The following is a 72089-nucleotide window of genomic DNA, read 5'->3' on the forward strand; positions in this document are numbered from 1 at the left end:
TACATAGACATGTTGTACCAGTGTTATTCTACACTTTTTACATTTGCAACTCCTCAGATGGAAGGTGATCTTTTTCTTCTGTGTGGCTGATTGTGTCGAAATTGCGTAATCGGTGTATTTAAAGTTCTGTGGGCTGAACTTCTCAGCTGCCCACTTTGGGATGAGTTTTTTTTTTTCAGAACTCATTTGTGTAGCCAGATGATGGATAGAAGAGGTTTGTGTATTCTGTTTGTGTGAAAAGGGAAAATGGGGGCTCAGCTGCACCGCGAAACAGGCACTGCATAACCTCCATTCATTCTAGTGGCCCCTGACATGGAAGTCCTACACAAGCTCCACTGGAGTGAATGGCTGGATTCTTGGCCCAGTTGAGCCCTGAGAGTACCCCCGCAGCTGCTGCTGTTGTAATAACTAAACAGTGTCTAGCATAGTTCCATAGACTTATCAGAGCGTTCTGGACTGAATAGCTCTGTCTCCCCAAATTTGTGGTTTTGCATTTGATTTCATTGAGCAGAGCAGAACCACTAGCTTATTGCACTGTCCCATAGCTCCCCTCTCTCCTCCTGCCTCATTCTTTGATGTGATCCTCATTTTAATGCATTCATGTGCTCTACCTTTGTTTGTAATGTGCGATTGTAGTGTTCACGCATAGGAAGTGGAGAGTGGCTAATTCCACCCCCTTCATCCATCACTCCAATAGCAAAAACACCTTAGAGACATTATTTTGCACTTTCTTGTGTAAAAAATCAGTAGAAACTTTTTTTTTGTATCATTTAAGACTCCTTTTTGTTTTGGTAAGTGAACTGTGTATAAAAAATATTTATGCAGTTAAAACTGTTTTTAGAAAATATTTTTAATTTCAGCAAGTTTGGTTACTTGTTGCATGACTTAACACAACTGACTTTTTGTGTCAGTACAATGTATATTTTTGTCCTGTTATTAATTTGTAAACTCTAGGTAAATGGCCATTTATTTGTACAGCAACCGGAGTAAATTGAAGATAACTGGCTACGACTGGAGGGGTGGAATTTTGTACTATATTGCAGACTCCAATTTCTGGGTTTTTTTGGTGGATATGTAAAAGGCCAGAAGAATTACTATCTAGTGTGCAATCTGTGATATTTGAATGTTTATTGTATATTTGTCTCCAATGCAAAAAGGTAGAGTAACACAATTACAATACATGATTAAATGCAATAGTTCAGGTACTTTTTGTTTTGTTTTCATTTCAAATAAATACTTGCTATTTACCACCAAATTACTCTGTGTATATCTCTTTTGGGAGAAATATATATATATGTAAATGTACAGCTTTCAACAACTAAGTCAAGTGTATGCAAAAAAAAAAATTATCCCCAGGCAATTCTCCAAGTTCTGCATTAGGGGGAAAAGCTGACTCTCATGTCAATTTAAATTAATCAGAATGGCACTCATGGCGTCAGGCAAGAAGATGCATTGAAATGCTGCTTCTATTCTGGCTAGGTGCACTTTATTTTAAATAAAAATTGACATTTTAGGAAGCTTGTATTTCATGTGGTAGCATGAATCATGGCAGGCCTTTGTCCTTGCTTTTTAATACAAATGGATTTTATACTTTAGTGTGGTTCCGCTGCTACAAAAGGACACATGTCAACTAAAGAAACAAGTTTGTGGTGCTTTTCAGAAGGGAAAATGAAGAACCAGTGTTTTTTTTCTGGGGGTACGCATACCCCTAAACATTTTGTGAATCTTAAGTTTGGCCTCATTGAGGGGCAGTATTTCAATATGAGTAGGAAATTTAGAGTACTCCTAAACATTTTTTAGGGGGAAGAAGCACTGGGAATAACATAAATATCACAGCATGGTCACACATTCATACATACATTAGTCTTCAGGTGGAGGCTGTGAGAATTTACAGTCAAAAGATTAAGAGTTGCAGATTACTAGAGAGACAGCTCTGTGACATCATTTCCTTCAGTTCTCTGGCAGGAAAATGGTTGGCCATCTTTCATGGATGCTTTAGTTGAGATTCCTGCATTGTATGGGGTTGGACTAGATGGCCCTTGGTCCATTCCAACTCCATGAATCTATGAAAAGGACACAAGGGTTTAACTTTAATCCTTTCTGCTGCCTTCTGCCTCTGAACTCAGCTTTTCTTCTTCACCATGCTTCTGAGACAGTCACCTGATCTCTGCTCAGAGACTCCATTTTGAACTCAACTATGTGCTTTGTAATTAGAAGTAGAAATGTCTGTCTTGTTTTTCATTACTGCTATTGCTGAATCAAGTGCAAGACCTTATGTAAGTAAACACTACTTTTAATGCTAAATCTACAGTCTGTTGCATGGTTCTTTTAATTAAGAGGGAAAGGGAATGATCCAGTCTGCCACCACAGCCTGGATCAATTTATAAAGAGGCTAGTCCCAAAAGTTGAATGCTGCAAGGAATTGTTTTAAAACTCTGCTAATTGATTGTTTAAGTTTTTTAGTTCTGCTCACACACGTAACAGGGAGGGTAAATTGTAAAGCCGCCTCTTGACCACAAATCCATCCAACTGAGGCAACATTTCTGTTATCCTGGGTGAAGAAGAATCTTGGCTCTGATAGCAGAGCACGTATACAGAGTCTACACTGATGCAGACTGACTGAGTTGACAGACCCTGATGCCCAGGGAAATGGCAGCTCAGCAACGCAGTCATCAGGAAAATTCTATGTCAATTCAGGAAACTACACATAGACTTACTCATGTCTGATGTCAACCACCAACTCAGGTGGTGTTATACCAGGTTTTCATAGCTTGTGGGTTGCACGGACTCGATTTGACATTGCCTCTGGGCTTGCTATATGCTTTCCCTTCCATTCTTTTGCCTCCTTGAGTGTTCAAGACAGTGTATTAGGAGAGGGCAACCATCATGTTTATGGCTCTTTTCTGGCCAAGGAGGCATAAGTTTTCCAAAATGTACCGGTACTCTGCCTTGGTTTCAGGATCTTCAGACTCAGGGCCTCTCTCTCATTCTGGTGCTGAGTGGCCAACACTAACTGCTGGGATGTTGAACACAGATGCCTGCTAAGTCATACCAACACTCCAGGCATCACAGTAACCTTCCATGCAACAGATCTAGCAATTGACTTGGGATGCTGCACTCTCAAGAATACATCTCTTCAAGACATGTGCCAGACAGCAACTTGGAACAATTCAAGTTGTTTGATGAAGCATTAAAAGCTAGACTTACATGTGTGCTTGGAGACTGCCTTTGGCAGGCGTGTCCTTCAGCAGGTGCTTCCAGATTTTTAGTGTGCCAGTTCCCACCTTGGGAATAATAGGAATAGCTTCAGAACATCCCACTTGGTGGTATCCTAGTGCCCACTCAAGATACCACTGGTACGCAGCACCAAACTGCCACAAAATAGTGTTGGTTAAGAATTAGGAATTTGGTCCACCCTCCTGGAGGTGTTGTCCTTTACCTATGGCAAAACTAGAAGATGAAGTGCCGTGGGAAAGCAGCAACAATGGCAACAACTTGCCAAGTGGTCATTTTAAGCCCACCTCTTCTATCGTCAAAAGCCTGGCTTCCGTCCTCTTTCTTGCCAAGCCTTGGCAAGAGTGCATTGGATCTCAGGTGCCCACACAGGGTCTGTGTCCCTTTGGATAATAGAAGACACGGTGGAGGCTGCCGTGCTTGAAGAAATAGGGTTTGTTTGCCTATTTACACCTTCCAAGTGCATGGAGGGGGTCCAGTTCTTACACAGCATGGTCCACAGCAGTGCAGGCAGTCCTTCCTTCACCCTTTCCAAGATGGATCTCAGCCTTTCTTCTTCCCAGAAGCTACCCTGGCAACCTTCCCAATCTCTAGTCTCTGGTCACACCTGGGACAAGGAGTTGTTGATGACCCTCAATGGCTCTATTGCAATGCTAACAGCTCTTCTCTGCCCCCCAGCCAGCCAGACTGGCTTGCGTAAGGCAGCCCAGGAATCCCCGTGCAGCTTATATTCTTTCACATCACAAAGAACCCAAAATCCTAGCATTTATTAATTTCTAGGATTAACCCCAAATATCTAACAATATTGACCATTTAAAAGCAAACCTTAGTATTTCCTTAACAGCACAGTAGCACAATGACTCCCAGCTACCTTATTTTATCATATAAAAGTCTTGGCTGTTTAGCATTAGATGATTAAAGAAGCTTTTTTAAAATTTATGTATGGATTAATCTAGCTGCTTTTTTCCTTTTTTGAAACATCTATGTATTCCTGTCAAGAGCAATAAAAGATAGTAATCTGTTTACTACTTAGAGCATTTTTTTTCCTTTTAGGGGAATTAAACTGATGTTCTTATAGAAAGAACATGAGGAATTGAGGAAACACACAGTAAAACTCATCTGCAAAAAGAAGAAGTCATGAGCAAAGACAGGATATCAAGGTTTTGATCAGGGCTTTATTTTCCCCATCCCGGCTCTACAAAATGGTCAACTAAAACATTTTGAATACACATTTACAGTACTGAATGCTCAACATTTACAGTATATACACACAGTTTTCTAAAGTTTTGCTATACAAGGCAGAGTATCTCACCCAAGAGAAGTGCAAATGAAAAAGTATAGGGGAGGGGGATGTTTCCTTTTGATCACACAGTTTGCTTGAACTAATAAAATACAGATCATTGAAGAAAATGTTCCAGCATGTAATTAAAAAAAAAACCCTTAAAAGCTAAAGCAGCAAGACATCTTCACCTTCCCTGAAAAGATTATGCTCATTAAGAATTTACTGTCCCAGGTACAGTTCAGCAACCTTTAACCTTTAGTTATTTTAAGTTTACATGACAACAACCAGACTTGGCACTGCTGCAGATATCCCGTGATGGCCATGGGTATGGGTTTTTGCATCCTTGAGTATGTCTGGTCATTTCTGCTAATGTACTTAGGCTGTTCCTGAAAAGCACCCTGGGAGAACCTTTTCAACTATCCTAAACAAAAACAATCAGATTCTAAAGTGATAAGAGCACATCCAAAGTGACCAGGAGGCATTTCACTTTTTAATGAGCAGCAAACATTCATGTTTCTTAACAGTGCAAACAGAGCTGGCAGATCCAGCTCTTCTCCTGCATTCAATGGCTTAAATACAGTCTTATTTCAATACAAATGCTATAAAAGTACACCAAAGTAACCCAAAAGTTACACCTTTATATTAAAATAAGTTTTACATTTTTATATGAGTCACCTTCAGGATGAAATAAGTAATTAGGCAGAAGATTTCCTACGAAAAAATAATTTAAGTCTCAAATTTCAAAGGCCTACAAGTGACTACTGACTTCAGTGCAAATTTTCCTAGTGATGCTTCTTAACTTTGCCATTTCTTCAGCTTTAAGCTGGATTTTATTCTCTTCTGAGAGCTTAACCCTCATCCCCACGGGATCATTGTTGCAATTAGTTTGAAAGCTGAGATCTCAAAAGGTTGTGATTGATCCACAAATAAATTCAGGACAGGGACTGATGGTGGAAAGTAATTATATTTTCAAATAAACATTACTCACATGTGTTCAGTGTCTGAAAGGCATCCCTATGTACACAGAGCTGATACATGTAGCACACCATATGATCAGGAGTCCAGACATCATGCCAAATGTATGAGCAACAGCTTGTTAGGAGGAAGATAGTTGCCAAACTTTCTTTGCAAGGTACTTCAGAGTACTCAGTTCCATTAGGATCTCAATATATGGCAAATACAGAAGTCACTGCATTGTCTTTCTTTTAAAGAAATATCTAATGCAGCTTCAAGGCATCTCTTCTGATGTTATCTCAGCATCATGGGTGCTAGTGCATAGTGTGTATGCCCCAGGTTAAGAGGTAGGAACCTACAATACGGCTCCTTCTCACACTAGTTATTGCTCCAGTTCCCAGTAGGCCAACTTTTTCCACAGTACCAGCATTTCCTATGCTATTTTCAATTTACGTTATCACAGGACAAGCAGAAAGGACAAACACCATAGCTACTCCTGCGCCACCAAGGTAATTTTAGAAGAAGCCTGTAAGTATTTAGGTATTACTGGTGATGTTGTTTCATTGATTTTGATAGAATCAGAAGCTTCCACCTTGTTCAGTCACCCTATCATAATGATTTGAAATGTACCATCATAAACCAAAACACACAATGAACTTAAGTAGTACAGTGATGTAAACAGATTTCATTTTTCTAAAAGTCAGACATTAATAACACGTGTTGAGTTTCACTACACAGTTTAGTCAAGCAGCACCAAGCAGGGCAAGAAATATGTAACCTTGAAAGCTCACAGCAGAAGAAAACTCACTCACACCAAGTTCATAGGGTAGAATCCTCCAGAAGGTTCTGTTGCACAAGCCTCACTGAAATGAATGGAAATAGATGTGCTGTTGTGCAAATATCCTTTGTTTCAGTGAGACTTCTGTAGAAAGAAACTTCCATGAGGATTACACTCCTAATGCCTTAAATCCTATTTAATCAGTCCTCACCATACCATGTTTTTGGCATTCATGTGCTTTAGGTTTATTACTTTCATTTGCTTTAAAAATATTTTTTATTATCACATGATAAAAAGAAACGACACAGAAGCATTTAAAAAGCAACTCATGCCTTGGATATTAGAAATGTCACATTTCATGCAGACTTCGGTAAGGAATCTCAAAAGTGCAAATCATATTGAGCACAACTATCAATAGAAGTGCTGGTCTTCCCCACAGGGCAGGAAGAAGTAATCTCCAACTCTGTTACTGACTAAATGCCCTTGAGACTCCATTAGCGGTGGAAGCACTAGATTCATCTCACAGCATAGGACTCCAACTAACATTGTTACGAAAGTGATCTAAATATTGCTGAGTTAGCACTTGTATTGCACTTACCATAAAGGAAGGGGGAGTTTCTATTTAACACATCCAAACGTTGGAGGCACAAATGAGCACATTCCAGAGACTAATCAGTCATTTCAACCCCAAAGCCCTGGACAGAGTTTGCTGGTAAAGAAGAGGCCTGCAACTCAAGTAGGCATTTTGTGCTTTAAACTGGTCTTTAGGATGCTAAGGAAGAGCCCCGCCCTCCCAAAAAACATTTCCCTTTTACAAGAAGCCATTCCTTTATTTTTATTTTTCACCTGCCACTTAGGCTTTTTAGCTAAAAGCAAAGCCAACCTCAAGCATCCATTTACAGGCACGCTTTTCCTGTAAGGGTTTCTCCATTACAGGCCCCTTTCCTATTTTGGGGAAGTAATGCAACAGGAAAAAACAGGTGCCATTTGGTCAAAGTTTAGTGATACTGTCAGCTAAAATGCAGCACGGCAAAATGTCATTAATTGAGCTGGAGTCATTAATATCATTGCACTAAAATGTATTTTGATGAACTGCATACTCCCAATCATTCATTTAATTCTTGCTCCAGAAGGAGTGTGCCCACCGTTGTTTAAAAATAGTTATTTTTGTATTTAAAAAAAAAATGTAGCTGGGAACCAAGGGAGAAGGCGCATCTCATCAACCCAAAGAACTAAACTAGACAGCAAAAACATGCAGTTAGAAGGAACTTAAATCTTGCATGGCCTCCTAGGTATTCACAGTAATCTTAGTAAACAGACATTCATATCTTCAGACACACAGTCTGACTTCAGTCCAACACGTCATGCTCATATAAGCAAAACCTGCATTTCCAGCTGCACTTCTCTTTGTAGTCCACAGTTTGGTCTGCCTATCCTCTCAGCGATGGCTGAAGAATCCCCTTTTCAATGAGATGAGTCTTCAGAGTTTTGTAGACATTTAACTGCTGCTCTGGCTGAAGCACCAACAGCTGTTGTAGGAGCTTGCTGGGATTGGGGCCTCTGGCATTAAATTGAAGGAGACAAAGTATCAATCTGCAATACCACTTGTGATCAAATGTTTGCTTACAAAGAGCTCATCCAAATGAATTTTTGCTCTACTGGGGACAGTACAGCATCAAAAGCATGCCGACCAGAACATACGCAAACACCTTAATGAGGTCACAGAAATTCAACATGAATAACCAGATCTACTGAGAGACACATTTCCTCATTATGAGCATCCACCCAAGCACTCATTACTATAGGGAGGGAAATTTAAGAATGTCAGAACAAAACAAGGTGATTCTTCTTTTATAACCTACCAGTCACAAAAACTGGTTCTGCAGTACAGCAGGATAAGTATTTAATGGTTTTTGTATTGGTATTTGTTTAAAAAACAATAAAAATTTTAAAAAAAAAAAGTTCTGTATGTGAGGAAATATGAAATGCTGCACCACTACAGCCTTGGGGCCCTATTATTTCCCCTCGCATAATCCCATTAACGCACCTATACCTTTGCATCTGAGTCCCCAGCAACTCAGAACAGTAATGTCAGGTACAAGGAAGATAACCAATTGGCACTGGCACTTTCTAAGAGGTTTTAACACACATAACAATGTAGATACTGGGACAAGCAACCACAACTCTGTCCTGACATGCATCTAATGTAAGCTTCTATTAAGTTAAAGGAACCATTCATATTGCTACCCATCCATGATTTCCATCTGAAGCCATTTCCTAAGCCCCAAGACAATGAGCTCTCTTCTGTTATGAGCCAGTTAAATGACTGAGCACTTTTCAAAGGCAGCACCACATAGAGCAGGTTACAGTAGTATCTGAAATGAAGACTCATGTAACGACTTCATGTCAATTCTCTACAATGAATTATTAACAGAGAAATACCTTATGAAACTGGTGATATAGACATGAACAAATGTAGACATCAGATACTGACAGTCGCAACGATCCATTATTCCGCCATGGCCAGGAATGGTGTCAGCAAAATCCTTTAGAAAAAAAGGAAACTCAATTTATTGTTTGAAGATAGCTGTCCTAATTAATACTTATATATTTAATGTAACACTTTTAAACTGCTTTTAAATAAATTTATCAGTTATATTTAAGTTACAGATGCAACATTTAGTCAATTAATCCATAGCAATTTTTTTTCAATTTAAAAAGGTACCCCAAGGTAACTGGGGCAGCAGATTTCTATTTCTACATGTACTTACAAAAGCGACGCAGAAGTCTTGGTACAGGGAAGATTCATACGTCCAGATTCATACACACCTTGATTTTGAAAGCCCTTTTGAATCCACTAGCAAAGAAGCCTCCGAATGGTCCAATTAAGGATGCAAATGTTGACAAAGCAATGCTGTGCATCTGGAACGGGCACAAATTCACTGTTTCCTACAAGAAATTATGGTCATTAATTTTTCTTATTTTCCTTATAAGAAACATAAGTTTTCTCCATATCTACAGACCCCCTCAAGAACAACCTGGAGCATTAAATGCTAAAGGATGGGCACCTTACTCAAGAAACCAGACCAGCTTTACCTCTTCCTCATCTTGACCCCATCAGTGAGAGAAGAATATCCAGCCTTCTCAGACCAGCCCTGTCTTTGGTGTGAGATCGGGTTCGAGCAAAGTTCCAGAGAGGTCTGTACTATAGCTGTCAACTTTCCCCTTTTCTTGCACGGAATCCTATTCAGAATAAGGGGATTTCCCTTTTAAAAGGGGGAAAGTATGACAGCTATGGCCTCCCTCTCATTTTCTTCTTTTCTTAAAATTAATTTCTCCCTGTCTCTCCCCCCTAGTTATGGACCGGCAAGGGACATCAGAAAAAGTTGTTGGGTAAACAGCTGTAGGTTTAGACACATGGGGGAGCTTTCCTGGCTGCCATCTTCTGCAGAGAGGCACAAAGTAGGTATAGAGCAAACCACATTGGGCCATTTCCTTCTGGAAGACAATGAATGATTAGAAGAAGGCAGGTGGATTGGCCTGGCCTGCCTATTTCTACACAGCAGCACAAAGCAGGAGTCACTTCAGGCAGCTCAAGTAGATTTGTTCCCTCCTCCTCACGCAGGAAGAGGAGAGAATTAAAAGCTGCAATTTTACTTGCTCCAAAGGAAGAAGTGAGAGAGAATTGGGCTTTTTAAAAAAAGCATTTCATTCAGAATGCCAACTTTGAAAGATTCAGCTTTGCCTTAAAGATTTTGCTTTACTTACCCTTCCCAGTAGAACCTGAAGCAAAGGTGGTATGGAGTACTTTTGTAACTGGAATAGTTCTGATGGTTCACACTCTGTGTCAAATCTGTTGGTTTCACTGTTGTATTCCACGGGGCATACAAAATACTGATATTGAGCCAGAAGGGTGGCAACCTGAAAAGCACAGTAGGCATCCATAAGATCTTTGTGACAAGTTGAGGGCATCTTGGACTTCTTCAATACAAGAAAAAGGAGCACTGGTCTTACCTGTGATGGGCTCATTGTAGGAGAATAGCCTCCCTCTGGGTTGCTTCTCCCATTCAATCCAAAAGGCAATGTTTAGGCAAATCAAGCTTTAGCTATGCCCTGCATGGGAGAGAGCCCTCCCCCCTACTTTTGAGAGCTTCAAAACTGAGGGGAAGAACTAGTAAGACACAGAAAAAAGCCAAAGGAAAGGAGTTCTGCCCAGTCTCATCTCCAGTCTGAAAAAACTGGGAAGGGTACTCCCTCCCCAAGCAGAGCATAGCAACAGCCTGATATGAACAAGTCCTACCTTCTGGAATGAATGGGAACAACAATCCCAGAGAAGGATATTTCCCTCCATCAAAGGAAAAAACAGTTCACTCCTACTATTGTGTACCTAAGGCACATTTGATAATGTTTCCTGCAGAAATGAGGCTACTGTTGGAATGGTTGCTCCCATGCCACTCCAGGTGATGTGTAGATCTCCATTCTTCTTCTGAGGCCCTACCCACCATCTGAAGTCAGGCAGCTGGTGACTGAATACAGGGTTTTCTTGCCTGTGGCATCCTTTATGTGGAATGCCCTCCCCAGAAAAAGTTTGTCTGGTGCCAAACGCAATGTCTTTTCAGTGCCAGGTAAATGATTATCTTAAAAGTGCATTCTGCCCTAGTCATGACAGAGGATAAGAAAGTCCTGCCTGCTGTTAGGACAGAAGGCAAATCCAGCAGCAGTCGCTCTTTCAAGGTTTCACATCCAGATGGGTGTTGCTCCAATTTATGCAACTAGGCAAAATCCCCCTTTTCCAAGGCTGTCTCTTTTTCCAAGGAGGAGCAAAGGAATTTTACTCCACACCAAACCAGTTTCCCCATCAGCAGCAGGAACAGCTACTCAACTGGGGAGAAGACACTGTTGCTACTGTCTTTAAAACATGAGAGTGTGGCGCTTCGTAATACTTGTAGATACCAATTAGAATCCTGGTATTGAAGATCTGTCGCTGCAAAGGCAGCACCAGCAACCTGTAAATCACATTTTAATAGGGTGAATCGTTTTGAGGATCATTATGGCCGATAAGCATGATACCCTGTATTGTAAAATGCATACAATTTAGCAATGTTTTGTGTAAAGGTAAAGGTAAAGAACCCCTGACAGTTAAGTCCAGTCGCAAATGACTCTGGAGTTGCGGCGCTCATCTCGCTTTACTGGCTGAGGGAGCCAACATTTGTCCGCAGACAGTTTTTCCGGGTCATGTGGTCAGCATGACTAAGCCGACCTTCCGATCGGCAAGCCCTAGGCTCTGTGGTTTAGACCACAGCACCACCCGCGTCCCAATGTTTTGTATACTGATGCTTTATTGTGAAATGCTGGACTTTGCTGACTTATGAGTTACTGCTCTGTGATTTTAGAACTACTGTCCTCATACACCATCCAACGATTCTTATGCTGAAGGGTGGTGTCAGGGACCAAATGAAGAGATGTCTACCCAGGTGGCTAGGGAAGGTGGTATAGTCACATGCCATGCTGTCACTCAACCAGCTCTCTTCTGCTGCAGCAAAGAAAGCTGTCTGTAATTGTGATTACAGTCACATGTCAGCCTGCCACCCACATCTTCTAGACACAAAGTGGTATTCCAAGCCTTAACTTGTCAAGAGCCTGACGCTTGAAAGCTTCAACAGACAGGCCACATTTCAGAGCATTTCACGCCAGCTTCAAATCAAATGCATTGAACAACACAACATTAGTATGAGAAGAGCACATCCACTTACAAGGAATCCAAACACAACTGTGCTAAAGAAACCGCCAATGAAGCCTTCCCAGGTCTTTTTGGGAGACAGCTAATCAGAGAGAGAAATGAAGAAGTTACAACAATTTCTGCATTTCTGCCCAAGCAAAACACACACATAACATAAGCAGAACTTAAATGCTGCTTAGACCTAGTATAATCAGTCGATGCTCCAGCCATCTTTCAAGTGCTGTACTACTTCTAGAGTAGTATGTGTAGATATGTGTATATTATAACAGATAAGAATGCTCACCCTTTACAAAACCTCCATTTTGAATAATTTTTCAAATAAGGTAGTGGGATTGTGTCTGAGGGCAGCAGTGACTTCAAAGACACATTCAAATAGGAGCCTGTAAATTACTAATCCAGATTAAATGTGTCTATGACAAGACGACTGCTAATGCTACTGGGGACTAGGATCATGTTTTCCTGGAAGTAAAAATCTGTGGTTAAGAGTGCCAGAAATAAAATTAATGCACTCTGATCACCAACAAAAGCCAACACTGTAGACCCATCCATAGTCCTATTTTCCCCCCTCTAACAGTAAGAGGTCCTCTGACAAGTTAACGAAACGTTTAAGTATAGAAAATAGCAAGGAATATAACAAAGAAAGCAATCTGTATGTGAATATAAGAAAAATATGAAGAACCCGAGAGCACAACTAGCAAGCCATACTGTAAAATTAGTCAAAATTATAGTTAGCCTAGTTGCTGGGAGGAACAATCTCTTCTAAAATAGCCATAATGTGTTGAAGAAATGTGCAATCAGGATATGTCACATTCTGCAGTTCCCAAGAAAAGTGTTAAACTTCCACAAAGTAAATAGAAGCCAAATATGAGCCAAACCTATAAAAAGTTATTTGATTATTTACTGAACCAAATGTTGTACCTTAATTAACGGAGTTCTCCCAAAGAAGAATCCAAAGATATAAGCAGCAATATCATTGCAAACAACACTTGAGATAGGAACAAGAAACCTGAGTAGTAAAAAAAAAAAAAAGTTTAATACTTTAGAGTCAACCCAGAGGCATTATTATGAAGAACAGTAACTTTGAAAAAAAATTCTGGTCAACTTGCAAGGGCAAATTCATAGGACAGCAACAGCATACTTTTTAAAAATAATTAAAATAACTTAATGCAAATGTTTACAGGATGATCACTTTGAGATGGCTCTGCAATATGAGGAAATTCTGTACACTGTAAATATATGCCAAACATTTTGAAAGTTATGAAATGAATCAGAAAAAATACGTCTGGAAAAGAGATGGACACAGAGTACATGCTTAAAGAGACAAACACTTCCTGTAAATGGAAGAGCTTTATGCCTCTGAAATTAAAATAAATCTAGGCTATGCATCAGCAACCCCCCTCACCACAAATAATTAGATTCATAAGTTATGTTTGGGTCTCTTCTTGCAATAGGAGACCCACTTTCCTCTTCAGTCATAGGCAACTGCTAGACAACAGGAAAACAGAGTGGGAATCCACTAACTGCCTGAATTCATTCAAAGGCTTGTGCTAACCAGTAGAACCATTGAACATAATCTTTAAACTGCTGGCACTCATTCAATATCACAAATTCCCTCAGTTTCAAAAGCAGTTTGCCAAAGAGCTTGGAGGGTTGCTGTTGAACAACCAGAAGTCCCCTTCAGTTCACAGAACTAGTGTCACAATCATTTGGATCATGGTCCTTGCCCATTTGTAAGAAAGAGGGAAACTTTTCCTGAACACAGGGCAATCTCACTCCTCCCCAGCAATGCAATTTACTCAGGATTTAACCATAAAGATAGTGAAATTTACTGAGACATCTGTATGACTTCTTGAGGTATACCCATCCATACTCCTTACAGTTAATTCTCGCCTTTCATCATAATCCTAAAAGCTCTGTAAGAAAGTTTTGCAGTTACTCTGAGACAATGTATTTAGAACTGCCACTTATTTTCTATGACCTACATTCAGCAGTCCTTAATGCTAGTTGAAAATTAGATTACAGTGGTGTTGACCAATATTTTAAGACTACTCGGAGGGTGAAAGTTTCAATTTGGAATTGAATTTTAACCATGTTTGTTTTATTGAATATTCCAGATATTTTAAGGCCTAGACAAGCTCTCATGAAATATCTGCAAACAAACTTGTGAAAGAGAAAACAATTACCAGACCTTAGAAACATACTATATAAACAAATGAGACATATGTATAGATTTGCAAGAATTACTGTCCCCTTACCAGATCATGCCTTCAAACAGATTTTGGATGACAAGATGGGATTGTGTTACAATGATCAGCAAAGTGACATGAGTCCATGCGAACTGTTAACAGTGCAATAACACAACAGTTAGTGACACTACAACAGATCAATACATCTAAATAAAAATGGTAGTTTAGCTAAAGGAGTTGCACAGACATTCTAAGAAATTAGAGGTGTACACAAAGAATTTCACAATCTAATTGTATTAATTTTAAGACAAGACAGTTATAAAAGATTTCTATTAAAACTCCTATAATTTTTTTTCCATTTGGAAATTAAAATACTTTAAAACATGTATCTTAATGGGAATGAGGAAGAACAAAGGTGGAAAATAATAGGATAGTCTGCATATACATATAAGACAATTTAGAATTAGAACATTAAAGATGTTAGTGGCAAAGTTATGGTGATGGCATGCAATATAGTGATGAAAAATTGTCCAGACAGAAGTTAGTTCCTACAAGTTATTGATGAACACAAAGGATCAAAACTACATGACCTGCAGACGTACTAAAGAAGAAGAATCCCTTCTTATAAACAAACTGTGATTTGTCATGTGACAACTCTAGAGAGGTTACATACAATTAAATTACCATTTCAAATGTAGCCAATAATTGGTAGGCAACTAGGGACTAGATGTTAATGCCTGGTTCAAATGAATCCCACTGACTAATATTACCCATATGACTATTCTGACACTTGCATATGTGTACTATGATGTGTGCTTTTTGTGTGTGCTAAGTAGATACTCTCAATTTACATTTACATTCAGCATGGATGCTATACATTTCCAAACTTCTGAAGTCTCTTGTTCTGATCTGTGATGAAGAGTTGTTTTAGCTGTATACACATTTGCACTGCACATATTTGACTATGCACAAAGTACTAGTGCACACTTTTGTAGATCTACATTTGTGTGTTTTTATCACTCAGGACAACTGCAAGCACATCTGTAACCATTCCACAAAGCAGTACTATGTAGAGGCGTTCAAAGACACATGTTGGATTAAAGTGCAGCCACAGAAAAATGCAAAATACTGACAGCCTTCAGGTAAGTCAATAATTTTAAAATAATTCTTGGTTTCTTACTGTTAACTTAGGCAGAGGTGAGAACACAAATGTTAAAGGTTTAATGTGCATTTAAATTTCAAACAATTTTCTTTATGTTCATGCTGAAGATTTTGAATACCCCAACAGTTTTGCTGGTTGAGTGGTATAGAAAATAACAAACTCACTTTTTCCAAAGTGTAGTCAGTCTAGACTGGCAGATTGAATTAAGCCTTATAGCAATAGTCTTCAACAAAGAACCCATAATTACACACTGAGCTGGTTTCAACCCCACTAGGCCATGTGCACAACCTGAAATGGGCCTAAGCAAAACACAAATATTTTATGCACCCTGTTCCTATTCCCACACAACTGGGAAGAGGGGATTCACAAACTTCTACTGCTGCTTTTGGTTAACCACAGCTAGCTATGTCTTCTGGAGCCAGAACATGATTAATATATAACTATGGTTACTTCAAACCATCATTTCAGAAGCTGGTTTGCTTTCAGTTAACCACAGTTTATGTCAACCAGCTTGTTGTTCTTGAAGTGAAATCTATCAAACTCCTCCTCCCAGCCATCTGGGGTGAGAAATAGGAAAAGGAGAAGTGTGAGAGCCCAAAGCTGCATTGGGCACATTTTGGTCCATGCATATCACACGAAACTGTGATTTAGCCTAAACATGTCAACACAGACATTGACAAAGGTTCACTTCCATATCTCAAATCCAGATTTGTATTAACAGTGCAGGTTAATAATTTGTATTTATAAGGCTTTAAAATCTATTTTGGACATTAAACTTCAAAAACAACAAAAAGCAAGTGATTTAATACTGCTAATTGTTTTGACAACAAATTTAGCAGCTAAAGGATTGATACGCACCATGTAAAATTGCAGGCGATAGTGCCTCTTCACCAAGCTCAATACAAACAAACAGAAACCTATGTAAAAAAAAAAAAAAAACAGAAAACAGGTGCATGTTTTCCAGCCTTTCAGTGAACAGAAGCTAGCCAGTTGCATTGTCGGGCTTGCCCTCTCCACTTTGGTATCCAATTGTATCAGTCTTAACCTTCATGCTATAACTGTAAATACTACTGTTTTCTTTAGAGATTAACATTTTTTCCATTGTACCTCCTGATTATAGGACCAATTTAAGCAGTGCATTGAACAAGATTGTCCAGATTCTTATATCAATGTACTGTAAGGAAACTAATGGCAAGGACTCAGTTTCCAAAGCTCCCACTGTTCATTTCAACTGTAAGCATAGTTTTTGTACTCAGAAGCCAAATATTTAAAATTATAATTGCAGATGAGTCTTTAATGACTGATTTGGGGGTGGGGAAGCAAGCCCTAAGATTTATAGATTGCCTTTCAACAGAAGCCCCAAGGCACTTAAAACTCAACATGCAACCTCCCAACAAAGACAATACGAACAGCTAAAAGCCTGAAAAATCACCCTAGGAGCTGAATGTTCCAACTGGCAAATGCCTAATGGATAGGAGTACCTTCAATGCTCTCTTAAAAAGCAGTGTATAGAGGAAGCCTGGCAGGGTTCTCATAGCAACATGCTGCAATAATTGTAAGTACTACCCCTGAGAACGTGTATGTATTATGCATTATTACAAATCTGACTTCCTGCACACAAGCAGGGTGTGAGGCTTCTTACTAAGGATGGGCCAATTTCAGTTTCTTATTTTTCAAATCTTAAATTCAGTTTGCCATATCTCTGCATCAATTTGTAATTTTTTATAAATCTTTATTTCCCCTAATATAATGTGTACCTTTTTTGCTTGGAGAACTGCAGGACAAAATTCAAAGAACTGTGAGTTTTGAACGATGGCTGTGTTTTGCTTTTATACTGCTTTGGGAAGTACCAATTATGAAAGTTCACATTAAAATGTGAACCATAACTAATATCTACCCTGCCCCAAGTTATTGCTGTATATAATAAGGTCTGCATCCAACAGATCATTTTTCATACTTGATAGCTTTCAAGGAACACTAATGCACAGCCATTTGAGAAAAGCAAAAAATGGCTGGTAACCTCCAAGCACAAATTTCAAATTTGGGCATGTCACATGTACAGTGGTGCCCCGCTAGACGAAAATAATTCGTCCCGCGAAAATTTTCGTCTAGCGGGGTTTTCGTCTTGCGGAGCGGCAATGGGAGCCGCGCTCCGCAAAAACGGAAAAAAAAAGACGAAATTTTTTCGTCTTGCGAGGCAGCCCCATAGACTTTTTCGTCTAGCGGGGCAGCCTCCCGCTAGACGAATGCTTTCGTCTAGCGAGTTTTTCGTCTAGCGAAGCATTCGTCTAGCGGGGTACCACTGTACTCTGTCTGGTGCCTGCCTTTATTAAAAATGCAATACCAATGAGATAATCATTATATGCCCTCCCTTGTGTTTGACAACAAATTAGATAAGGCAGCACCACTCCCCTGATAATTTCATCTACATGTAGGTTTTAAAAGAAAGGGGGCACAAAAGTGCAGCCTCAGCAATTGTTTCACAGTTATGAAAATCCTTTCCTTGGATGGCAACATCTTCTGGAAGTGTTATTTGGTTTATATAAAGTATGGCCCAACCTCGGTATTGTATAATCTACCAATAAAAAACAAACAGCCCACAGCTTCCTATACAAGGGCCACATGACTGGGACTGATGGAGCTGTAGTCTGCAACACCTGGAGAGCATGTTGGAATGTCTTGACCTAGAACTTTCATGGCCCACCAACAAGCATTATATTTTCAAAGCAAGAATACACACTTTGGATTGCTTAATAGTTGCAATACAATTAGCTATTAAGTGATACTAATTATGCATTCTTGCTTAACAACATTAAGTGCCACTCCAGATTCTATGCAAGGATATCCATTCCCAAACTTATCCAACACTGAAGCTATTCATTAAAAATAATTCTGGAGCTATGACATGGGAGATGACTGCCAAAATGCCTTTACCAAGTTACTCAGTGTTTGCTGCAACCCATGAGTGTGGTTTTCAAAGGTTGCATATAGTTAATTCTGTAATTTCTGTGCACACTCTCTCTTTGTCTATTAGGGAGAACACTGGAATCTGACATCAAGTAGTAAATAACTGCAATGGCAACTAACAAGTTGGACCAAGTTACCTGCGAGATAAAGTGTAAAAGATATAAACCGGTGATAGCGAATTAGGAACTGAAGTTGCTCTCTTCTTTGAACAAATGTGGCAAAGTAATCTGCTACAGTCTCTCCATAAAAGAAGTAGTTCACACACAGCAAGAATACCTGCAACATATAAAGCAACTTGAGATACTTTCTAAGAAGGGAGCTCCTTTTTTTCTCTTCATACCGTTATATCTTTAAAGATGAAAATATCAATGTAAGAAAACTCTAACATTTTGCATATTTAGGAGTCTTCCAATGGAGGCTCGTCTAAGCAAGCAGATACAACATGATTTGGAGGGGTATTTTGCAGGGAATACCAAAAATTTAATCGTTTTAAATCGTTACATTTCTTTTAACTGTCCATTATTGAAGCATTTGATGTCTCACTTATTTTAATTCAAGTACTGTATAGAAGTGAAGCACCACAAAGCCAGCAGTTAGAAGCAGTCAGTAAATCCTCAGCCTGTGATTCCACTAGTGACTAGAAAGTCATCCCTATGAATGTAATGGGGAAAGACTGGAAACAGCTAGAGCCGAAATTTCCAGTTGTTACTTACCAGCTCAGTGTTCGAAACCACGGCAACTCATAAGAACGATAGACTCTGTAGCCTATAGTGATGATTTCATGGAAACACTTTACTTGTATGCTCATGACCTGAAATTAAGGTAAAAGGTGAATGGGATTCCAAATTTTAATACAGGATAGAAATGCATCATATTCACATGCTGCTGTTCCTGGATAGTTTGAACTGGAAGCTAATCTTATGTGAGTCAAAGTATTTTGATATGGCATAGCTCATTTCATAGATGCCTTTAGCAGGCTCATAGGCACTCAAAATTCAGTGCACAGGCTTCCTGATTCATACAACTTCAAGGGAAACTCTCAGCGCACATTACGTTGTGTATAAATATTGCCTGTGTTCAATATTGCTCCAAATGGGGAAGAACAGAGAGAGGGGGGATTTACTTGGCATTTCAGATTTCAACTACAAGTTTCCAGCTTCTACATCTCAATTGGAACTGCAAGTAGTGCTGGATTATAAAAGCAAAGGAGACTTTCAGTCTATATGGCTTGCTACTCAATTAACCTGGGTTTCAGAATGGACAAATCGAGAAAAGGCAGACTGAAGTGATTAACAAATTAGTTTTCATTTATGCTAAAACAAAGCAAATAAATTTTAACAGTTCAGGAAACTTACAAGCAACATCAGCATAAATGATCCCATGTAAATCAGCGAAAAAGCTGCAATCATAGCTAAAGTTAAAATCCCACGAATCCACCAATTCTTCCATCTGCAAAAGAAAAAAATCCATAAGGTTACAACTACCTGCCACTTCATAACAAGAGTAACAAAGTTAAGTATTAAGCTACATTAACTCTCAGCAACTGAGCAAAGGAATAGTGATGAGTCTAATGTAACTTTTTCATGTTTGAAACCAAATTCAATGTCCAGGTCAGAACACCACTGACAATGTGATCTGTTTAATTAGAAATAAGTCCCACTAGGTTCAATGAGGTTCAATAAGTCTGGCACCTATAAATTCATAACACTAGGAAGAGATAATGAGATAAAAACAGTAGACCATTTTTTAGAATAATTGTCTCCATTAAAATGGCTCCCTTAATGCATCTCCAAGCAACTAATTCCAAGAACAAAGCTTTAGCTTGCATACAATCTGCTTAATTTATTTCACAGTAATATTTTCAGTTTTATTTTTCCATACCTGGAAGACAAGCCAGAAAGGGCCTTCTTTAAAATTTCTGGAGTGCGGTCTGTTGGTGGAACAACTTCAGGAATGTCTGAATCGGTCCTGAGGTCTAGCTCTGCAAATCTATCTTCTCCATCTACATCCTAAAACAAAGCACATGATGCAAATACGCTTAAGAAGCTAAGAAAACACATACACCAGCATATTGTTTCAACATTCAACATTGTGAACAAAATTATCTTTGCAGATACAGCTTTTCAAAAACCAATAAGAAAGCTTTTTTAAAAAAATTATGGAAAGTAAGATCCCGCCAAACTCAATGTGCTTTAACACTGGAAGAAGTCATCACCTTCCACACAACAATTGTTGTTGTTCAGTCGTTCAGTCGTGTCCGACTCTTTGTGACCCCATGGACCAGAGCACGCCAGGCACGCCTATCCTTCACTGCCTCTCGCAGTTTGGCCAAACTCATGTTAGAAGCTTCGAGAACACTGTCCAACCATCTCATCAATAGATTTAACAAATTGTACTCCCTATCCTTATTTGAGCTGACAAGGTACTGTATCAACGTGAGAACACAGAAAAGAAATGAGAGAACATTTTGGTCAGCTTTTTTGAGGCATGCATCATACTCAGCAGTTCAGTATATTTGTATTAACATTTTGGTCAAAATAATCCATGTCCTCCTTTCCTATTTTGATTCTTTTTATTTTGTTAGTGTGTTACTTTAATTGCATTGTTCAAAACAGCAATTAATTCAAAAATTGTAAAATAAAAATAAAAAAGACAGGATAGAAATCATACCTGTACTCATACATCACAGGGGTGGGGGAAATGTTCTTGACTGGGCACCAATAAATTTGATGCTGGTGCCTAAGAATGTGAGATGTTTTCCATCCTTGGCTCTTTCTACCTTCACTGCCATATCATTTATCAAAGATAAATAGGAATTAATTTCATTATGCATGAACACTGTATCTTACAACTGCCGATCAGAGCACAGTATGAATAGTCATTCTGAAAGACTTAGTAGTGTCAGCTAAAAAAAAAAAGCAAGAGAGGAAATCCAAATCTGCTGGGAGGAGTTTAATAGGAATCACAAGATTTTAAGGATAGTTATCAGCTGAAAGAAATTTGTTGTAAAATAAAACAGGAAAGGGAGCGGAGAGGTTTTTCTTCTTAACAAGAAAATGGGCAGTATTTTCTTCTCCTATTTTCACTATGGACTTGAACTAAACTTTGGCAGGCTGGAGCCTGCAGATTGGAGCACGCTTAAGGGCAGCACTGAGGATAGGGACTGGTCCCCAGCCCACAAGGCTATCTTGTGACGGTGGGGCACCCAAGAGGCAAAATCATTAAGGGTTATATAGGCAACTCCCCACTTATGTGGGGCTACCTTCTGGCCCTGTGCGCATAAGTGAAATAAAGTGGGGAGCACCCACTAAACATCCTTTAAATGCCCTCTCTGCCACTCTCATTTCAATCCATACAAAAAACTGTATCCAAAAATATCCACAACTAAAATTGAAGCTCTGGGGTCGGCAGGAGGATGTGCAGAAAAGCTGCTGCTGCTGCTGCTGCTGCTGCTCTGCTGCTGCTGCTGCCTGCACTACCCCACACATCAGCTGTTTGGCAGGGCGGCTGAGCAGCCTAAACAAAGCTTCCTCTGCCCTTGCAGACATCCTCTTTGGGCTCTGGGGAGGGTCTCCTCGCAGGCCATAAGGATGCCTGTACTGTAAATATGTAAAGCTCAAATGCAATTCTGTTAAACAAAGAGACACCACAAGAGTTGGAAGCAGTTTAAAAGAGGCAACATTGTTTACAGTGTTTAGACATCCTAGAGTTGGGGGGGGGGTCGTAACTCATTTCTTCCATTTCTGAATATTGCAGGTTGGTACTCCATATAACGAAGAATATTAGGATTTAGTAGTCTCTCTCTTGAAGAGACTGTACCCAAAATCCACAATGTTTTTTAAATGTCCTAAAATGTGACAAAGACAGCAGACCTTCTCACAGAATACTTGCATGGCTACAGAAAACCAAACCATTCTCCACAATTTCAGCAGCTAAATCAAATCCAACCAATAATTTGTGAAATATTTTAGTAATATTATTGTTCAAATAATCCACCTGCCACTCTACAATTATCTGAGCTACATTCCAAAACCGAATGAGAACTTTTAGTTTAAGCTTCTGCTTGATTATTTTAGACTGAATTTTTTGAGGTCACAATGCTGTTGCTATCTTAGCTGTTTGCGTCAATTTTTTTCCTTGTACCACAGCATACCTCTAGTTTCCAGATGCATCACAAAGCCAGAGATTGGAAGTTTGGATTCTGAAAGCAACTGCCCTAGTTTAAAGTTCCAAGTATTTACTTATTCCAGAGGGGTAGCCTGTAGAACAAAGAGTCTTGCTGTGGCTCCTTCAAGACTAACAAATATATTGTTACATAAGAACTAGAACCCACTTCATGAAATGTTCATATATCTCAACTGAAATATAGTCCACCTAAGCTTACGCCATAATACATCTGTTAGAATTTAAAGGGTGTCACATATAAGTAACTTCCTAGTTTATTCCAGGGTTCTAGTTATGCCCTTCTCAAGTACAGTTAGCTGTCATACAGCCCAATGCTATGAATATTTACTCCAAGTGAACTCTCAGTGAGTTCAGCTACGTTTACAAATAAGGAAAGCATGCACAGGGTTGAAACTTGAACTACTTTATGACTTTGATCATTCTAGAAAGCTGGAAGGTTTAAGGCAGGCATGGGCAAACTCGGCCCTCCAGATGTTTTGGGACTACAATTCCCATCATCCCTGACCACTGGTCCTGCTAGCTAGGGATGATGGGAGTTGTAGTCCCAAAACATCTGGAGGACTGAGTTTGCCTATGCCTGGTTTAAGGACATAAGATACTCCTTCAACAGCCAGTGGAGTACTATTAAAAAGTATGCTAGGGCTATTAAAACTTCCAATTCGAAGTTTAGAAAACTATGAGGCACTTTTCATTTTTATAGAGAAATTTGGTAATAGTACAGTTCCAAATAGTACGAGCCAGGAATCCCTGGTTCAAATTTCACCTTAGGCACAAACTCACTAGGCAGACTTGAGCAAACTACTATTCTTTATCACCTCAAGTCCTCATCTGCAACATGCAGCTAACACTAGCCTATTTTAAAGGGCTGCTATATGGAAAAGGTAGCATACAAATAAAATGACTATGAATGCATATTGATATACCGGTACATGTGAAATGCTTTGAACACTAAGGGTGACAGCCAACTGTACCCATCTGTGAGTGGAACGCACTGCAGGGGGAAGGGGAGGAAGTGAAAATCACCTCACATAATGTTGCATGTCACTCCATGTGCTGTATAAATTGTTAGTATTATTAGTTTAAGCTTTCCATGCAGTATGGCTTACTTGCATGAGTCATCTGGATTTCTTACCCTGCAGAGGAGGCACTTGTGGCATGGTACATTTTGCTCACTTGTGCCTGATGCTGTGGCACCCTGCAGTATAGTATGTGGCAGAATGCAAAATAATATGTTAGGAGCGTTTTAAGTGTGCAGAGCCCTGTTTTGGTGCTGTGCCACCATTTTTCTTGCCTCTGCTGCTCTCAGCCCCATCACCTTTCCCTCACTTACGTCACAACCTGATAGAAGGTGGAGTCCAAGACATGTGGAGGGCACTAGTTTGGGGAGGGCTGCCTTATTTTATGTCCCATTGTTTCCCCATAAGCTGCCACTGTTCATGGAACACTCTCCGCAGGGAGGCTCGCGTGGTGCCATCGTTTTATATATTTAGGCACCAGGCAAAAACTTTATAACCAGGCCTTTAACAATTAAGTCTGAATATAATTAAAAGAGTCCCTGATCAGGGGCAGAGGGCATATTGTGTGACTAAAACTCCAGATTTAACTCCCAGCCCTACTACTTCCAAGAATTTGAAGAGCTGCACACTGCCAGGCTCATAGGTTTAAGATAACTTATTTATGCAAAATAAAGCAAGACATTGCAATGGATTATAATAAGTAGCATGTAAATATTTCCGTTGTCTTTCCTTCATACAAACTGGAATGGTAAGCCCTTCTAAGTACAAATTGTACCTCCACATCTAACACTGTCACAATTTTAGAGTTGGGCAGCAACATTTAGCTTTTTTATTCCATTGGGATGTCATTTGTTAGCTGCTTGCTCATTAAACAAGGGATTCCTAGCAGTCAATGGCAAACCCATTGACGAGGCGAGTTTCTGAAGGACTCCATTCCACTGTAGAACAGCTCTTAGCTGTAGTCCAACAATTGGGGTTGGGGACATAGCTAGCAACTCTGACTGAAAATGGATCGGGGTGAAATGGTCCCAGCTGCTGCAACCTAAATGCTCACAGTATCTCTCTCCCCACTGCCACACCAAGTCAGCACAACAGAAAGGAACAGCCCTGATCCTGAGCATCATAGTCCCTTGTCCTAATCTGTTGGGGGCCGGCTGTGACTGCATAGTAATTCTGGGGGAAGGTGCTCTGCACATGCTCAGATACAGGGCATGCCTTTCAATTCTGAGAGAGTACTGGCCCACCTCCTGACACACCTAGGCTACATTCCTCCATATCTCCCACCCCTACCTCTACCTCTGGTGGCCAGAAGCCCCTGGCCTGGGCAAGGCTACCCTTACTCAACAGAGCTCTTAGCAGGTAGCTCACCCATGTGAGCCCCTCAGAGGACCTTTAAGTGGCAGCAAGAAAGAGAAGCGGGGAGAAACCAGACCATTGTCAGAGGAGCCACTGATGACAACAAGGTTGGCAGCTTCCACTATAATAATTTAATAATAATAATTTATTATTTATACCCCGCCCATCTGGCTGGGTTTCCACCAGCAATTCCCTTCCAGGAAATCCCTTCCACTAGGAATCCCTTGTTTAATGAGCAAGCAGCTAACAAATGACATCTCAACAGAATGAAAAAGCTAAGTGTTGCTGCTCAACTCTAAAATTGTGACAGTGTCAGATGTGGAGATACACATCTGTACTTAGAAGGGCTTACCACTGCGTTTCCGCAGCCACTAGGGCACCCACAGCTCATTTTCTTCTTCTGCCACAGGTCAAAAGTGCCTGTGGTGCTCATAGACTTTAAGACTGATGATTCCATTGGTTACATGTCGGGATTTCCCCCGGATGCTTTTGATTGATTTTTAATGTCGTTATCCTTGTCTGCGGTGGTGAAAGCCCACAGGAAGAAACCCAGGATTTTAAAGTGCACTAACAGCATGTTTTTCACAACCCTACCCAAAGGCAGGAGGAAAGGGCAGAAGCTCACGCTCCTTCTAACTCAAGCTCATATATTTGTTGTTGTTTTTAAAACTACTCCAAGAAGCAATTCTTGAAGGTTGCGAGACTCTACAGAACAACTTTCAACAGGTGTTTGAACTAGGAGAAGTTAGCATCCCCTTCAGGAACACCAATAAGCATACAAGATTCTCGCTTAGTTCATGGAAGATGCCAAAAATGCAGTAATAAAGAGGCTGACCAGTTTACTGCATGTCTAGTTATCTCAAGCAGCAGATTTGATAGCAAGCCTATTAGCTTGTTAGCTTGGCTATACCACTTCAGACTGCACATAAGGCAACAGGAGATGCATCAAAGGATCAGGGATTGCCAGACCAGTGTTACAGAGATTATGGCGCCAATGAAGGACTTTGCTGCCCCCAGGATGCAGTGTGCTCATTCCAACATCAGGCGTACATGCAAACAAGTTTACAAAAAAGTTAACACACAATTACCGTAAGGTTTTGTTTATGATAGATGAAGGTTCTTGTGTTGGAGAGTGGTGGGTAACGTCAAACAGGGGTCGCCAACCTTTTCTGACCAGCAGTCAAAAAGTGGTGCGGCAGTGGTCAGAAAATGGCTGCCATGACAGGCATGGCATAATACAAAATTCGAGAGAGTATAGTCACTGCTACTTCTTTCCACCACCACCACCACCACCACCACCACCCCCTGCCCCATGGACCTGGGACTGCAGAACTGAAAGGCAGGATAATCTGCCTTCTGTCATCAGGCATGAGACCAAGAGCCATGAGGAAGCTGCTCCCTATGCATCCCAAGAAGATCATTATGGCAAGGAGCAGAGCATCTTGGCCCCATTCACTAGCCAGAAACAGAACAGCTACAGCGAACCTGTATTCCCCCCACCTCACACCACCCCCTGAAAGAACACTCTGCTCTAACTGTCAGTTGCCCTGGAGATGTAGAAAAAAAGCAAGGGGAAAGGCAACTCCAACCCCCCTTCAGCCAAATGAACAAGAACAAGCAACTGCTATTCAAGCAAGAACACCAGTAAGGGAAGATCAACCCAATACAGGAAGATTAGCCTGACTGATACCATTTTGTTTCATCTTTGAAGAAGTTATCTTATTCTACCTTTTCCTTCCAGTCCCCTTCTCTTGTATGCCTTCTGTTTTAAGTTTATGAGCTGGAAAACAGGATCCATTTCTCTCTCTCTTTTTCCATCACTTCCTGAAGTTAGAAAGTTTGAAAAACTGGCCTGCTTGCTCAGCAGCCTAAAACAATTGAGTTTACTGACAATATCACTACAAAAATTGTACCCCGATAACCCCGATGACTCTAAATCATATCAAAAGGCAAAATTAAACAATAGTTCCCCCCCTTTCATTTCCAAGTTCTGCTAGAATTTAAAAGGTAAAAAACCTGGGCTCACCCATTTCCATTTCTTTCCTAGCACTAAAAGAATGGTGCATTTTTTGGCAAAGCATACATACACAGTCTAGACATATTTAAAATCTTGGCATTATTATTTCATTAAGATGCCTCTATTATGCTTTATATAGTGTCAGCTTTAATATTTAGTCATAGGAATGACATATACTGTACTTCTAAAAGCCTAAGGTTCAGTATTTAAAATCACATACAGTTTATGTAAGGCAGAAACACAACTGCTAATGAATTGTTTCATCCCCTCTGCCTAAGGGCACAAAACCAATGCACAGATATCCATGAAAGGGGGGTTGTTTTTAAGCGAACAACAACAGCTTCTCCTCTTGAAATATTATATCTGAACCCAGAGTCAAATGTCAGTTAGAAAACCATAAATATATAAGCTGACATGGGTGTCGAAACAACCTAACAAGAACAAATTCAGCAGTTTATTTTTTACTTCCTTCCAATGCACAGGGTCAATGTATTAGTGAACCAGCTGTTTACATCCTATAGCTAGTGAAAACGTAGAACAAGGGGAGGAGTGATGCAAAGAACAACCTTCTGCACAGAGTGCAAACTGCAGGTAGAGAGAACGGCCTCTTACCGCAGAACTGGAACGGTGCACAATATCCACATTTTAAAGCTTTACCAATTCACCTTGAATACTCTCAACCTTGTTAAGAAATGAACATTTTAAAAATGCAGAGGTGTGGGGAAGGGGAATGACTTTCATTTTCCCACACCTTCACCGCAGGATAAAGGACAGTCAAGTGTCACTGACACGGAAGAGTGACTTCCTAAGAGAGAGGTGAAGAAAGCAAACACCTGCCCCAAATTTCATTACTCAAGCATATCCCCAGAGGTGAAATGATAACCGAGTGAAAGAGGAGACAGCAAAGAAGTGTCTCCCTTTCGAATCTTAATACTCCTTGGGGAACAAGAACTGCTTACATCATACCCCAAGCAGAAAGGGTGGTGGAATCTGCTTGGAGGAAATGGTATGCAAAGTATCCTCCTCGGAAACTGACAGGGCTCATACCTTCTATGTCCCCATACCTGGAAGCAGGTAAAACAAAAAAGAGGCCCATTCAACCTTACCTTGTCAATTAGGTTTGCAGTTTCATGATCTCCACCAGCTCCTCTCCTCCTCAGCTCCGACATTTCCCTGGTGTAAGGGTAATAAAACAGCAGCAGGAGCAGGAAGCAGAATGTGTGTGTGTGTGTGTGTGTGTGTGTGTGCAGGGGACAAGCCTACGTAATAATAATGGGGACAATCACAGGCTTTAATTGCAAAAGCCTAGGCCTCTGGAACCCTTCTACATCCCAGCTAGCTCCTTGCAAGAAACCAGAACTGGGGAAAAACAACCCCCAAAATCAGCTTCCCCCTGCAAAGAAATAAGACACAGACCAGAAGTCCTCTCTCTCTCTCTTTTCAAAGGACTCTGCGAGGATAACCCCAAACAGGCAGCCCTTCAGAAGGGATCCACAAGATCCCTCAGGAGTTTTCCATGATGCCCCTTATATCAGGGACCCCCAAAAACAGACGCCCTTCAAAAAGATATCTGTCTAAAGGTCTTCTTTGGCTGTGTCCCAACCCCCTCTCCCCCCCCCAAATAAATGGGCTCTGAGATAAGATTTGCTATTTTTTTCCTCGGAAAAGTGGGGGGGACCCTCCCTCCAATAAAATAAAATAAAATAAAATAAAATAAGCAGGTGGGGGGGTCTTACTCCAGAGACTCATACACACATGAGGTGTCTTGTCTAATCCCCTCTCCCCGAAATAAAGCTCAGCTCCGTTCCTCAGAAGACTTAACTGTTGGGGGGGATTATGCGCACCCCACAATTAAGACTCCCACCCAAAAAGGCGCTGCCCCCCATTTAAAAAAAAAATCACAAAGGCCCCTCTGGAAACCCTTTAGTTGGTTGTTGTTGTTGTTTTTAAAGGGGGGAGATCTCCCCTTCCCCTCACGACCAACTACAGAGGGCACCCAGGGGTTCTAACAACACCCCCCCCCCAGCCCTGTCACCCGCTCGCTCGCTCGCTTCTCCCGCCTAACCTCTCTGCCCACACCCCCTGCCTCGCCCCTGGAAGAACGGTGAGGTGAGGGTGGGGGGGGACCACAGCGGAGCCCCTACGAGACCCCTTCAGCGCCTGCCTCCCTCAGACCCACAGCGCCACCCGCAATAGGCGGCGCCGCAGCGTTGCTACTGCCGCGCGAGCCGCAGCCGCCGCCGACACACACACACACACACACACCAGCCGCGCGCGGGAGAGCGATTCCTCAACGGAGAGGAGAGAGAGAGAGAGAGGCCAGGACGGACGTTCGCTCGCTCGCTCCCGCGCTTTCTCGCTCCCTAAGCAGCCCCTGCCTCCTCGCGCCCGGCCGGCCGTTCTTGCCCGTCGCGCGGCGCTCGGGCACGCCCCTGGGTGATGCGTTCGGCCCCGCCCCTTTTTCTCTCTCTCTCTCTCTTTCCCTCTTCTTGGTCGGAACTGAATCCTGCGGAGGCGGGCGCGCGCGAGAGAGAGAGAGGGAAGCGCCGCCGCTTGCAGTTGCGTAGGCGAGCCGGGAGGGGGAGCGGGAGTTACGATAAACTGGAATGTTGGCAGCGATGGCGAGGAGGAGAATCGCCGGTTCGAGTCCCGAGCTCTTTGGGGGGGTGGGGGGAATTGGGGGGGATATGTGTGTGGGTAAAGGTAAAGGTAAATAGTTCCTGCATTCCTACATTGTGGAGGAGGGGGGTTGGACTAGATGACCCCTGGGGGTCCCTCCAACTCTACAATTCCATGTTTCTATGTTGGTGGGTGGGTGTGGTTTTTGGAATTCGTTGTTTTGTCACACCGTGCATTTAAAGCACATGGCTCTCTCTCCCCCCCAAAAAAAATCCTGGGAACTGTAGAATGAGCACTGAGAATTGTAGTTATGTGAGGAGGTAAACTACAGCACTCAGGATTCCTGGGAGCAAGGGAAGCCAACCGTGCTTCAAATATATGGTCGGTTGTGAGCTTTGTTTTTGCCCCTCTGGGTGGATGGTAACTTGCACGCGCAAGGATGAAAGCAGTCCTGGGTTTAACAATAAGGTTTAATTTTGTTTTTATGCTTTGTAACGTGTTAAGAAGCCTATTTTGGCATTATAAATTAATAAATAATAGTGATAAGCTAGGATTAGTGCTCCACATGGGTTCCTGGTGGCCTTATTTTCCTGCTTTTCTATTACCAGTGCTTTTTTCACGTTAAAAAAAATGTTTAGGGGTACTCTCATTTTGACTCAAGAAAATCACAATTTTTAGTTCAAATTGGGAAAAATAAATACAGTAAATGGACAAAAGTACAAAGATTCACAAAATGTTTAGGCGTATGCGTAGCCCTGCATAGCCCCCCAGAAAAAAAGCACTGCTTATGTTCATTATCTCTTATTTTGTCATTTGGGAGAATGCCTTTAAAATAAAGAGTTATTGTATGTACAATTGTACATGTGCCTATTCAGAAGCTGCTGTCCTTGGGTTGTTTTCCTAGTCCCAGTCTTTGGAGGCTAACCCTAAACATGTTTATTTAGAAACGGGGAACTATGAGTTCAGTTTAACTTACTTCCAGGTAAGTATGTATAGGATTGCAGGCTGGCAAAACTATTTTAACTAAGCGGTTATGCCAGTGTATCTCCTAACAATTAGAATACTGTAATGCACTATGAATGGGGCATCCCTTGAGGCTGGTCCAGAAGCTGCACCTGGTGTAACGTGCTGCAACCATTTTGTTGGGTAGAGCACCTGCACACACACACACACACATATTACACCTGTACTGAAAGAACTGCTCGGACAGCTGCTCCTAACACCAGGGCTGTTGTCCTCTGGAAACGGCTGCAAAGTTCTGTTGCTGATTGCCTTCTAAGATGATGAACCTAATAGATAAATTATCTGCAACACCAAAGATGTTCCTCTTAGGCAGTTTTGTGCCAAAATACCCTTTGCTAAAAGCATTGCCAAGAACACTGCGGGCTCTCCAAAGACTCTGTTTTCCTTTTCTCCATTCTCCAGAGAAGTGTTTGAAATGGGTTTCATTTGAAGGCAAATTGCTATTACTTTGGTAAGGAGACTGGTATGTTGAAAGGGGAGTGGGTTCATTTCCGTGCATTTAAGCCTCTACCCTGCAACTCTTTTTTTTTATATACTTCACATCTTGGGTGCAATGCTTGAAACTTGCTGCTTTCCTTTGCCAAAACAAACCCTTTTGTTCTGAGTGTGTGTACGTGTGATTTGCAGCAATTTATTGTTGCTTAACCTCAAAAAGACATGCTCCTATCTTGCAGTCATTGCTCAACAGAACTCCAGACAAATTAAGGTGTGGCTGTGCGGGGGTGTGAGGTGACTGCCATGAAGGGATCCTGCACTTCTGAATTTGCCACTAACACTAGGGCTGCCATACATCTGGAATTCAAAAGTGGAAGGCGGCGGTTTGTCCTGGTCTTTGGCAATTAAAATCACAGTGGTTTTCTGGCATTTCATTAAAAAAAAAGCTCAACAAGTTTTGGGGTGTCCGACCGCCTGCAAGATCACTTGCCTTACTGATTATATAGGGGGAGATTCCTTATGGCACCCCACCCTATGGAATGTAACAAGCTGGTGATCCAAAAATTGAAATTTTCTGCCATTGCCCCTGTTCTCTGAAACGCAGTTCTCTCTGTCACAAACCATAGCTGCTTCGGATTTCTAGCGAAGACTTGTACAGGTGGGTAGCCGTGTTGGTCTGTCATCGTCGAAACAAAATAGGAAATTCTTTCAGTAGCCACCTTAGAGACCAAATGAGTTTGTTCTTGGTATCTGAAGAAGTGTGCATGCACACGAAAGCTCATACCAAGAACAAACTCAGTTGCGTCCTCTAAGGTGCTACTGGAAAGCATTCCTATTTTGTTCCTATTTTTGTTAGCGAAGATTGTTGGGGGTAGGCTTTGCTTGACCCAAGACTGAGTTCTTCTATTCCTGAATTCCTGTTTTTATTTTATTCTTCTATGGTTTGTATGCTATGTTTCTACATCTCTTAGCCATTTTGTCAGTATTACATGCTTTAAAATCAATCAAACGAACAAACTGCTCCTGACTTGGCAGGGGCAGTTGTAAACCTTGGTTTTCTGCCCTCCCATTGTCTCCTACAGGTGAATTTTAGTGACAGCTGCATTTCCAGTGGCATATGATGCCACCAAGCTAGTTTGGCAGATCAGTAATGAAGGAAGTTAGGATGCAGCATAACTTTCTTTTCCCCTTCTCCCGCCCCTTGACTCACCCTGTTTCTGGATGGGCAATGAATCTTTGGGGGGGGGGTGAAACTGAACTGGAGTCTCTGGCAATTGCTCTCCATGAAAATACATATAAATTTGCATTTGCAGATTTTATGCAAATCCCTGCCTACAGGCCTATGTCCCAAGTAGGCTAAGTACCTAGCAACACCCCTGGACTCATCCCCAACGGATATAAGTGCATGCACAACTAGTCATTTTACATTGTAACTGCCAAGTATGACAACTTATTGCAGAACAATTACGATTTTTGTTCCTTTGGCTATTAACACTTCTTGTTTTCCCTTCTAAACCATATGACAAGATATAGGCAGTGGCCCCGATCATTCTTTCTTTCTTGTCAAAGCACAATGTGCTAACACACAGTTTTCCCCCTGAACTATCTCTATCAAGATACTAAACATTGCTGAATATGCTGAGTTGCAACAGTGCTACACAACCATCAGCACAACCGTTATCTGTTGTGAGATTAATCAGTCTATTAAGCATCATTACACTGTTCTTTTTTAAGGAAACTGCTATGGTCGGTTTATATAAACCCACCTGCTTCAGATGCCAGTGCAGAAGTAACTTTCGGTGTGTAAATGAATAAAGTGTACGCTGACAAAACACTACGAAAGCACTTTAAGAGTCATGGCTTCTCCCCAAAGGGGAAATGTAGTTTGTTAGGGGTGCTGAGAGGTGCAATTGTAACAGGCAATCACTCTTCCAGAGAAACTCTGGGAATTGTAGGTCTGTCCTAACAACTCCCAACAGAAACTTGGAATTATTCATTGTCCTAACCCGACCCAAAAATAAAGCTTCCATTGATCTTTACACTCAGGAAGTTTAAGGCTTCCTGGCACCACCTTTTAATTTGTAGATGAGCCCTAAAACACTGTTGGGCTCCTGGACCAAAAGCTAGAGAGATCACTGAGAATTAGGACTGAGCTACATTTTCATGTGTAAACATTTTCACCTGCGAAAAGGGGGTGAGTTTGGAGAGGTACTGCATATTTTGCAAAAGACCCTTCCCAAACTCGCTTGTTTCACACTATTTCGGCTCTGCTTGGCTCCTGTTTAATGCTCTTCTCAGCAGCTGCTTGGGTGTATTTTTACAGGGATTCCTCTTCTTCTTGGTGATGTGGTTGAGCCAATCAGGGATCATCTTGTGAGCAAGACAATGCCATGGCAGCACCTAGCCAATCAGATCTGGCTTTGCAACAGCATCACGGAGCCAAATCAGAGGGAGAATAATGCTTCTTGCCCTCACTCTGAATGAGAAAACATTTTGTAGCCTATTTTGCAACCCTTGTTTATTGCCATTTCCAAGGTAGAAGGCTTTCAGTAGTTCCGGAAGGGGGCACAGGAATCCTGTAAGAGCCACTTCCTGTCATGTAACATTCCAGCTACCTTTATGATAATTCAATGAAGTACACATTTTATGGCTCCTGAATAACAGAAGGGTGCTCCTTTTGGGGATTCCAGTTTGAACAGTCCTATAAGGGCCCAGTGATAAGATCTAAAGCTTCCCAGAACTTCTCATCGAGAGGAGAAACTTAGAACCTGCCATGATTGTTCTAGCTTTCTGTTGTTGTCTCCTATTTCTTCTCTCATCCCACCTAATCTCTTTCAATAGCTTCATTAACATGTGCCCCCAAAATTCTGGACCCCCCCCCAACAGATGCCAAAAATTTGTACTAGTTTTGTGCTGCGACCCTCACATTTTGTGTGCCCTCTCCCCCCAAATTGAGCAATCGGGGTCATCATCATTTTATTTGTATGCCGCCATTCCACAGTTAAAAACAATGCTCAAGGCGGCTTACAGCTTGACAAGATTTACATAATTACAAATGCCATAAACAATAAATAAACCACATCAAAAAAAAAAAAGATACAACCAAGTCCTCCTCACAACTTAATGCCCAAAAAATCCAACCTTGCTTGATTGACTCCAAACAGGTGCCAAAGTTTTGTGATGGCTTTGTGCCATTTTGTGCTGCAAACGCCGTATTTTGTGTGCAAACCCCACAAACTGAGCCACTGAGCCTCCATTACTCAACTAGGGGCCACAGGGACACTCCAAAACACAACCTAGCTAGATAGGAGGAAATGAGTAACCTAGCCTTGAAGAATGCTTCCCAAAGTTTCCATTGGTGGGATTTGGTGTTGTGTGGAGGTGCCCCAGAAAGCCCAATCCCTGAATATTTTGTATTGGGCCCAGATATCCTGCCCCACTCCTGCCCTCCTTTTCTAATCTTTTTAAGAAACTTTTACTGACAGGGCAGCTGGGCATGTGGTCAAAAGTGCTCTGCTGGTGAGACCCCTGCTGCTCACCAATGCCTAGAATTGTGCCTGTTGCAAGCATGCATGCACACACGCTCCAAGAATCCTGGGAACTGTAGTTTGTCAAGCGTGCTGGGAATTGTAGCTCTGTGTGGGTAAAATACAGTTCCGTGTATTCTTGGGAGGGTGTGTGTGCTTTAAACACATGGTGTGTACAAGCTGAAGTCAATGGCTGGCAGTTCACTGAAAAGGTCCATTTTGTGTGCCAAAGCAACTGGAAGAGCAAACTAGCCAGAAAGGAGATGGAAATAAAACGGTCTGTATAACAATGCTTTTTTAATAAATCCTGTGGTGTGGCCACATTTGGGAAACAGTGTGCAGCTTCTGGTGCCCCCCTCTAACAAAACGGTCTATCACAGCACTGCAAAAGGCGTGACAAAAAGGATGATCAAGGAATGGTGCCCCCTCCCTATGAGGATGCGGGTGGTGCTGTGGGTTAAACCACAGAGCCTATGGCTTGCCGATCAGAAGGTTGGTGGTTTGAATCCCTGCAATGGGGTGAGCTCCCGTTGTTCGGTCCCAGCTCCTGCCAACCTAGCAGTTCGAAAGCACAAAGTGCAAGTAGATAAATAGGTACCGCTCCAGTGGGAAGGTAAACGGCGTTTCCGTGCACTGCTCTGGTTCACCAGAAGCAGCTTAGTCATGCTGGCCACAGGACCCAGAAGCTGTCTGCGGACAAACGCATGCCCCCTTGGTCTATAGAACAAGATGAGCGCCGCAACCTCAGAGTCATCTGCGACTGGACCTAATGGTCAGGGGTACCTATACCTTTCCCTTTTACCCTATGAGGAAGCTCAGTTCTATCAACAGCTGTTCGTTGTTAACTAAGTGGAACCTCCAAATCCAGAAGCAGTATACCTTTAAACACTCCACACTGGAGACAACCGACAGGGGAGAGATGCCCTGTTTGCTAGCTTCCCCAAGGTGTATGAGTGACTAATGATGGTGAGGTAAGAAAACATGAAGCTTTGTGGGCCTTCGGTCTCAGCCAGCAGGGCCTCCGTGTGTTCCTAACAAGCAAATGTCATCCAATATTGTGCAATTACCTGATTACCTCTACTTATTTCTCTCTGCTCTCTCTGAGTGTGCTATTAACCCATTCAAGAAAATTACTTCATCGTATTTGTTAGTGTGTGGCTGGAGTTTCATAAGCCAGCTGCTCTTTCAGCATAGATGCTACAAAATTTCTTTTTGAGGTTGCTTAAGCAATCCAATGAATTCATAACACACCCACATGGCAGGTTTCTACACGCCTTACTTATTTTATTCCTGCATAGTAAACTGGAAGGACAGATCCTGAAGCTGAGGCTCCAGTACTTTGGCCACCTCATGAGAAGAGAAGACTCCCTGGAAAAGACCCTGATGTTGGGAAAGATGGAGGGCACAAGGAGAAGGGGACGACAGAGGATGAGATGGTTGGACAGTGTTCTCGAAGCTACTAACTTGAGTTTGGCCAAACTGCGAGAGGCAGTGAAGGATAGGCGTGCCTGGCGTGCTCTGGTCCATGGGGTCACGAAGAGTCGGACACGACCTGAACGACTGAACAACAACAACAGTAAACTGCCTTTATACATAGTCAGAACGCTGATTCGTAACGCATCTGGTTACGTGCTATATTCACTGCAATCCACAGATCAGCCACTACGAGACCATCAAGCCAACACAATTTAGAGGCCAGCAAATGGCTATTAGGAATTAACAGCGCAGCAGAGGGCTAGGAGGTGTGTGTTGCTGCACATTCAGTCTACTGTGCACAAGAACCTAGGGTGTGAACCAGGAGCGTGTCACCAATGCCTTGTGCGTGCCCTATCTTTAACTCAAAGGAGCTGGGGATGGATTGCAACAGTGGTGGAGAAGAACAGTTGCCGGGTCATCCTAGAGCAAATGTTTTGAATACTTTTCTTTTAGTAACGACAGAAAATCAAGTTGCTTTTTCCTTTCCTTTCCTTTTTCTTTCTTTCTTCTTTCTTTCTTTCTTTCTTCTATTTCTCTTCTTTCTTTCTTCTTTCTTTCTTTCTCTTCCTCTTTTCTTTCATTCTTTTCTTCTCTTTCTTCTTTCATACCCCTCCATCTGCCGTCTTTCTTCCAGCCAGTTATGGGCTGGCTCTTGCCTGTCGTTGTCTCCGACTCCACCTACTGTTCGTCTCCCCACCTCCTCCTCCTCTACTGCTCTCAACTGCTTCCAGCCTCCACTGTGTTAGCTGCCAAACATCCGATTTATAAAGGGTGAACAGTAAACAGAAGTGATTCAAAGTGGAATGACAGCGTTCTGATGCCCAGTTGTTTAGCAACAGTAACAGGAACAACGGGAAGCCTTCTTAATTACGCTGCTTGCTGAAATGAAAAAAGCTTGGGTAGAAAATTTGGAGAGGATTCTGTGTGGCTGTGACCTCAGCTGACCATTCTAAGGCAATGCAATCCTTGCAGGAATTGCAGGTAGCGCTGTAGTCTAAACCACTGCGCCTAGGGCTTGCCGATCGGAAGGTCAGCGATTCGAATCCCCGCAACGGGATGAGCTCCCGTTGCTCGGTCCCTTCTCCTGCCAACCTAGCAGTTTGAAAGCACGTGAAAGTGCAAGTAGATAAATAGGTACCGTTCCGGCGGGAAGGTACACGCCATTTCCGTGCGCTGCTGTGGTTCGCCAGAACCGGCTTAGTCATGCTGGCCACATGACCCAGAAGCTGTATGCCAGCTCCCTCGGCCAATAAAACGAGATGAGTGCTGCAACCCCAGAGTCGTCCGCGACTGGACCTAATGGTCAGGGGTCCCTTTACACACACACACACATATTTGTTGTTGCTGTTGTTGTTGTTGTTGTTGTTATACCCCACCCAGCCACTCTGGATGGCTTACAGCATATATAAAACAAAATCGAAAATTCTTTCTAGTAGCACCTTAGAGACCAACTGAGTTTGTTCCTGGTATGAGCTTTCGTGTGCATGCACACTTCTTCAGTGTGTATCTGAAGAAGTGTGCATGCACACGAAAGCTCATACCAGGAACAAACTCAGTTGGTCTCTAAGGTGCTACTAGAAAGAATTTTCGATTTTGTTTTGACTATGGCAGACCAACACGGCTACCCACCTGTAACAGCATATATAAAAACATAGTAGAACATCAAACACCCAAAACATCCTGGTACAAGGCTGCCTTCAGATGTCTTCTCAAAGTTATGTAGTTCTTTATTTCTGTGACATCTGAAGGAAGGGTGTTTCACAGGGAGTGCGCCACTACCGAGAAGTCCCTCTGCTGGTTCCGTGTAGTAATCATAATAGCAACAATAAGAATTTATTTGTACCCCGCCCATCTGGCTGGGTTTCCCCAGCCACTCTGGGTGGCTTCCAGCAGAATATTAAAATACAATTATTCATCAAATGTTAGAAGCTTCCCTAAACAGGGCTGCCTTCAGATGTCTTCTAAAAGTCAGATAGTAGCTTATTTCCTTGACATCTGATGGGAGGGCGTTCCACAGGGCGTGCACCACTACCGAGAAGGCCCTCTGCCTGGTTCCTTGTAACCTCACTTCTCGCAGGGAGGGAACTGCCAGAAGGCCCTCGGCGCTGGACCTCAGTGTCCGGGCTGAACAATGGGGGTGGAGATGCTCCTTCAGGTATGCTGGGCTGAGGCCATTTAGGGATTTAAAGGTCAGCACCAACCCTTTGAATTGTGCCCGGAAACGTAATGGGAGTGAGGGAACCAGCACTTAATAATTAGTTATTATTTGATTACTATTATTTGATGATGATGATGATGATGATTAGTTTATTATATATTTGTTTATTAAATGTTTGGCCTGGGGGGAGGGGAAGGAGACTGAGAGGAGATATGATAGCCATCTTCAAATATCATCAGGACTGTCACATGGAAGAGGGAACACGCTTGTTTTCTCCTGCTCTGGAGGGTAGGACTCGAACCAATGGCTCCAAGATACAAGAAAGGAGATTCTGACTCAACATCAGGAAGTAGCTTCTGACAGTAAGAGCTGTTCAGCAGTGGAACAGACTCCCACTTGACTCTCCATCCTTGGAGGTTTTTAAGCAGAGGTTGGATGGCCATCTGTCATGGATGCTTTAGCTGAGATTCCTGCATTGCAGAGGGTTGGACTAGATGTTCCTTGGGTCCCTTCCAACTCTACAATTCTATGATTCTATATTGTCTTTCCCCCTAGTTGGATTCAAGGCAGTGATCCACAAAGCAGACCCCACAAGAGTCTAAAATTGACTTACCCCTGTTGCAGAATATACCGTATTTTTCGCTCCATAAGATGCACCTGAACATAAGACGCACCTAGTTTTTAGAAGAGGAAAGGGGGAAAGCCCTGTTTTTTTGAGGATCAGCTCAAAGTGGTGGAGCTTCTTTTGCAAAGGGAAAAGCCCTGCTTTTTTGAGGATCAGCTCAAAGTGGTGCAGCTTTTTTTGCAAAGGGAAAAGCCCTGTTTTTTTGAGGATCAGCTCAAAGTGGTGCAGCTTCTTTTGCAAAGGGAAAAGCCCTGCTTTTTTAGGATCAGCTCAAAGCGGTGCAGCTTTTTTTTGCAAAGGGAAAAGCCCTGCTTTTTTAGGATCAGCTCAAAGTGGTGCAGCTTTTTTGCAAAGGGGAAAGCCCTGCTTTTTTGAGGATCAGCTCAAAGTGGTGCAGCTTGTTTTGCAAAGGGAAAAGCCCTGCTTTTTGAGGATCAGCTCAAAGTGGTGCAGCTTCTTTTGCAAAGGGAAAAGCCCTGTTTTTATGGGGTTCATCTCACAGTTCTGCAGCTTCTAGTCCTACAGTTTACAGACAGATAATCTAAGCAGCCAGTCACATGTTGCTGGGGAAACAAACAGCCTCCCTCTGCATTCAACAACAGAGGTCTGGGCAAGGGGGCAGGGCTGGAAAGGGAGCCTTATCTCTCTCCCCATCACTTGCTGAACAGCTGTTCAGCGGCTTCCTTTCAACACCCCCTTCTCTCTTTGTAAAAAAAGAGCACGATCTGCTTTTGGCCCCTAGGCAATTCGGCTCCAGGGACCATGCATTCGCTCCATAAGACGCACAGACATTTCCCCTTACTTTCAGGAGGAAAAAAGTGTGTCTTATGGAGCGAAAAATACAGGTATTTCTTTAGACCTGCATGTTGCACATTGTTCACTAGAATGTCTATCCACATTTCAGCATTGTCAGGCTTAAATCAGGGCTGGCATTACCCCTGTAGTAATGATTCTCACAGACAGCAAACGTGATGGTAAAGCTGTGGCTGGGCTACTCCGCTTCAGATTACAGATGACGGAAGATCCCAATTGCATTCTAAAGTCGTACAGATTGCAGATGAATATTATTTCCTTAAAAGAAACAATTCCCCACACATAGAAAGCTAGGGTGTCAGGGAATCCAGGCGAGAAACTTACTTTCCCTGATGCGCTAACTTTCCAAGTGCAGAGGTTTGTTTCTTGCTCTTTTTATATCTAGTTTCGATGCCTTTGTTAATTCTAAGTCACTTTGAGATACCTTAGTGCACAAATGCGACTAATAAATACAGTGTACAATAAACAAATATATTCCTACAACTGGCACACCACTACCACTAGGGCCTTCCCTGTGCAACATGCTGCTATAGGATTTGTTGGACGGGCTCTAGGGCATGCAACCAGTTCCCTATTTTTGTATACTAAAACATGGCACAATATTTTTACGATATGCAAAGGGACCTCAGCAGGCATCTGGGGTGTCTCAGAAGACAAGTCCATGTGGAAATGGTTCCCTAAGCTTTCTAGCTTAGAGTTTACATGATGACCTTGTAAAAGCGGCATTAAAAAGATCAGCAAGGAAAATAGCCAGTAGATGGCCCCATTGCAACACATTACATAGCATCCTATTACACTCTTAAGTTCAAGAAAGTGCAAGCAGTCATTTCCAAGTGATGCTTTTCATGGAATTGATAATTACATTTCATAGATTTTTTTTTATTTTTGCAATTAAAAATTAGCACTCTTTTCCTTGAGGACAAAATCATATATTTTTAGAAAGGCATTTTAAGTGCAAGAAATAAACACATGTATTAAAAATAATCATATTTAATACCTAGGCACCCAACATCTCAATTTTATTTGGATGAACCCTCCTGCCTTCTGCAAGGCGTTCCATAAACTGCAAATATATTTGACTCATTGAGGGTGAAAGTCACTCCAGGGTGCTATTAAATGTTTATTCATTTATCAATAAAGATTTAACAAACACAGAAATAGAGTTGTGTCATATTCTTCTCTCAATATATAACAGATATTTTATAGAAATACTCAATAAACTTGAATTATCCCCATACTTCTCTTTTACTTTACGTAAACTTTTATACCCCGAACGGCCTCCATCTGGAATTAAACACGTGGTTGACCTAATCCAGTTAAGGAACCGTGTGTAAAATCATAGAATCGTAGAGGTGGGCGGGACCCCAGGGGTCATATAGCCAAACCCCCTGCAATCCTGCCCACAGCCATCCCTGGGTGGGCTTGAACCACCAACCTTCTGGTTAACAGCCAGGTGCACTGACCCATTGCGCCACTGGAGGGAAACAAATTTCCACATGTATAATGACTGTGTGAATGAATTGCAGGTCAGGAATTCATGTGTCATTCCTCACCTCCCCGATGAACTCACAAGGCGACCACAGGCAAGCCACTTAGCCTCAGCCTCCCACCTGCGATATAAAGAAAAGAATACCTGCCCATGTTGCAGGGTTGTTGTAAGACAGCCGAGTAGAAAAATATACCTAATAATAATAATAATAATAATAATAATTTATTATTATTTATACCCCGCCCATCTGGCTGGGTTTCCCCAGCCACTCTGGGTGGCTCCCAACAGAATATTAAAAATACGATAAAGCATCAAACATTAAAAACTTCCCTAAACAGGGCTGCCTTCAGATGTCTTCTAAAAATCAGATAGTTGTTTATTTCCTTGACATCTGATGGGATGTCGTTCCACAGAGTAGGTGCCACTACCGAGAAGGCCCTCTGCCTGGTTCCCTGTAACCTCACTTTTCGCAGTGAGGGAACCGCCAGAAGGCCCTTGGAGCTGGACCTCAATGTCCGGGCTGGACGATGGGTGTGGAGACGCTCCTTCATTTCAAAAACTTGGAGGTGCCACACCAGTGCTAAGTACATGCCAGTGGTGACAGCAAATCATACCTTTGTGCAGTAAGCGACTTCCTACACATTCGTGCATTCCCCTCTATTCTCTACCCAGACAAGCAAAAACCACTGGCAGAGTTCAAGGACACATTCCTGCCAGGCAAAAACACTCAAAAAGCAGGCAAAGAAGGGTTACTGGCAGGGCCGGATTTAGGTTTGATGAGGCCCTAAGCTACCGAAGGTAATGGGGCCCTTTATATGTCCAGCTGTCTTTTGTCAACAACAAATTGTGCCTGTTTTTTGTGTTGAGTATATGCTATGTGGTAATTTATGGACCTAATAGGTATCTAAAGCCATTTGCACATGTTGCCTTGCAACCAGTCCATGCAGAATGTAGGCACCCTATCTATGGAATTGAGCAAACCAGTGATATTTTAGGGAGCAGGCTAGCAGGCGGGGCCCATTACTTACATCATAGGAGCCTACACAACACAAAACACTGTTCCTGTATGTAGGTTTTATTTGTATTTTATCTTAAATTTTGGAAGTGTACATCCAGGTTTTTCCCTTTTAAATTTTGTTGGGGCCCCCAAGAGAGTGGGGCCCTAAGCAATAGCTTGTTTAGCTCATATGTAAATCCAGCACTGGCGGACAGTGCTGAGGGCCAAACAGAGAGTCTGAGTTCTGCTTTTGGACCCAAGGCCTGAGGTTCCTCATACCTCTGTCGGGCGATAGACAAGGGAATGCGCCTCCGCTGGTTCTCCTTGACGTCATTAAACCATTGTGCTCTTCTGGAGAGACTTGGAGAGGTGGGATATAGAGGTCCTGTGTTGCTATTACCTGCAGGATCACTACCGGAAAGTAGCACTAGGAGCAGAGGCGCCCTCTTGACCAGAAGACCGGGGGGGGGCACCAATGATGTGCTTGTGACACAGGAACACCTGGAGGAACGAGGGGGTGGAGCCGAATGTGGCAGCAGCATGGCTTCAATGTCTGGAGGCTCCTCTCTAGCTCCACAGTTCCGTGCTCGGCCTCCTCTGCCCCTTGATCGTTCTCAACATTGCCCCCCCCCCAAATATTTTATTGGGGCCCCCTGAAGGGACCTCAGCCCCTTAAAGTTGGTGCTTATGGCTAGGAGAATATTGTTGGCTCTATGGTTTGAGGCAGGGGACAGCAACCTTTTTCAGCAGGGGGCCGGTCCACTGTCTCTCAGACCTTGTGGGGAGCCGGACTATAGTTTGAAAAAAAATATGAACGAATTCCTATGCCCCACAAATAACCCAGAGATGAATTTTTAATAAAAGCACACATCCTACTCATATAAAAATACGAAGCAAGCCCCACAAATAACCCAGAGATGCATTTTAAATAAAAGGACACAATCTACTCATGTATAAACACGCTGATTCCCAGACCGTCTGTGGGCCGGATTGTGAAGGTGATTGGGGCCGCATCTGGCCCACGGGCCTTAGGTTGCCTACTCTGGTTTGAGGGCATAAACAGGTCACCTGATGTCATTGTGACAACAGCTTCTTGACTGCTAGACACCCCTGTCCACCTCTCAAACTTGGCCCACAAGGGGTGGTAGAAATAAGGATCTGGCCTGTATATATCAACACCACTGTTTGAGATTTGGGGTGGGGGTGGGGGTCTGGAAAGAAGGCTTTGGATCCTCTGACACATTTGAAAAGCAAGCTGAAGTAAAGCAGAGCTGAAACTAATGTTCATTTTTGCCTGCATTTTTATTGTGTTGCTGAAATTTTGAAAGTGGGGGGGGAGAATGACACTGCCCTTTGAATGTGAAATTTTCATCTTAAAAATCTAAATCTGAGTACCTTAGATCAGGCAATATCTTTTGATTGCTTTGGTTTCGGCAAGCTTCAGTAAGGGGTCATCCTGTTTTATTGTAATACTGTCAAAATCCTAATAAATTTGTGGATTAAGAAATGGACTCTCCATGTGCCATTGACTAACAAATGTGATAGGATATTGTCCGACAAATAACATAGCACGTCAGCTTTTGAATTCAGCCAAATACAGTGGTACCTCGGCTTACGAATTACTCGACATACGAATTTTTCAACTTATGAATGAAAAAAGTGCCCGCACGCCTACAAATTTTTCCACATCCGAAGGACATCCATTGGCGGTTTTAGATGGGGTTTACTCGACTTACGAATTTTAGATGGGATTTACTTGACTTACGAATTTTTCGTTTCCAATGCATTCCTATGGGGAAATCGCTTTTTTCGACTTGCGAATTTTTCGACCTACGAATGTGCATTCGGAACGGATTACATTCGTAAGTCGAGGTACCACTGTACAAAGGCTGGAAACCTCTGTTCATCACTTGCTTTCATGCTACATCTGAATGTTTCAGAAAAGGATCTGTATCTCTAACTAACTCTCCAGTTCCAAACACTGACGAACAACTATTGTAATATAAATAGTGAAACGGACCCATGTCCTACCTCTGTAGAACTCCCCTTAAAAATGGCTTTTTGATTTGTGCTGGTGACATGGCTATAATTTTTAAAACAATTACAATTCTGAATGAGGAACAAAAATCACTGCACCAAATGCTCTTAAATTATAAGTTTCATCATGTCCTCCTTTTTTGCAATTGAATCTTGAATGCATTATACAAAGGAACTTTGCAATGATCTCCACCCCCAGCTGAAAGCCATGCTCACTGCCCAAATGAAAATTCTTGAAATGGTGGCCGCCACTGGTGGGTTTACTTTGAAGTAAGCCCCCACTGAGCATAGTAGGACTTAGTAAGAATGTACAGTGATCTGGCTTTTACTTAAGATGGGCTAATCTGTCCCCTGCATGCCCCTGGACACATAAAATAAAATATGACCCAGTTGACATTCTTCAATATATTGCTCTTAATGTGAAACTAACGTCTCAAGCTCGTTGCCTTTAAAAAAAAAATCATCTGTAACAAGCAAAATTTGCTACACTTTATGATTGAGTCTGAAAGTGCTAATCAATGCCTGCTCCTCCCCTCCCCCTGTCAGAGACCCTGATCGGAAGGAAAATGCTGAAATATGATTTTTTAAAAATCATTAAAATGTACACATAATATTCACATTTTTTCCTGCATACCACTTAGAGCATCAATTTTAATGATTCCCAGTTGCTTGACACTGGGGCTTGGCGTGCTAGCTCAATCTAAGCAGGAGCCCTCTACATTGATTTCAATGTGGGGGGTCTGCTGAAAGATTGATGATGTGAGATGGCTCGCTATATTTTCATCAAATATTCAAAGAATGTATATAATTCTCTGGCTAAGTTAGTTAAATTCCAGTATATTTTGCTATTAAACCGAAACCAATCTTAAATCCTCATGCTAAAAAATTCTCCCCCCACCCCTTTTTAATAAAAGAATGGTATATATAAAAAGGGTTTAGTTGCCGCCTTAACCTTGCTTGACATAGGTCACATCTACGCCATACATTGAAAAAGATGGCTTTCCCCCCAAAGAATCCTGGGCACTGTAGTTTATCCCTTGCAGAGCTACATTTCCCAGCACCCTTAACAATCCCATGATCCTTTGAGGGAAGCCATGCACCTTAAATCAGGCTTCCTCAACCTCGGCCCTCCGGATGTTTTGAGACTACAGTTCCCATCATCCCTGACCACTGGTCCTACTAGCTAGGGATCCTGGGAGCTGTAGGCTAAAAACATCTGGAGGGCCGAGGTTGATGGAGCCATCCTTAAATCATAGAACAGGCATAGCCATGTTTTGGGACTACAACTCCCATGATCCCTAGCTAACAGGACCAGTGGTGAGGGATGATGGGAATTGTAGTCACAAAACAGCTAGGGGGCCAAGTTTGCCTATGCCTGCCATGTTGTTGTTTTGTTGTTTTGTTGTTCAGTCATTTAGTCGTGTCCAACTCTTAGTGACCCCATGGACCAGAGCACGCCAAGCATTCCTGTCTTCTACTGCCTCCCGCAATTTGGTCAAACTCATGTTAGTAGCTTCGAGAACAGTGTCCAGCCATCTCGTCCTCTGTCGTCCCCTTCTCCTTGTGCCCTCCATCTTTCATAGAATCACAGAATTATAGAGTTGGAAGGGACAGTGAGGATCATCGAGTCCAAACCCCTGCAATGCAGGAATATGCAGCTGTCCCATACGGGATTTGAACCCGCAACCTTGGCAATTATCAGCACCACGCTCTTCCCAGCTGAGCTATCAAGGCTTCCCCGTGTGCTAAATGAGCTCTAAATGTATGTGATGAAGAGTCAGACTAGACATCCCCCAGCACTGAAGTCTATGCCCAACCCAAGCTGTCACCCACACAGAGACAACTGCACACATTCAGAGCCTTCAGAGACCACATGCTGGAGACAGGTGCAAAAAGCAGGCAGAGCAATGGGTGCCTTTTTGTGCAGTAGGCTTACATTTCCTCCATGCAAAGACCAGAGATTTCTGTACACACATATCTCTCACCCCATCCAGACAACCAAGAGGCATTTTCACCTTTCAATGATACACTTCAGCCAGGAAAAAGCACTCAAGGCGGGTGCAGAGTGTAGGAATAAATTTAGGCACTAGGAGAAGATATATTGTTTTGTTATTATCCTTCCTTGCTCACATTAGTGCGATCAACAGAGTACCATTCTTTGCAGCTTAGAACTTGGAAGCTAAGGCAATGTTGCTTCTAAAAATGATGATTCGAGATGCTTTAAGGCAGACTGGATTTTCCCTGGTATTACCCCTTTTCTCCCTCTTAAAAACAACATCCACATAGACATTGTTTTGTGAAGAAGTAAAAGTAGTATTTACTTACATTATCTAGGTCTCGAAGCAAAATGAAAGCAGGCTTGCAACTACTGTCTAGGGTTACAAAAGCTCAGAACAGTTTCTGAGCTGCAGAGCTCAGACATGCACAATGTGGTCAGGCATGATGAAGAAAAAGAGAGATGCCCAAGCAGGAAGGAAGCATGGCGTGTTACAGCTTCCTGCCAAAGGAAGTGATCTCACAGAGTTCTTCTAGCAAATTTTACAGGAAAGCTCCCTGAGCATCAGCCCTCTCTGGCAAAACATGAATTGTCAGTTTGACTGCAATAATGTCTCACATGGAGCTGGTCCAGCGAGAAGTGTGGCTTTGAAAGGGAGCATGGCTTAGGCAGTGTCACAAGTGCCAGCGGGGGCCTGGTGGGCCACATTTGGCCCCCGGGCCTGAGGTTCCTCACACAATGTACATAAAGAGGTCAGCTCAAGAGGTTAAAGGAACAGGGGTCGTCTAGGAACCTGGAGGTCCCCAACTCTACTTGTCTTTATATATATATATATATATAGAGAGAGAGAGAGAGAGAGAGAGAGAGAGAGAGAGAGAGAATTTCAAATCCATACCAATTACCAATTATCACACAATACAATCAAATACATCCCCCCCCATTTTAGTTTCCATTTACCTTCTTGTTCTCTCAGTAAGTCTCTGTATGTAGGCCATTTTTCTTTTTTGCCAAGCGGCTTGAGCAGTGAAGCCTCAATTGGTGATAACCACCAAGGTGTTTTTTTGTTTTTTCTCTGTTAAATCTCTGTACCTTTCCCACACTCTTATTAATGATCTCCTAATTACCGGTATGTGATTGTAAAATCCTTTATGTACCTTCCCTTTCCCGTACCAAAGGTATGTGTGCCATCCAGATATGGATGGCACCCAACTCTACTTGTCTTAACCCACGCAAACTCCTCTTCTACAAGTTGTGTTGCAAGCAAACTTCCGACAGTGGCTTCCTGTGACTCCCATTTTCATCTTTTGCTGTTCCTCAACCATGCAAATTGTGTGCAGTTCCTCCTCCCTTCCATTTCTTGTATTATCTTTTTTTTATTTTTAGAAAGAGCAGCAGCAGAGAAGAACTTGGTGTCCCTGGATCTTTGAAAGCTTTCGAAAGCCAGCCTGTGGCCTGAGACGGATCGTTAGAATTGGCAGGCATCCTCCCACTGCGATAGTTACAAAATAAAATAAAATCCGATTTCCCTACCACATGGGCATGCCATAATGCGCCCCGCCGAAGCGTGAATTATGGATGAGAGTGAACATTTTAAAACCTTTCTCGGATTTTTATGTCCCATCTTCCTTCTTGGTAATCAGATCTTGATTAAGTGTTGGAATTAGCACCCGGGAGAATATTTCGGGTTTCCGGTCTTGGCTCCTCTTATAGGATTCTCTACTCTGTGTAGGTCAGACAGTCAAAATGATTCACAGGCAATAGAGTTCTGCTGCTCCAAGAGAGAAGATGTCTAAATGCCCATTGATCAAATGTAAGTGACTTCTTGCTGCATTTGGTGATACCAAAAAGAAAGAAAGAAAGAAAAGGCTACTGAGTATATTATTTGCTAACAACCCGGTTCTCTGTGCTGGGATTAGGGTGATACAAAGCGGGGGGGGGGGTGTCCCCCATTCCTTGCACAGATATAGACCCTGAATCCGTTCGTTAGCATGAAACTTCAGCCTAGAGATTGCATTTAGGGTATATCACACCTGTTTCCTCTAAGGAGCTCAAGGTGGCACTCACAGTTCTCCTATTAATTTAATCCTCACAACAACCCTATGAGGTAGGTTACGCTGAGAAGGAGTGAATTGCCCAAGCCTTGGCTGACTGGGGATTTGAACCCTGCTCTCCCAGGTCCCAGTCTGACACTCTAACCCAGGGGTCGGCAAGGTTTACCGGCCATGGGCCGGATCAATCCCATGGAGATCGGACATGCACAGAAGCGATTTTTGGCGTCTGGACATGCGCAGATGTGGTTTCTGGTATCTGCGCACACACAGATGCCATTTCCAGCACCACTCAGCGTGGGGGACTTGCCGAGTGGGCGGCTCGTGGGCCTGTAAAACGGTCTTCGTGGGCCGCATCCGGCCCATGGGCTGGAGGTTGCTCTAACCATTACACCACACTGGCTAGTGAGTGGCAATGGAAGCGGCGAATCGTAGCCAGAAGCAACCTACTTCAAGGGGCATCTTGGGGTGGAGAGTGGAATACATGAAACCCAAAACTGGTCCTGAACGGTGGGGCAAGTTTTTTTAGAGCAGGGAAATGGCCCTCTGTATCTGGTCCTCAGGACTTCCTTCTAGTCATGGCTACTCCCCAGACGACAACAGGTTCTACTCAGAGGTTCTACCTCTTACCTTTTTGCATCGCTAGAAAGCGCATTTAATATTGGGTGGGCGAGCGTTAAATGTGTGCCTTGGATTCAGATTAATCCAGAGGTGATGTGGGCCTCTGAGAGGGATTTGAGGTTTATCAGAGGCAAACTGTGATTAACTGCTTATTTTTTGTTATTTGTTAAATCAGCAGTTGGAAGGAACGAAAAAGCAGCAGTAGGGCTGTGGAGCAAGAACAGGCAGGAATGAAGTGCCATCACTTTTTCAGAGCACGGTGGTGACATCATCCCATGCTATTTGCCAATCCTCTGCATGCCAAATAGACAAGCTTTTTGGGGGGTTAAACTGGCCCAAAACAGTGAGGAAGACTTTGAGTCCAGCAGGATTCTTAAACAGGCTGAATGTTAAGCAACAGGCTGTGGCGGGGGGAGAGAAATGGCTTGGAATGGGAGCCATATTGCCTGCACTGATCAGAAAGTCATTTGTGTCCTACAGTTGTAGAAAAGGTGTGACGATAGGGGGTACTCATGAAAACCACCTGCAGGTTATCACATTCCCCACTGGAAATCATAGTACATGTTTGTCCACCCTGGATAAATTCTGGACCAGGCAAATGTGAGCTTCAATGACATCTGTATGGCCAGATTCTCACTCAGTATCTATGCAATGCCAGTTCATTGGTATGAGGCTGCCTGAATATACAGTATTTCTAACCTTCTTTTAGGTTGGCTTATTCATCAGTTTCTTTCCTTTAAAGCACTTCCCTCCACACGTTCGCTGAAAAAGGCTCCCAGAGCAGTTTACAATGATCAATAGAAAGCCAGTCTTTGCCCTCAAGATCTCAATCTGACATACATGTCATAAAAGGAAAATGAATCTGGAAGGAGGATGAAAACGACAGATTCTAGCTGAATTTAACTGTGTGCAAGATTACAACCAAGGATTACAACCAATGATCCAGCTATGTCTCATTGCTTTCTATGGAATGGGTTATACACCTTTCTAAATTGATTGGATTGTGCCCATTGCTCATATATTTGGTCTTAATTCCAAATCTGGTTCCCCAGCCTTATTCTGAAATTAAGAAATTAAACACTCCTGGCAGCTTTAAATCCTTTTGGATAACTTATTGGAATACAGTGTGACGAGTTCCTCTGACCACCAGCTAACGTTTTTCAAACCTCTTTGTTGACTAACTGCCAGCCCAGCTAAACGGAGCTATTTAAGAGCTAAAGTGCTGCTTAAAAATTTAATCCAGGCGATTTTTTATTTATTTATTTAAAGGCAGCGCTTTGCTGGCTCTAAATACATCTTTTTCTCCGTTTCACCACAAGGGGGAGTCCGCAGCTCAAATATCTCTTGCTTGCGATACATCCTCTTCCTAACGCGGCAGCTACTGCTATTTCTGCAGGCGAAAAAACAAACCCCAACACCCCCTTTTCTGCCCGAAGACAGCTAAACGTTTTGCGCAGCCACATGTCGTCCTTTAAAAAACGGTATCAACAAAACAACCACAAGAACCGAGTGCCAATGCCTAGATATACAGTTGGATATACATTTTTCTCCTGGGCGGGGGTGGGGGGTGGGGAACCAGCCAGGCTGGAGAGGAAAGAATGCTTAGACCAGCATTCCCCAACCAGGTGCCCACCAGGAGATTAGAACTATACTTCCCATCACGTTGATTGTGGCTGAAACTTGGCTGCATTCACTTCCGTGGGACTGGTGGATGCAGCCTAGCTTGTTCCATGGCTTTCAACGGGACGCGCTGCCCGATCCTGTACAGGCAAGGTTTGCTCCTAAATGGCACTTTCAAATAAGGCTTACATCCAAAGGAAGCATAGGATCGGATTGTGGTTGTTTGTTTGTTTGTTCCGGGTCGGCCTCACCCTTGAGATTTGTTGCTCAGCCTCTTATTTCCGTTGTCAGCAAAGGGGTTAAATAACAGGACTCAGGATCATAGAACTGCAGAGTGGGCAGATTCATCCATTCGGATCCCCTGCATTGCAGGAATCTTTTATCCAAGCCTTAGATTGAGTTTTATGCTCTACCGACTGAGGAGCTCCTCGACTTTTTCATTCCAGTTGATCCTTTTGGGGGGGGGGCGGAGAATCATACGGAGACAAGGAAAAAGAGAAGGCTGCGAAATTAAAATACCCATTCAGCCTGTGAGCTGGATACACCAGCATGGCGATGGGACAAGCAGAGCTATGGCCACAGGTTGCAATTCTGCCCAGTCTCGGGGACTCTTCGTGAAAGTCATAATTTTCTCAACCTCAGAATGAAGAGGTTGCCAATGAGGAGAACAGTCGAGGTTGTTCTACGCTCTAGAGATTTCAGCTGCGACATCTTTGAGAGTGATTTGGATATCATTTCTGTTCAGATCAACTGAGGATGCAATTCTGTAGTCAATTTCCTAGGAATAAGCCCCATTGAAATCAGTGGAAATTAGTTTTGAATAGAAACCTATTGGATTGCTCTGTAACACTCCTCACCCCCGACATGTCCATTTCCAAATAAAATTTGATATCTGAAGAAGTGTGCATGCACACGAAAGCTCATACCAAGAACAAACTTACTTGGTCTCTAAGGTGCTACTGGAAGGAATTTATTTTATTTTTTATTTTGTTTCAAATAAAATTACTTAGACTTTGGGCGCAAAGTTTATCCTTCTAACTGCTCCTGAGCGGCGAACCTCCCTGGACAAATTTCTAAAGAGGTTTGCAATATTTCGAAAAGCAATTGCAGAGACAGTTTACAAAATAGGCAGAAGAATCCTAGGCTGCATGAGTGCCTTTGTTGTTGCTGTTTAACTAAAAATAAAACTCACCACCTCTGGTAAATTAGCTCATCAGGAAGGAAGGCTTAGTATTCCACCCTCGCCGGTGAGCTAGTTTGCTACGTGCAATGTGGCGCGGAAAAGCCCAGAAATCGGTCTCTTGCTCAGGGTTGAGACTCAGACATGAACCAGTAATGGCGTTTGATCGCGTTGTCCACTTAACCGGATTATGTAATCCCCTCCTTCGAGATGAAAGCGGAGTCCATGGGCCACTTCACACGAGTTTTCCGGTTCACACGTTTGTCAGAGAGCTGCATCCAATCCCAGCTCTTGACGCGCGTGTCCTTATGACAGGCGTGCTTGCAAGACTGAAACTGACACTTTTATGTGTTTAGGCGTGCGTTTAAAAATGCAATATATGGTTTAGCTTTGCGGCATGGATGGGAAAAAACTCTCTCTCTCTCTCTCTCTCTCTCTCTCTCTCTCTCTCTCTCTCTCAGATCTATTATATATTTATCTCTCTATCTAATCAGTCTTTATTTACTCACTGGTTTCAGCAACTGTTCAGCCTCCAAGTCTCCCCCCCACCCCGCCCCCCCAAAAAACCCTCATTTTCATTTTCTTCTCCAATTAAAATGCAAATCAGTTGCTTTAACATGCAAACTGCCGCCCTTCGAAAATCTGTCGGCCCAACCACCTGCTAGCAAATACTCAACTCGTCTGCTGGCGTCTTGTTAAACTTTTCCTCCACGCTATCCCTCTCTGTCATATGAACAAGGCCTCTGAATATGACCAAGCAGTAACCGCGCAGATCCAGAAAGGGACACACACACACACACACTCGGATCTGTCCGATTATTATGATAATGATTATTACTATTATTTTACCCCTGGCAATTCTGGGACTCGGGAGGGATGGAAATGATTCCCTCCCCCTCAGGCTTAACAAAAGGAGATACAAGGAGTCATTGGACTTCGCGCTGTACCCACGGACCTCAACGTGATGTCTTGTGTGTATGTATCTTTTCTTGGAGATCCGAGCCTGAGCTGAAGATCTTGCCCTGGGTTGAGCCCGCTCTAATAATTGTGATAATAGTAATAACCTTTCTCCTCCTCAGTCTGGTTAGTGGGAGCCTCGCCATTCAGACGCCCACGTACACACACACAAACACCCGGAGCGCAGCGTTTTGCGATACATTTTGCTTAAAATTGCGCCTCCGTCATTTGCAGTCCCCATGCGTCTTCTCGCGCGTCCGGCTGCTGCTTCCTCGATAGATCCGTGCTTTAGCCTCCAACCCCTTCCAAAACCGGATCAGGATCGAAACATCCCCCCCCCACCTCCGTCCACACAGATAGAGTGAAGGAGGGAGGGAGGGAGTAGACAAAACTCCAAATTGCGACACAAACAACCCCAGCTAGTTCTGCTTTGCCTATCCATAGCAAATAGTGAGCCAAGGGGAAAAGTCAGCGCTCTTCGACGTCTCTGCACTCGTTGGGTTGGGCGGGGGGGGGGGGAGGCGGAGGGAGAAGCAGCGACACCCCCCCTTGGAGTTTGCCACCCCCAGTACCCGGCAGATGTGGGGAGAATAAAAGGGCTTGGACCTGAACCTCTTCCTTCCTAAATATCCTTGTCACTGAAAGAAATAGGGTTTTGGATGGAATCAGGCTACGGTTGAAGCGGGAGACGAAATGCAAGTCTGGGTGGAGTGGCGGATCAGACCACCCCGTTGCTCTAGGGAACAGAGGTTGCCTTGCGAGGGCGAGAGGTTTTTCTGGAAGCAAATGCACACACGCACAATTTCCGGATCGGGACTGCGACCCTAAATAGGAAGTGAGTTCTCTCTGCACCCCGTAAGGAAGGAACGTTGCCTCCATGTGCCTGAATTAAAGGGGGTGTTTGTTTGTTTGTTTGTTTGTTTGTTTGTTTGTTTGAATGCCCACCTCCATGGGCGTAGCCATGCTTTATGTTAAGGCAGGGGCAGGACACCCATCTGTCATCATCCTCTGTCTGGCTCTGTCTAGGGGATTCGGGATGAAATATCTCAGCAAGAGTTGTTTAAAATTATTCCTTTGACCCCCCCCCCCTCCCAAAGTGCTCAGAAAAATCTGTCAAAATCTTTCTACAATTCCTACTTTTAGTTAAGTATTTTTATTTCTTTACTTGATTTAAGGGGGGACAGCTGCTCCCCTGTCCCCCCCACGCGCATGCCCGCCTCAATACCAAAAACTGGACGCTTGAAAAATAGATTCCGTTCAACTTCCTCCCACGACGACGAGCGCCAGCCCCAAAACAACCCGTTTCTTATACGCAGCGCTTTCTGAGCGTTCGGCGCGCTTTCCGTACGTTTCACGGTCAATCCAAGGAGTCTACTAGCTCTTCCATCTCAGAATTGACTTCCCCATGAAAAAGGCCTCGGGTTTTCCTTATATCCGGCTACTGCTGCTACTTGCTCCTTTTGGAACAGTAGACGCCGGGGATCGAACCGGGCACCTTACCTCATGCAAAGCACGTGCTCTGCCACTGAGCTATTATGACCCACCCCCCGCCTCCGACCCTATAGGTGGGTCGGCGTTACTGTTTCAGACGGCGACGGGGTAAGGTTGCGAGAAGTCACGGCCAACACTTCTGTTCTGCCTCCAATCCTTTGCGCGTGGTAACTAAGAGGATAACATGCCTTTGTTGTGACAGGACTTTATAGTTGGGCAGAAATTCCACAGGTGGGGGGATTTTCCCCAGGATGGAGGGATGGGAACTTGGAAGCATAACCTGTTGAATTTTTGCTGCGGCCGTTTAAAGAGAGAGGAACCCTGTCAATGAGTTGAGTGGGGAGGCGGCAATCCTAGAAATGGATTCTAGGATTGCCGTATTTTGAAGAGCAAAAAAAGAGGACACATTTGCCAACTTCTGCTTTTAACGATGGGTAGCTATGACGACTCTCATTTTACATACCCAGGAAAAAGAGGACGTGTCCTGGAAAAAGAGGGCATATGGCAACCCCGGTTGTAGCGTCATGTTCCTCAGCAAATTCAGGTTCCTTTGGGTTAGTTGCCACCTCTCCGTTTAGCCCACCTCACGGGGTTGTTGTAAGGTTGGGTGCGTTAGAACCATATCTGTTGCCGAGAGCTCTTTTACGGAAAGGCGCCGGGATAAGAATGGAAGCAATAAACAGAAATATATCTGCCTGATCAGGAACAAACATCCTCTGCTCCACCGAAAGACAAGTTTGCGTAAAGAGCGCAAAGTTTTTGCCAAGCTTCCGAAACGCGCTTGAGTTCCTGCTTTAGCGAGTCTCCAGGACAATGTTACGCTTAGGAGCTAGTCCCCACACGAGGCGGGGATTGCTCGTTTAAACTGGCCACTACTAGCAGGCCTAGTTGGCGACGAAACACAGTCCCCCAGAAAGAAAAGAAAAAAAAAAAAAGACCGCCAAAGCACAGCCCGGTCCACCTCTAAGTCTTTTTCGCTACTGGGCCGCACTTTCCCGAGCGTGTTTGCAGTCAGCTCATTCTTTCCTGTACTGTTGGGGAGCTAAAGGGACGCGTTAGCAAGGGACGTGTTTCTTCGACCAGGGACATATATCAGGAGGGATTGAACGCGCTCACGAAACGACCCAAAAGCAAGCATAAAAACCAACACACACACTCCGCTAAGATCACTAGTGAAACAGAGTGTCGCGTATTTCCACTTCTCAAATCGAGTATTCATGTGGGGCGAAGCTCCTAAACGCTTTTTGATCCGGATAGCGTCGCTTTCTCCGGCTGGCTTTTGAAAGTTTGAAAAGCTCGAACAGCAGCAGCAGCAACAACAGCAACGACAACAATAGCAACAAACAACCCGCGCAATTTATACATCCCGCGGAATATATATTTGCTAAGAACCAACCAAGGCCATACCATCCTCAGATGAACGTCAAGGCGCTCATGAACTGGGAAAGGCGCAATCCTCGCGAAGTTCTGCGCGTCGTTTCCATTGAGAATGCGGGATCCTGCTGCCGTTTATAAACTCTTCCCCTTTGAACCCAACGCGGCTTCCAAAAGAAGCGAACGTGGGCAGGAGGCCCCAGTTTTATAGCATGCACCGTATTACTTTCTATAGGCGTTTCTGGAGTGGCCGGCAGGGATTTTATTTAGGGCATGGGATGAGGAATTGATTGACATGGTGGCTTGTTCACTGCTGGCTTAAAAATAACCCCCACCCCAAATGAAGTACTGTATTTTATTATTCGGGTTCTTTGGTGAGATCTTCATATTCCGGGGTGACCTTGGCAAGCGTTCTCCTGTGTGTGAACGAGTGTGTGGGGTTTTTTTTTGGGGGGGGGGTCCGTCATGTTAAATATATAGGCCTACAAATTCTCCAGTGATATCTCCATATTCTGTTCTGATCCGCGCGTGTGTTGGGGGGAGGGGGTCGTCATATTAAAGATACACGGTTCTCCCCCTCCAAATGATATCTTCATATTCTGGTCGGATGTGTGTGTGAATAGGTAAATGTATAGTAAATGTGTGTGTGAATAGGGGAGAGGGAAGTCGCCAAGTTAAAGAAATAATCAGTCACCAAAACAGCGTTTGAGTCTCTAACCCAGGTGACTAACACTTGCTTGCGTCTGTCTGTCTTCTTTGCAAAGCACGCGGTTGTTGTGTCTGTGGCACCGGGGCTGGTTTGACTTTCAAAAACTGCCTCGCTCTTCTTTTGCTGTTCGGGGAAAACGTGGAGAAAGGAAATGGTGGGGTTGAGGAGCGGGTGGGGGAAGAAAGGAAACTTGGAGAGCAGCAAGGATCCAGGGGAAAGACCCCCGAACAACAACAACAACAACAACAACAACAACAACAACAACAACAACAACAACTCCTTTACGCCTGCCTTTGCCTTACCGCAACCCGTCAATATACGATCAGGCAAGCTGGCTTCCAGTTACGATTGGACGAGCTGGTTTTATTATGTTGGCACACTCCCGCTCTCCCCCCCCCCCCCCACAGACAGACGGACAGACAGACAGACACAACGCATTTAAACAGACGAGAAGTAAAACAAGAGAGCGGGGAAAGGGCTAACAGAAGGAGGGGATTGCTGTACTGTCCGGCTCAGCCGAGAGAGAGAGAGGCGGAGGGGGGCTGGGGTTTCCAGAATCTCTATAGGTTTGTTTAAGGAGCATCACATTCATTTACACAATACTCGGGACGATGGTCCATATGGTACTTAATCAGCCTTTCAAAAGAGGTCCCAGAGAACCAGACGCTGGCCTCCTTGGGATCTGATGCGTGACTTTTTAAATTTATTTTTAAGAAAGCAAAGGATCGACAAAGGTTCTTCTTCGTTCTTTTTTTAAAAAAATGATTTTTCACGCGCTGCAAATCCTCAGATTTATTTGACAAGGAGGCGCTTTCTTCTCCTCTTCTTCCTCCCCAACCAATCAACCCCCCACCCCCACCCCGCGCTTTCCTTCCAAGTCTCCTCCGGCGTTCCAACTTAACAGGGTCCGCGCTCAATATGCAAATGAGCGCCTTTGGCCGGCGCCGCCCCTTATCGAGGGAGGGAGGGCTGGGCTGGCCGCATCTCCCTGCCTCTCTCCAGATTCCTCCCCCACCCCCCACCCCCCCTAAAGAAGGCAGGTCCTATAGGGAGGAGGCTGGTGCCCGCCTCTGCCCCTCCTTCCGCTGCCTCTTTTATTGACGCCTCTCCAAAGTTCTTGTCTTGCCCCCTTTATAGCGAAAGCAGACCGGGAGAGTGATGAAAATGTTTTATTGCCTTGGAGGGGCTGCGTCTTGATCTGTCAGACCGGAGGAAGAGAGATTGAGAAGCGAGGAGAAGCGACGAGAGCAAGACGCACCGAAATCCCAGCCCGGCAAAAGCAGATTGAAGAAGGGAGAGAGAGAAAGGTGGTCGCGATTTTTATTTTTAAAAGGATGAGGCGATCGAGGAGGAAAAGCTAGACCCCGTCCAGCGATGCTCGGGGAGCGGCGAGAAAAAAAGAGCGCACCCGGACCTTCTCCTCGCGTTTAGACGGCCAGAGGAGCGAAGCGAAGCTACAAAATCCGTCCATGTCCCGGGAACAGGGAGCTCTTCTCCTCAGGCAGCCGCGCTCGGAGCCCCAGGCCGGGCGGGAGGAGAGAGCCAGCAGGAGATCCCTTTCGGACTCGGAGGCAGGAGCATGCCGAGGCCAAGAGGCCCGGCTCCCAGGATCCACTGAAGTTCTGCTCCTCCTCGTCCTCCAGCCGCCGAGAGGCGAAGGCCAGGAGTCCCCGCCGTCAAGCTCGCCCGCCGGCCTGCAAGCGCCGGGAACCACAGCCTTCGCCTCGGCTCCGTCCTCGGCCGGAACTGCAGGCACGTCTTGATCTGCTCCTTGCAAGTGAATGTGCATTTCTTCCCTCCTCCCCGCCTCCTCCTCTTCCACCCCCTCCTCCAGGACGGTGATTTTTGTTTTGTTTTGTGGCGGCAAAAGACTAGACGATTCTTCTTCTCCGCCCCCCTCCCCAACGCCCATTTTTTATTTTTGAAAGCTCAGTTCAGCGCATTTCTTCAGCCCCCTCCCCGACGAAGCAGCGAAAGAAGGACTTTAAATACTGAAGGACTTTACCTTTCCCAGCAGGCGTCGTAGCACCCCTGAACTCCCCCCCCCTAAAAAAAACTTCTGCAGTCTCCCAGCTCCCCAAAGCAAGACACTTCTCTCTCTCTCTCTCTCTCTCTCTCTCTCTCTCTCTCTCTCTCTCTCTCTCTCTGCGCACCCGCCCCACCCCCGCTCCTAGAAGGGGGCCGCTTACAAAAACACCCACCTTCTTAAGAGAGGATACCAGTCATTAGATGCCCAGACCCTTAGAACAGTTAGTGCTACTGTTCGCAGTAGCTTGAGATTTTGTGCTCTCCATTCCTTTCTCTTTTTTAATCAGCAGAACCTCCTTTGGCTGGGATCAGCAGAACCTCCAACACTGCTCCCCCCCCCCGTGGCTGCACCACAGGGCACCCCGAATCTCCCCTCTTTCGGAAGAAACAAGGCTGGAATCTCTGTCTCAGCTCCTGGACAACCCCGAGATCTAAACCTTGGGCTCCCACAGACAACCCACTCTCCGCTCTGAGACTCCAGGGTCTGGAGACCTCCCTCTCGAGCGTATTGTCTCTACGCTTCCCAGCTCTCCCAAACCTTCCAGATCGGGGAACCCCTTTTCAAAGCGCCCACAGACCAGGGACCTCTCTCTACAGTCCTAGTAGCAGGAAGAATCATTCTGCTTTCGCAGAACTAGGACTGCTCCCCGCGCCTCGGGCCGCCTTCTGCCCTTTCTGAAAACCCTGGAAGCCGGCCTGAACCCCCAAATCGGGACGCTGCTCAGACCTAGAGCAAGGAACACCCCCAGTCCAGTCCGCCTCCCTTCCTTGTACCCGAATCTCAAGGAACAAATTGCCCCTGCACCCCAACACCAGGGCTTCCTCGCTTCCACAGTACCCCGAGAATCAGGCCCTCCTCCCCTTCCCTTCCAACAGCGGAGCATCCCCCCTCTCTTCCCGCAGTTTTAGGGGGGCTGGCCAGTCCCACCCCCTTCTCTCTGGTTCCCTCCTCCGCCCCCAATAGGAGGAACCCCTCTGTTTTCCCCCCACCTCTGCCGTTCGAATCCCAGACGTCCGGCCTTCCGAGAGCGCAGGGGGTCGTCTCGGTGCAGCCCCTGGGAGGCCGCCCGGCCCGGGGATGCTGGCGGTGGGGCAAATGGATGGCACCCCCCGGCAGAGCGCCTTCCTGCTCAGCAGCCCCCCCTTGGCCGCCTTGCACAGCATGGCCGAGATGAAGACCCCTCTGTACCCCGCCGCGGCCTACCCGCTGCCACCCCCCACAGCAGGCTCGGCTGTTCCCAGTGGACCCTCGTCCTTGTCCTGTTCCTCCTCTTCCTCGTCGTCGTCTTCCTCTGCCTCGGCTTCTCCCTCGCCGCCGCTAGGCTCCCCGACGCCGGCCGGCCTCAAGCTCCACAGCGCGGGGGCCCTGTCGGCGCTGGGCTCCCCCCCGCAGCAGCTCTCCGCCGCCACCCCGCACGGCATCAACGACATCCTCAGCCGGCCGTCCATGCCTGCCCTCGCCGTCTCCTCGGCCGCCGCCGCCTCCTCCTCGGTGGCCTCCTCGACATCCGCCTCGCCGGCCGCCGGCCTCCTGGCGGGGCTGCCTCGCTTCAGCAGCCTAAGCCCCCCGCCGCCCCCGCCAGGCCTCTACTTCAGCCCCAGCGCCGCCGCCGCCGTGGCCGCTGTGGGGCGCTACCCTAAGCCCCTGGCCGAGCTACCCGGCAGGACCCCCATCTTCTGGCCAGGGGTGATGCAGAGCCCGCCTTGGAGGGACGCGAGACTCGCCTGCACACCTCGTAAGTAGCTCGGAGGGGTTCAAGGTGCTTTACTGCCCACGGGGACCCTCTTTCCCCAACGCCAGGACCATTTCACAAAACTGCGCGCAGTGCGCACCCCGAGCCTCCCTCCAGCTAGCCGTCTCCGCCAGTTGCAGCCCTTACCACTAGGCACTGCGCCCTCCCGGGCACGGGGATACTAAGTCTCCATGCGGCTTTTGGACACCGCAGCCCTCACAACCCAGACCCCCAGGCACCGGCCCCTCGGATGGGATGGGGACAATGTCACACAGAGAGAGTCGCTCCATCAAAATCTCCAGGGTTACCCACAGTGGCTGTTACGCACAAAATATGCCCATTGAAGAAGGACTCCGTTGACCTCTAGGGCTTCCTCTCGCTGCCCATCAATTTCCTCTAGCCCTTCCCAGGTGTCTCCATTGGGTACCGAGACCCTCAGTCATTTGGCCTTCAACCCAGTCATCTCCAAAGGCCAACCCGCACGTCCTCTTCCTTAGGCAACGGGCTGTTGTGCTCTCGCCACCAGCCTTTGCGCCTGGAACTGGAGAGCTGGGCTGGATAAGCAGCGACGGGGTAGTTTAACCCGGGATGATATGGTGCATTGCCTCTCCACTTCCCATCTGCTCCCACACACTCATCCATACAGTGTTTGAGACCCATGCTTCCTTGGCACGGCCTTGTCCCTAAACTACAAAACGCTACGCACTTGTTTACAAGGTCCAGGGGACAGTTAAGGTAAGCGGCACGACTCGCGCGCTGCTGCTCTCATCCCTGGCATGCTCTCTGCGGGGTTACAGGAGTTTGAGACACAGTTGCTCTACATAGTTGCTACCGGGACAAACAGGTTTTAAGTAGCAAATAAGTGTCCTCTAGTCAATTTCCACTCCAGCAGTACTTTAGAGGTAAACTTCGGTTTTGCAAGGCAATCAGCTTACTTCTGATACCGGAACCTCGGAGCCACAAGAGTAAAAACTCTTCTGCACTTTTGAGGGGTGGCTTTTTAAAACTGCAGGGTGCGTGTTTTTTGTTTTGTTTTTGCACCAAGTAAACATGCAAAAGCGAGAGCGAGGCCTTGGGCGCTCCTGTCCCCCCGGCTGCAGAAATTGAAGCTGTTCAAGGAAGCTTCGCCCACCGCGGTGATTTTTGCCTACTTCTGCAGTAGTAATTGACTAGCCACGTTGCTTCTCTGTTTACCCCCAGCGGTTCTGAGGATGTATCCGTACTGCCTCTGCTGACGCGCTGGACATTTTTGCTTCTTGCAAAATAAATCAACAACTTGGTTTATTTTAAAAAGATGTATTTGCCGCAAACTCGATCATTTCCCCTTTCCCCACTTTGAACTCCAGCCTAGCGGCTTGTTTTCCCTACGCGGCCAAGGCTACTCGGAAGTAACTCCCATAGTGTTTAGCGGGTCTCACTCCCAGGTTAGGCGCATAGGATCTCAGCAATAGGGTTAAAAGCGACCTGTCACCCTATTCCCCCCTAAATCTAGACTGCAAGGAAGAAAGAAAAGCGTGGAAAGTTTCAGTTATTCGTTTTGGCCCTTTCTTGGAGGAAATTAAGCACCCTTGATTCTTAAACAAACGACTTGAGCTGCAGTTGTATGCAGAGCTTTTGGGGAGTAAATCTAATTCAAATCAGTTTGGTTTACTCTTGAGTAAACAATGTTAACTCAGCTGTGTATCAGTGTATCTGAAGAAGTGTGCATGCACACGAAAGCTCATACCAATAACAAAATTAGTTGGTCTCTAAGGTGCTACTAGAATGAATTTTTAAATTTTGTTTCAGCTGTGTAAGACTGCTACTTGCTTGTTTGGGTTTTTCCTTTCTTTCGTGGCTTTGAGTAGCTTGCGCTATTGAAAATAGGCGGCTTGATTTTTTTAAAAAATAAAATTATCTGCTTTTTGGGAGGAATCTTTGGTACAGGAGCGAGCCTTCTGGTGTCGCAAGCAGGGGCGAAAAAATGTTAATGAACCGCTTGTTGTTCTGTGGAGTACTTCAGATGCCGTATCCTCCTGATCTTTCAAAGTTAATCGTTTCGAGTTAACATTTATTTTCCTTGGAGGAATTTTAAAACCTAAATATCAGTCTGGGAGGCGGAATGGACATAGTATTCAGAAAGGTGAACAACGATAAATTGCGTCTCCGTTTGTGTGTGTGTCTGCAAAACTTCCTCCGAAGGAGATGCGATGCCTAAATAATTTCGGATTCGCACCTGTTCCTAAAATCCAGGTTGTCCCAAACCGTCGCAATTTCTTCAAATCGGGCAGTTTTTCACTGCGGAAACTCCCCTAAGCAGGATTTTAAATACATATATGCCGCACCGCTCAGCGGGACTGTCAAGCGCCGCGTATACATTTATGGCCATTGCTTTTAAAATAACAAATAATAATAAATATCTGTATCTATATATTCCTTCCTTCCTTCCTTCCTTCCCCTCCTGCGGACCCTTTCCTCCAGATCAAGGCTCGATTTTGCTGGATAAAGACGGCAAAAGGAAGCACACAAGACCGACGTTTTCCGGCCAGCAGATTTTCGCTTTGGAAAAGACTTTTGAGCAAACGAAATACTTAGCCGGGCCGGAACGAGCGAGGCTCGCCTATTCGCTGGGGATGACCGAAAGCCAAGTCAAGGTGAGAGCAGCAGGTCAGATAAGAGCCGATCTCTGCGGGGGGTGGGGGCCCTCCGCTCCTCCCCGTCTCCCCCCCCCCCCCCGCCCGCCCGCCCGCCCCAGCCACTGCTCAGTCTGGGCGGGAGAGTGTTAAAATGCGGCCGATAAGAGGGAGATATGGATGAACAAAAGGGATCGGGCGCGTGCCCTCCATATCGCTTTCATCTTGCAATGGATAGAGGCGCTGCGCGCGTGCCTTTCGTTACCGCATTGTTGCCGCCGCCGCACGGATTTTGAAAGGCAGGGGAAAATATAAATATAAATATAAATTCCAAGCTGTTTCCCCCCCTAATTTGTAGCTTTAGATAAATATACATAAAGAGTAAGGTACAGCTTTTTCGTTAATGATTTATTAATAATAATATACTTGCTAATTATAATTATAGCCATGTTGAGTTTACAAACTGGCCCACAAGTACATTTTTTACCTATTTGGTTGCAGTTAGTGCTATTCCAGGCAGTACCCCCACAAAAATGAAAGAAATAGAAGACTAAATGTTCTCATTTCCAATGATCCTCTCCCTCCTTAGCTTGTGAACATTCTTGGCCATCTCTTACTTCGGAAATAAGTTGTAATAAAATGAAATAACTTCTGCCCTTCCTAAAAATAAAATAAAATAAAAGTTGTTCTCGATCGTGTTATGATTTGGGAGAAAAGGCCAACTAAATATTTTTTTATGGAAATATATTTATGACTTGGGGCGAAGTGGGGTTAATATCCTACCGTTAAGGGGAGAATTTCTTTCTTTTTTTAAGGATCACGATCCCAAACACCGTTGAGAACCATTGAAAAGAGTATAGGCGTCCCGCTCTTTAATGCATTTACTCGTGAGTAAATGCCACCGTGGATAAAGGGTCGTGTATGCAAGGGAGATGAAAGGAGATTTTTTTTAGAAAAAGGGATTTCGACAGAGTGACCTCCCACCGGATGGTGACTATTTAAGTGAGGAAGTCATTAAGAGGAGCAATTTCTGGGCACAAAGTTTCGCCCAAGTCCAATGAACCTCGCGTCACTCGCGGTGGGAGTCAACGGGGCTACTCCGGTGTGTGGATTGCTGCAGCTAATTTAGTACTGCTTTCAGTACAGCATTAATGACGGCAATCATATAAGGCGATCACGTTGGATTCGGAGCTCCGTCCAGGGGCATTAAATCTAAGGGTAGTTTTGCCACTGACACCAGCTGGATGGTGGTGGGTGTTTTTTTTCTTTTCTTTGTTTGTTTTTGCACCTAGCACGTATTTATTAGACAGGGGTAGCCGTGTGAGGTCTCTTCCAACCAAAGAGTCTTGTGACACCTTGGACTTTATTATGGCATAGGATATGCTTTCCTGGACCAAAGTCCACTTCAATCAGATGCATAGATGGACTCCAGAAACCCCAACCTGATGCCATAATAAATGGGTCATTCTGTATTATTAGATTAATTAGGTCCGTGGGCCAGAAGTCGTCCCCCCACGGTCTATTTGGAGCCACAAAACTATATTAAAGTACCAGCAACATCTAGTATTCAGCTGTAAGGCAACAGATTTGAATGCTGAGTGATTGGGTTGTGGTTCTTACATAGAAAAAAGTGACCCTGAGGCTGCATTCAAAAGCCTTATTTTATACATAACTATGCATTTATACGCAGCATTCTATGTATATCCACAAAAGGAACACGGAAATGAAAGCGAGTACTCCAGTGACATCAGTAAAATGACAATCCTGTATTTTCGGATGAACCCTCATAGGGATTTATTTCCCAGTAAACATGTGTAGGATTGTACTGGAGGACTATTGAAACTACAACCCTATAGTCCTGGGAGTAAGTTCCGTTGAACTTGGTGGGGCTTACTTCTGAGTAGACACGTGTAGGGCCGCACTGTAGTGGTCGCAAAGTTTGGTTGCGCGTAGCTTCTCTCCCTTGGCTCATTTGAATTTTTAGGACTGTTTTTAGCACGTGTCTGGAACCCCGGGGCCCTTCACCATCGTTTGAGCCATAGAGATCCATTCCTTTGAATGAGGAGGCAGCAGAATTAGCAGGCATATAAAGTAGATTGAGAGAGCCCACGAAGGCCTCCCTTGATTGTGTTTATATCAATGGAAAACGTGGAGATGCCTTGTCGCAGAGTGTAATGCGAGTACAGTGTATCTGTAGGGTTTCACACCCACCCACCCCGTTCTCGCCACCCCTTTTTCCAAAGGGAAAATTATCCGGACAACGTTTGGAACAAATGTAGCTTAACAGATTGATTGTGTGTGTGTGTGTTCGTGTTCAAAGAGGGTGTGTGTGTGTGTTCCTTTATAGATTGTCTCTTCTTCCTGAAGTTATCTAGAGACCCTCATTTGTCACTGTAAATATATGGGAAAGACCGTGAATAAATTACTGTAGTCCTTGTATGTACAAGGAGCAGAAGCCCCATCTACTTATTGCAGTGAGCTTGGGGAGGGGGGGGAAAAGTGTATTGTGCATCAAATGTGTATTGTGAACATGACTGTGCAGTTATGGGGAATTATTATTAATAATACATACATACAAAAATAATTTCCCTTGCCATGTATCAGGCACTGAATACTTTCTTAAGGCTACTTTCCTAAATTTCTGAGCAGATAGATGTATTATTAGAGAAATGTATTATTAGAGGTGATGGAATGTGTTTGTTGTGTACACCGTAGCTCTTATGGACTCATTCTTCCCAGAGAAAAACCTGCGGGACTCATTTAAATCTCATTGATTCGAACGGAAGTTAAGCAGCACTAACTTTTTCCTCAGCCAAATGTGTTCATAATCTCCTGGACTAGATAAAAGTGTCCCATTGATTTCAGGGAGACGTGGATCCCAATCCTATACATATCTAATCCGAAGGAGATAATATTAGGTCTGATGAGGCTTGCTCCCAAGTAAGGCTATAATCTTACGCACTTTCACCTGGAAACAAGTTCCATTGCAATCAGCTGGGCTTACTTCTGAGTCCATGCGCACAACATAGGTGCATAGGGTTGTAAGATTTACTCCCAAGTAACCCTTCACAACGTGGCAGCCTTTAGTGTGAGCAATTCTTTCTCACTGAGTTCGGTCTACAGAAGTTCCCTTAAGACAGGGTCATTTGTACAAATGTAGTTAGATCTAAAAGAACAACAGTCCTGCCATATTTTTTTTTTGAGAAAGTGTAAAGATATTAATTGTAGAGCTGGGGTGGCAGGGGGAGTTGCAATGGTTACTTTTAGCATAGTCTACTTGAGTACCCTTCTTTCAAACCACCCGGTGCTTGGGATTTATAGACCTAAGAAGGAGGAGAGCTTTCCCTTTGAATTACTCTTAAGGAAAGCAATAACAAATGAGGATGCGCATATTTTGGTGTGACAGATTGGGGAGAGGGGAGTGCAGTGCAGCTTGGTATATTTTTATTTTAGTCTGGAGGGGCGGGGAAAGCAAATAATCAGAGAGAGAGAGAGAGAGAGAGAGAGAGAGTAGTAAAACAAATAAGGGAGAAGAAAGAAGAAGTGGTGTGTGGATGTAGACTTTAGCAGAAAATAAAAATCATAAAATGAGAGGCAATCCACAAATTATTATGCAAAAGCTTGTTTTAGTGCACAGATCAACATTTGCTTGTTTATGACAATCCTGCCCGCAGCTGGGTTGCTTAACTCCCGCTGTCTTCAACAGGAGTTAAGCGTCTTATGTGCAGGGTGCCAGCCCAGCTCTGGGTGCTCCTTTGGACAAAATGTCAAAGAATGAAACAAAGGTATGGGGAGCAGAGCCTTTAATTAAGATGTTAGTGCAGCAAGGTGGGGGAAAAGCTCCTTAGCCCCAGACATAAACATGCTATTTCTGGGCACCACCCACCACAGTTAAATACTTTTGCATGCCATTGATTTGAATAGAAGAGAGTCAAGCAAATCCTCACCTCTACTATTCGAATCAATGGCATTTAAAGGTCCTCAGAATGTCAGCTAGATTACTGTATGTTAATGGTTGTTGTCACAATTTATATACAGCACAACCAATGCCCGGGACATTTTACAGGCCAAAGAAAAATTGGCAGCGCGGTTCTCTGCCCCGAGAAACCTACAGTTTAAATTTTGCCAGGAGGGTGGTGGTGTGGGATGAAAGGAATGGGGGGAGGCAAAATAAGGAAAGAATGTAGCGTGACTTACTGTTTACTCAGAAGTAAAACTTAGTCATAGTAATAGTAGTGGTAATGCAGAGGATTGCAGGAGGGTACAAAAACTAGGAGGTTAATCTGGCCACCCTAACATAACCACAATGAAAGTACTGAGAACGACTTATATTAAGCATTTACACCGTTTTACGCAATAAATCACTCCAACACATCAACATGACTTCTGCTATAACGGCATTGGCGATCACATTATGCTAATATTTGCCTTCTTAATAATAACTCTATCTTGCGAAAGCTCCGTAGTCTTTGGAGAAGCAATTGTTCTCATGCAGAACAGCAACAATAAATGAGTTTGTCTGTCCTGATTGCTAAGTGAGTAAGTAAGCGAATGTTATAATTTCCGTGGCAGCAATTACAATAGCTTTGAGGTAGTCACAACAATTATGGAACGGACAGCAATTATATTGATATAATTGTTAACACTGATGGGAATCATATGCTGGTGGTTTTAAAAGCTGGCAGTGAGAGTAACTATGCTGCGGCTATCAAAATTACTATTATCCATTTGTGTTTTTAATAGGGGATTTATTTGCAGCGGTACGAACTCCAATAATTAAAGAATGCTAAAAGATCAGTGCACACTGTACTATGGATATGAATAGTCATTTGGTCTATTAGTCCAAAATATCATTCGTGGCAGCGATGAAATTGGGATGCCCGGTGGCATCATTTTAACCTCATTTACTTGGGAAGTCCCATTGATTCCAAGGGGACTCCCAGGACTACTCGATTTTAAAGCTAGTAGCTCTGAATGGGGACCCACACGCATATCAGAAGACATCCAGCCTTATTCATACTGTGATGTGCATAAGAATAGCCATGCAGAGGCACATCTGCTCGTGCATGCACGAGAGAATCCTGCAAACGGATCTGCCTTGTTGGATCGAGGAAGTGCATTTAGACTACAGGGTTGCTGCTCTAACGATACTAGCCATGCAGTCATTACATTGGGTGACACCAAACAGCGGTCGCTTGGTAGTGTTCGTTCACAGTGCCACTTACACTGGCAGGGAAAGGGGCACAGTCCTGCCTACTGGCAAACTCCCTTAGGCAAATCTCGCCGAAATGAATGGGAGGCAGTAGTGCAATTGGGAAGGTAATGCTAGACTCTGGACTCTAATTGTCTTATTGGGTGGGGAGTGGATGCACTCCTCAGAATCTAAGGCTTAGATGATGGTGTGTGTTTTTCCACTTATTTTAAAAATGTGATAATTCAGACCATCTGCATGTTTGACTTTCTGGCTCAGTCTGCTAGTGGGGGCCCTGGGCTTGTTATTTGTATTCTCGTCTACTGCACTAAGTTAGCAAATGATCTTAAAATAACAGGTAAGTTCCTAGTAAGTTCATGAACATGACCAAGAGCTGCTTGTGTTGTTGTTGTTGTTTTAATTGCTTTACCAGGGACATCGCTCAACAAATTATTGCCATAAGGGTAACATAGCCAATTCATAGTTGGTCATCAAGTTTTAGAGTGATATACGTCTGTTCTGGAAACTGCACATCATTCACAAGTGTCCCATTTCGGCTGCCTAAATCCATTGCAAAGTATTCACCACTGGAGGCATCACAGTCAACTGCAACATGTTGTATGTCCAACCTGCATGACTGCCCCTCCCAGGCCTTGCCCAGATGCCACCTCCGATGGAAGATGCCAATCATTGCCCTCCCGTTCATTTTTACAGGGTCTTCCAGAGAAGCAGGTGCGAGTGGATCATGTCCAAATCATCTCAAAGTGAGAGCTAAATGTAGCATCTCCAGCATAGAGATACATTAGGACCTGACTCAATGGCTTTTCAAGAATGCTTGCAAATGTTGCAAGTGTGTGTGTGTGAGAGAGAGGGTGGAAAGGCCTAGTATCACACATGCCACACACGGTTTCTGTAATATTTGTTTTGACAATCTTTTTTTTTTTTTTAAACTCATTTCTTTCAAACCAGGCTTCCTCAACCTTGGCCCTCCAGATGTTTTTGGCCTACAACTCCCATGATCCCTAGCTAGCAGGACCAGTGATCAGGGATGATGGGAATTGTAGTCTCAAAACATCTGGAGGGCCGAGGTTGAGGAAGCCTGTTTTAAACCAACCAAGGGAATTTAACAGACTTGGGAGAAAAAGAGTCTTTCTTTGTACTATTGTTACCCAAGAAGAATATTTAATAAAAATATATTCAGAACAAAAACACAGACAAATGAATTTAACCAAGTGCCCCAGTAACAGTTGGAATTGGTGGTCGTTATATGCTCAATAGGCAAAATGGTGCTAACTTTATGATGAAAGATTGCACAATTAAAAAACAGCAAAAGCAGCTTTGGGTTACTGCAAAAGAAAGTGCCTTATACCAAGACAGGCCACTGGGCCTTATAACTCAGGGCTGTCTACAATGAGTAGAACATCTCTCCAGTATTTCAGGCATGAAGTATTCCCCAGTCTGCCCTGAAGACACTGGGCATTGAACACGGGACCTTGTATATGTAGAACATGGTTTCTACCGCTCCCCAGTTTAAGTTGATTTGTTCAAAGGGGCAGGGTCATCCCTAGGGGTTGGTTAGGTTGGCTCCCACCAGGGCACAGGCCCAGGGGGTGCAAAAATTGTGCCCCTCAGAGTGGCCAGGAACCTGCCTCGCCACCCACCTGCTGCCTGGAATATTCCTCCGCTGCTCTGAGTGGCAAGGCACACAGGTTTCTCTGAGCACCTTGGCAGAGGAGCTCAAGAGATGGGGTAGGGGGCATTGATACAGCTCCTTGCCAAGGGCACAAGGCGGCCTAGGTATGCCTCTGCAAAGGGGACATTCCCCTCCCCCCCCCGAAGTCCTTCTGCACAAATCCCATGGCACATGGGAATGAATGAGAACTAGGCAAGGGCCCTACTCTTCTCAGCTCCCATTCATTTCAGCAAGGCTCACACAGGAGAACTTGTAGTGGCTTGGACTCTTGGGCAGGGAGCACTTATGACTGCAAGCAACAAACCCAAGAGTAAACCCCATCACTTTCACTAGCACTGACTCCCAAGGAAGTGGATTTATGATCCTGGTGTGGAGGGCTGCCTTGCCTTTTATTTTTTTTAAACTAGGTTGGTTATTGGCCACACAGTTGATTATTATTCATTTTTAACCAAATCAGCTTCACATGGTCTTTACTGAGATACCGGCCGCGTGGAAGCCAATAGTTTGTAGAAGCAGCTGTTGCCAATGCTATAGGGTAGCTAGTGCAGTGCCCTCCAGTCGTGGAATTATTAAAACTAATACAAAATAATTTCAGGAAGGAGGTGTGTTTTGGGGGAGCACAGATCTATGGGCACAACTCGTTATTTACACTCTTTTACCAGTTTGCCAGGTACAGGCAGGATGTGCTTATGAAATAATACGTTCTAGATGAAATAGAATTCTAATCTCTATGTCCATTACATACAAAACCAGGGGAGCATACACTACTTCACTTTGCATATAAATGTTGGTACTTAATTTCCTTTAATCAGGATGTTTATGCTGGTTTTTTTTTCTCCACATGTGCTTTTTAGTACAACGGGGACACTCGTATGCACTGGTGGTTTTTAGCATGAAATCTTAAATTATTTGGATTAATTAACAAGGTCGCAGGTGGCAAAGGACTGAGAGCAATATTTTCATGATGGTCTGAAGTCAATATGGTCTTGCTGCAGCTAAGGAGGGCTGGAGGGAGCCCTGTGTAAGCTGTCTTGAACTTCCATTGGGAGAAAGGCAGGGTGGCCCCCATTAGGGTAGGACTTCACTATTGACTTGCCACATTTTGAAGTAATGCATACTGGATAGCTCAGTCGGTAGACTTTGAGACTCGGTCTCAGGGTCGTGGGTTCAAGCCCCACACTGGGCATTGCAGGGGGTTGGACTAGATGACCCTCGAGGGCCCTTCCAACTCTACAATGCTATAATTCTATTTTGCCATCTAAATAGGTAGTGGTGAGACCATCAAGTTCAAATTGTAAATTTGCCTAACTGCACCATTGATACGAACTAGTTGAACTAGCCATTCCATAATTAGAGGTTGCAGTTTTATGGAGGCACCGTTTAGGCAGATGATGCTCAGTCAGGAATTTCTAAAGTGAGGTGTTGTGTGTGGTTTAGGGAGAAGCCAGACAAGTTTCGCACTCTCCCTTTCTTTCTCAAGTCTATGTGAATTAATTTCCACTGAGTTTAATGGGGCTTGTTCCCAGGTATTTAGGTATTACCACTTTAAGCTGCCTCTGTTGACAGGTGAGCACAGAAGGAACTCAGAGTTGCGAGTCACTCCTGATTAATGGATTAATCCAGATTAAGAGTGCATATGCCGGAGTCTTTTGTGAGGCCGGATCCCCTCCTTCCTGCCTGGTTGTGTTTGAGAACCTGAGAAGCAGGTTTAAATTCGCACCAGCGGATGACAGAGCCATCGAACCGACCACTCCGGATTCATTAATCCGTATCGAATTAAAAACTGTGTCTAAACGGAACTCAGGTGGTTTCGCAAGGGGGAAATTGGGTATCTTGCTTGACCTCGTTTCTTTTGCTCTCTCCGCGCCCTTGTGCAGGTTTGGTTCCAGAACCGGAGGACCAAGTGGCGGAAGAAGCACGCGGCCGAGATGGCGACGGCCAAGAAGAAGCAGGACTCCGAGACGGAGCGGCTGAAGGGCGCCTCGGAAAACGAGGAAGACGACGACGACTACAACAAGCCCCTGGACCCCAATTCGGACGACGAGAAGATCACGCAGCTGCTGAAGAAGCACAAGACCGGGGGCGCCAGCGCCAGCCTCCTCCTTCACACCTCGGAGAACGAGGGATCCTCCTAGACGGCAGGCGGGGAGCGAGCGGGAAAAGGAGATCCCGCCCGGTAGAAGGAGAGCGAGAGGCCCCGATCTCATCACCCATCCATCCCCGACGGCTGCTTCTTCCACGACCCTGCACCCCATCCAGACAGATGTACAGATCTATTTTTCTACCCAGAGAAGAAGGAGAAGAGGTTCCCCGACGTGTTTCAGTTTTGTTTGTTGCTGCTGCTGGTGGTCGTGGTGGGGAATGACTGTCCGCGGGCCGGCTGTGCGGCCCCCGCTTCCCTCCCTGATTCCGCAAAGGGGATCGGCGCCGCTCGACGGCTAACTTCGTTCTCCCCTCTCTGCCCCCTGCTGGCCAGACTCAGAACTACATCCGTGGGCGACTGTAAATAATGAAAAAAAAGCGAGCGGACTTATTTGACTGTGAATATTTAACGTGTACAATACTTTGGTTTCTTGTTCGTTTGAGTGTATGTGTGTGCGCGCGCGCCTAGAAAGAGTGCGTTGGCTGTTTGCATTTCCTTTACTCCTCCGTGTGGCTTTATTGGGGAAAAGCTCGCTTCTAAAAGTCCTTCTCTTCGGTTTCAGTAGTGAGATTTGTGGCAAATGAAAGCAGGTAGGGATTTATTTTCTGAAATAGCTC

At 44.2% G+C, this 72089-nt stretch overlaps 2 protein-coding genes across 2 annotated transcripts; one reads left to right on the forward strand and one right to left on the reverse strand.

The window, feature by feature from the left end:
• Nucleotides 1-7426: 7426 nt before the first annotated feature.
• Nucleotides 7427-28250, reverse strand: CDS1 (CDP-diacylglycerol synthase 1). Its single transcript, XM_033160694.1, is given in 13 exon segments — nt 7427-7808; nt 8691-8794; nt 9078-9197; nt 10017-10169; nt 12002-12070; nt 12907-12994; nt 14244-14326; nt 16195-16253; nt 18441-18579; nt 19013-19114; nt 19659-19752; nt 20185-20312; nt 27984-28250. Coding segments are annotated over 13 exon segments (1332 nt in total). The 5' UTR covers nt 28047-28250; the 3' UTR covers nt 7427-7678.
• Nucleotides 28251-58958: 30708 nt separating this feature from the next.
• Nucleotides 58959-71476, forward strand: NKX6-1 (NK6 homeobox 1). The gene is made up of 3 exons (XM_033160907.1): nt 58959-59836; nt 62294-62466; nt 71207-71476. Exons 1-3 carry the CDS (start codon nt 59179-59181, stop codon nt 71462-71464), a joined length of 1089 nt encoding a protein of 362 aa, XP_033016798.1. The 5' UTR covers nt 58959-59178; the 3' UTR covers nt 71465-71476.
• Nucleotides 71477-72089: the final 613 nt, after the last annotated feature.

Source organism: Lacerta agilis, chromosome 9 (assembly GCF_009819535.1).
Source record: "Lacerta agilis isolate rLacAgi1 chromosome 9, rLacAgi1.pri, whole genome shotgun sequence".
Taxonomy (NCBI): Eukaryota; Metazoa; Chordata; class Lepidosauria; order Squamata; family Lacertidae; genus Lacerta; species Lacerta agilis.

Coding starts and splice junctions, on each gene's coding strand:
- NKX6-1 (XM_033160907.1), top strand. CDS start 59,179: ATGCTGGCGGTGGGGCAAATGGATGGCACCCCCCGGCAGAGCGCCTTC. Junction 59,837..62,293: donor GAGACTCGCCTGCACACCTC/GTAAGTAGCTCG, acceptor CCTTTCCTCCAG/ATCAAGGCTCGATTTTGCTG. Junction 62,467..71,206: donor TGACCGAAAGCCAAGTCAAG/GTGAGAGCAGCA, acceptor GCCCTTGTGCAG/GTTTGGTTCCAGAACCGGAG.